Source organism: Pipistrellus hanaki (genome assembly GCF_964339955.1).
Source record: "Pipistrellus hanaki genome assembly, chromosome: 6".
NCBI lineage: Eukaryota > Metazoa > Chordata > Mammalia > Chiroptera > Vespertilionidae > Pipistrellus > Pipistrellus hanaki.
The window spans coordinates 57,995,980-58,068,068 of NC_140508.1; the positions used below are offsets into that span (position 1 = coordinate 57,995,980).

Genomic DNA, 72,089 nt, shown 5'->3' on the forward strand with positions numbered 1-72,089 from the left:
AATTCAGCCGTTGTTTAGTTTCTGTTCTGAGAGGGTCTAATTATAAATCACAATTGAGACTCTCTTTCCTGAGCAATTTTGCTTTCTGTTCAGAAGCCGTCTTCTCCTCTTTGGTTTGGTAATGTTTTCAGTACACTGAGGGGCAATATTTATGATAGTGGAATAGATGGGTATAGGTATGAGCAGTACAGAAAAAGCTGACATTATGGAAATTATACAAAAAAGTAGAATAACTGTCAGAGCTGAGGATCTCCTTAACCCTCTCTATGTGGCTGCTAAAGAACTGGAGTCAAGTCACTCTCAACCGAAAACATAAAAGTGGTTCTTTTCTTTACCACAGACATAAACTTTGGCATTTTATCTGAGAGTTCTCTGATTCATTGAATACTCCTTTGACATAAGTAATTTCTGTCACAAGATAACGTAAAATCTTAGTCCTCATATACCTCCTAGTAGGTTCCAAAGAACGTTATAATTAGAGGCAATCATATCCCCTGACTTATTATATCACATGTGCAAAATAAACAAAGGCTAGAAAGCAGGATCTCCTTTCACCTCTGCCCCATCCCTAAAATACAGCACAGCTTGGAAGACACACCGTAAAGTCGAAAAGTACAACTCAGCTCCACTGAGAACAAACCCTATTCCAGGCGCTGTGCTACATCATGGGAATACAAGAATGATGAAGATGTGTCCCCTCTCCTAGAAGGCTTTATCAACTAGCAGAGGCCATGTCAGTGACAACTGCAAAAATACATGGTAGATACTAAGAAAGCCAGGGAGCTGTGGGAACAAGGAAGAATGTGTTTAGACCAATCTCTTTGGTTGAAAGAATGAAAGAGCTGAGGTATAAGAAAAAGTTTCAGGAAAATAAGACGTTTGAGCTGATTCTTAAGAGTAAGCAAAATATTTCAAGATCAAAGAAGAGGAAGTGTTCTAGGCAAAGAGAATGCAGACACAGAAGTGTGAAATATGAGAAACTATAAGTGTTTTAGGACATCTAGAGCATAAAGTGTTAGGTAGAAAGTGGCGGAAGATGAAGCTGAACAGGCAAAGGAAGGCCATAATTTACAAAGTGTTTTTGTAAATTAAAATGTATTTTGAAATTTTTTTTTAAAAATGTATTTTTGAAATTAAAAAAATACATAGTAATTTACAAAGCTTATTTAAACACTAAATTTTCTTCCCTTTTCTCCTATGTCTCTGGTTTATGAGGATTTCCACTGAAGTATTATTTCATCCATGGAATCATTCCTGCCTTCCTTCGTTGTTTTATACCTACTATCTTCATAAATCTGTTGATTTCTATTCTATACTATATGCATTTGCATAAATAATATTTTACCTCCCTTCCTTTTCCTACACTTTAGAACCATATTGCCTATTAGGATTTTCACACAGTGCCTAGTATCAAAGTTTCTCAACTAAATGAATCTGTAATACTTTGGGCTTTTCTAACTTAGCATCCTCATTCACACATGTTCTGAACTCATCCTCTGAAGTAAGGTAATAGCACACTTTTCCCTCTAGATGGAGTGCGAGGCATTTCCTTTCACTCCAGCTCTAAAGAATTCTTGTGGGTCAAGGACAAAAGGAAACCTCCTAGATATATAACTCAATCATTAACCTTGAGCTATAGTTTTTAATGAGACTGGGTATAGTACAATTAGATTATGGATAGTATGATTATATTTGTATTGGAGAAATATTTTATTTACTTGGAATTCTTTTCTACATGGACCAACTTTTGGATGGTTCTCACCTTTCCATGTACGTGACATGAAAAGACCTTGCCAAGGTTTACCCCTATCTATGAAAGCCAAGAAAGAATGAAGGAGGGATTAAGAAGAAAAAAAAAAGGCAGGTGTATAGAAGAATATTTAGGCCTCCTACTGGTCTAGATAAAAATGTTTATCCGGCCTGTTTCACCAGGTTGTGGTCTTGGCACTGATATCTAGCAAGTATTAAGGATGTACTTGCTTCAAGAGCTTTCCGTTCTTTTTTTATTGGGACCCCCACAGGATTAATTTAACGTCACCAACATTTGGACACCAATCATATACCAACATGACTAATAACAAGTGGGACTGGTATAATAAACGTCTTTCTCAGAAATAATGAAAACAAGCATCAAAAAATAAACTCATTTGCTTAAGGCCACAAATCTAATTAGTTTTGAACAAATAGCAGCAGTGGTTTATAACAGTTCAATAAGTATATTATTTCAACATAAACCCTAATTTTCAATAAACTTTTAATTTAATAAAAATAACTTGAGACGAATTAGGATATTAGGCTACCCCATAAGGAAAACAATTTTACAAACGGGATGGAGAGTATATTTGCTGTGTGGGGTTTTTGTTACGTTTTGTTTTGTTTTTCTAAAATAATAGTAGAACTCTGAGTTTACCTCTCAATTCAAATGAAATAAATTCTCTTTGGAGAGAAAGTAAAAGTACGTACTTTTATGCAAATCATTTCTTTTTGATATCTATGTGAATTGTTGTTACAAAAGAGAAACAAGATAAAAATAATTTCATTCTAAATGTACATGTTTGGACTTAGGACACTAATACATCCTAACATACACAAACATACATGTGTGTTCATGCACATGCATGCATATTTTCACATTGAGCATAAAACTTACTCCTTTCCTGACTCATTTTAGCCTTCTGTCTTTTTCCTTCTCTTTCTCACCTCTTCTCCTTTCACAGTCAGATTCAAAATTGTTAAGAAATGGTAATGAGGCAGAAGCTTGGAGGAGGTAGAGAAGAAAATTTTATCGAGGACAAGTTGGACAAAAATAATGAGATGAAAAGAGTTGTCAACTAATAGCACAGGATTCCTTTATTTCCTACTTTAAGCATAATTTTAAAAGACTATAATCGTATCAAAATTTCCTCACTGCAAACCACTGTGTAACAGAAACACATCAGCAGAGTAAGTAGCTACTCAAGTTTTGTTCTTATATTTTATCCCAATATCACAAATGTGATCTATAATTGGTATGATATCACCAGTACCAACATGTCTGGTTTAATAATTTATAGTATCAGAGGATTACTACTTCTCAGATGGATATAATCCAAATTCTCCCAAAAAATTCTCTAGAAAAAAAAGATTGGAAATAACCCAATATTTAAAAAAAAAAAAAAAGAAAGAAAGAAAGAAAAGAAAAGAAAAAGAAAGGAAAAGAATCCAATTGAAAAAGGACAGAGGAACTGAACAGACATTTCTCCAAAGAAAACATACCAATTTCCAACAAACATATAAAAAATTGCTCAACATCACTAATCATCAAGGAAATACAAATCAAAACCACAATGAGATATCACATCACACCTGTCAGAATAGATATTATCAAAATGTCAACAAGTAACATGTATTGGTAAGGAAACAAAGAAAAGGGAACTCTCATGCACTCACTGTTGGTTGGATTGTAAACTGGTGCAGACACTATGGAAAATACTATGGAGGACCCTCAAAATTGAAAATAGAACTACCATACAACCCATCAATTCCATTTCTGCATATTTATCCAAAGAACACAAAAACACTAATTCACAAAGATATATGCATATGCACATACCCATATCCATTGCAGCATTATTTACAATAGCCAAGATGTGGAAGTGACCTAGGTTTCATTGACAGATAAATTGATAAGGAAGATATAATTTTATGTATGTATATGTATATATATGTACACACAGATGCAATGGAATACTATTCAGCAATAAAAAAGGAATAAAATCTTGCCATTTACAACAACATGAATAGATCTAGAATGAGACAAATATATGATTTCACTTATATGTGGAATACTATATAACAAAGAGGTAATATGCAAACTGACCATCACTCCAACACACAAGATGGCCACCCCCATGTGGATGAAAGATGGCTGCCACAAGATGATCGGTAGGGGAGGGCAGTTGTGGGCCATCAGGCCAGCTGGGGAGGGCAGTTGGGAGGGACCAGGCATGCAGGAAAGGGCAGTTGGGAGGGACAAGGCCTATAGGGGAGGGCAGTTGGGAGGAACCAGACCTACAGGGGAGGGCAGTTGGGAGGGACCAGGTCTGCATGGGAGGGCAGTTAGGGGTGATCAGGTCAGCAGAGAAGGACAGTTGGAGGGGACCCAACAGTTACGGGTGACCAGGATGGCAAGGAAGGGCAGTTAGGGGTGACCAGGACAGCAGGGGAAGGCAGTTGGGGGTGACCAGGCCTCCAGGGGAGCAGTTAGGCATTGATCAGGCTGGCAGGGGAGTGATTAAGGGGTGGTCAGGCTGGCAGGCAGAAGCGTTTAGGGGCAATCAGGCAGGCAGGCAAGCAAGTGGTTGGGAGCCAGCCATCCTGTATTCTGAGAGGAATGTCCCAGATTGGAGAGAGTGCAGACTGGGGTGAGGGAAACACACCCTACCCCCATGCACGAATTTCATGCAACTGGGCCTCTATAAAATAAAACAGAAACAAACTCATAGATACAGAGAACAAACTGATGGTTACCAGAGGGACAGGAATGGGTAAAAAAGATGAATGGGAATAAAAGAGCAACCATCCAGTTATATTTTTTTTAAAACTCACAGGAATGTAATTAATGTACAGCAAAGGGAACTTGGTCAATATTAGCATAATAACTTTGTATGGTAACAAATGGTTACTAAACTTTTTTTTTCTCATTTTTTTTATTAAGGTATTATATGTGTACATACCTTACCAATCCCCACCCTCCCAACTCCCATACATGCCCTCCCTCCCCAGAGTTTTTCATCCATTGGTTATGCTTATATGCATGCATACAAATCCTTTGGTTGATCTCTTATCTCCCCCATATCTCCCTACCCTCCCCACTGTAATTTGACAGTCTGTTTGTTTCTTTACTGTCTCTGTATCTATCTTTTGGCTTGTCAGCTTATAATGTTCCTTATTATCCAAAAGGTTACTAAACTTTTTGTGGTAATCACACCATAAGGAATATAAATATCAAATCACTATGTTATACACCTGAAATTAATATAATATTGTATATCATTATACATTAATAAAAAATAAATTTAAAACACACACAGAGACACACAAAAAGAGGAGATAAATTACAAAAAAAATACTTTGAATACAGCAAAGTGACATGGTTGCCACGTGAACTAACTTAACTGCAATTCCAGATTAGGGGAAGTCTTTCCAGGGTGAGCTGCTTATCATCAACTGTTTTCTTATGAGAGGGAGGAGAGGGGCGTCTTGGCTAATTTGGGGTGAGGACTGGAGGAAAATGAAATCAGCAAGGATTCTGGCAGCTAGATGGACAGAATAGAAACTTGAAGTACCCAAAATTAGGACAGGTTCCCCCCTTCCACCAACATCCCCCCTTCCACCAACATCCCCCCCCCGCCCCACCACCGCACCCCAAAGTCTCTTGCTGAATTCTGGTACTACAAGTACAAGGTGGGAGAACCAAGGAATTTGAAAGACAAAGTGAAACTTCCCATAATTTCCCAATGCTTAGGAAACAACATCCCTTTGGCTAGGGTCTGCCTCAAACTTACGACATCACTGGAATCCTCATATATTACTAGTAGAAGGATAAGTCAGAACTACCACATTGGAAACCTCCATGGCAGAATCCAGTAATTTAAAATAGGTATATACTGTGACCCAGCAATTCCACTCCTGGGTATTTACCCAAGGGAGATGGCATATACCTACCTAAAAGCAAGAATAGCTATAACTGCTTTATTTGTATTAGCCAAAATTGAGGGGAAACTCTAGCCAATTGATAAGTAAATATTGACATATTTATCACAGCAAATAAAAGGACAAGTTCTCACTATTTGCACCAACATGAGTAAATCTCACAGACAAGCTGAGGGCAAAAAGACCAAAAAAGACTGCACTGCATGTTTCCAACTATTTGTAGTTCAAAAAATAAGCAAAACAAATATATGATTATAAAGGTCAGAATAGTGATTAGTTTGGGGGAGGTATCAACTGGCAGGGGCATAAGGAAATATATCAGTCTGGTGGCGTTTACTTGGCTACACACATACACAAAAATTGTTCAAGCTGTACACTTCTGCAAAACCTCAATAAAAATACAGAGCACACAGAATCATCTAGTTTTAATATTAGAAAGAAGCTCAGTGACCACCTGGCCAGCTTCTGTTTTATAGATGAGGAACCAAGGCTCAGAAAAACAAGGGCGCTTGTTAATGTCTTACAGATAATTTGTTCATTTGTTCAACAAGTAATGACTGGGCGCTTGCTCTTTGCTGAGAACCTACTAGTTTACAGGTCAAACAAGGCAGACACATGCCCTGCTTTCATAAGCTTGCAGTTTCGCTGTGGAAACAGGTATTAAACAAATAACCCCAAAATGAAACAAAGCATTCCATTTTGCGACAAACGTGAAGGGCCTGCACCAGGAGTTTTTCACAGTCACACCTGGAGCTGGAACTTAGCTCAGCTGGCTGGCAAAGTAGTGCTCGTTTGACTCCAAAACACGGCCTTTCCCATAAACGTCGAACTTTTTAGAAACCAGAAGCAAATCATAGCCCTTCGTGAATTTATTTCCCCAGTTTTCAGAGGGCGACCTTCAGTTGTGAAGTTTAAGCAAAACTATAAATACATTTTAAATGACCTCCAAGACTTGTCCAAAACATTTAATTTCAGCAAGAAAAGTACGACTAAATTAAAATCATTTGGCTTAAAACTTGTTTCCTGTTTGCTAAATAGCAATTATTTAGATTCATAAATTGTCTGACCCGGCAGTCGTTTCTCAGCCCCTTTCTGATGACGGAGCAGCCGCTGGTGCCTGCTTATTTGATCATCGTGTGCATCCAGTGGTTATAAATCAGCCAACAGAACTGAGATAAATCCATCTCAAACCAACCGGCATATCCGTAAGAAAATTAAAACACACAGCACATCTGAATTTTAAGCAACTCACGGTCTGTGACTCTGGGGGTTTTTTAAAGACGCGGCTCCTGCTCAGGGTCTGGTTGGGGCCAACTGCCCGCAGAAAGGCCGGTCCAGTTTTCCTGTAACAAAGCGCGTTAGTAACTTTGGATTGCTGTAAGAAACAACCGTCATACTACTGTCTTCGGTTTGGTTGGCTGAGAAGTAGATCATGGGACAAACATTTGAGCCAAAAATAGTTCATTTGGGAGCTCACCTTGGGAAGCACAGGTGGGAAGATGGCGAAGTGAGAGGCAGGAAGGGGTGTGCACACCTGGGAGGCATTAGGCTGGGCCTAAGCCCAATGATCAAAGGAGACACTGTCTCCATGGGAGGTCACCAGGGGACTTTGTGTGGTGCCAGCTTTACCAGAAGAATAAGTGAGTGGTGGTCCTTTATGGCATATGGGATTATATATAAAAATTATATAGAGATTATATATAAGCCTCTTAATTTGTTTTTAACACAAAAGAAAAAAAAAACTGAATCTAAGTAACAAAATAAACTGAAGAACAGAGCAGATCCAGAGACACGGACTTATGGAACAGAGGGCGGAACCTTGGAGGGAAGACTGGGAAGGAGGTAATCAACCAAAGACTTTGTATGGATATTTGCAGAACCCATGGACACAGACAATAGGGGTGAAGGCCTGGGGCGAGGGTGGGGGCAAGCTGGAGGGCATTAGTGGGAGGAAGGGGGGTACATATAATACTTTCAACAATAAAGAATTATTTTTTAAAAAAGAAAGAAGCTTCTTAAAAGAAAGCTCCTAAAGATGGCAGCATAGGCAAATGCCTGTACTTGCCACCTCCCACAACCACATCAAAACTTTTATTAATGTCAAGCAGTTTTTTCAAGAAAGTCTGCTAAGTACTACTAACCCTTAAGACATTTTTTCAATGCTTGCCTTTATTCTTGAGTGACATCTTGGCTGGAAATAATACCCTTACTTCGCACTTTCCTTCCTTCAGAGCTTCTTTGCAGCCTTTTCTTTCCTCTGTCACAGTGTTGAATGTTGCCATGAAATAATCCGATGTCAGCCTGAAGTTTCACCTTTATAAATGACTCACTCTCAGCCTAGAAGTTTCAATTTTTTTTTCTTTTATTTTGGAAATATTGCTGTTGAGCATTTTGTATCCATTTTTCTAGAATATATGAGGGGATTTTTTTTCTTAATATGCACTTTTTTTCCTTTCACTCTCTTGATTTTCTTTTCTTATTTCTGTAAGATGAGCCTATTACTTCTGAGTGAAATTTCTTCCCAATTTCACCTATTTCTTCCCAAAAGCCATTCCCATTACACTGTAGCCAAAAGACAAATGACAAAGTCACCCTCTCATTCATCTCTCTTGACAACTTCGTCAAGATTCTGTGGACTTACCTCCGTGCCTTCTGAGGAGGAGAAGAAAGAAGTGGCTGCCTGCTCTGTGGTCATCTCCCATTTCACTTCCTCTGGAGTTTCCTGTTTTTCCTTTGCACTCACTTTTTTTAGGTAATGGGTTGATCTTTTCTATTGATAATTATTTGGGGGAGGGGGAAGGGCTCTTTAATACTTTTGTTACCTCTTTTACACACACAGATATTCTGTTAGGCAGTTTTATTCCTCCATCTAAATATAGATATTCCTATAGTTTATAATCTTAAGCTCCCCTGAAAATTCATATACTCACAAACTTCAAGATCAGTAATTCATGGCTTTTTGTGTCCAGTAGTACTCACTCCTCACCACCTAGGATCTACAGGGTGGGACAACTGTTGGTTTACAGTGTTAATATATCAATATGAAACAGTTTATTCTTGTATTATTATTCATTAATATATTATTTTTCATACGAACAACTGTAAACCTCCTTTTGTCACACCCTATACTATTCTCTCTCTGACTCAATGTGACTTCATCTGCTACAAGAGAGTAAGATCTTCCTTGCTGCATTATTGTGAGACAGTAGCCATGAGACAAATTAGGTCATGTGTCTATAATATTGATAATAAAAGTGTAATATGCTAATTAGACTGGATAGCCGAACAGCCTTCTGGGTATCCTTCTGATATCCTTCTGGACGACCTTCCGCATGAAGTTGGGGCTGCCAGGGCTGAGCCCCTTGTATGGATTTCATGCATCGGGCCTCTAGTAGTAACATATTTCAGAAAACATTTTCACCCTTGAGAGGGAGGTTATGGTAGCTTCCACTTTCTCCTTACATGAACTGAGTCAGGAACTCAAGTATTTATTCTTTACTGTTTGGGTAACATAATGGCAAAACTAGTTACCAAATTTTTCAGATTTCATCTTCTACTGTATATTACTAGAATAGCTATTACAGTGGATAAATTAAAAATTCGTTCTTTGTTGTGTTATTTCTGCATAGAGACCTAAAATGTTCAAAATACCCTGAATGACATATAGTCAGTGATTTTTTAAAAATGGTTGATTGATTCACTTGAAATCTCACCAAATGGGATGACTAAGTAGCTTAAAACAACAACAACAACACACACAACTAAAGCCCAGAAAGCAGTAAGTTGCTTTCTATATATTTACAATACTGTTCACATGATTACAGAAAAGCAAAGTAACAGAAAAGATTTCTTTCTTCATTTCTACCCAGCTGCATGGAAAGTGAAAAGTGAACAGCAACACACAGCCGAGGTCATAGGTGCTTTACCATGTAAATCAGGAAGATAAAGAACATTAAATAAGTGTTACCTCTAATTTTTAAAACCAAAGGTTGCATGCTGGCTTATGATAATAATCAGGGGAAACCCATCTTAATCCTATGTCAAGTAACATCCTGCCGAGCCCTTCAGAATCCAGTAACTTTTATACTGAGATACAAGTAAAACTTTAACATATGTATTTCCTTTTATGACTGAGTTCCTTAAGATTCTGCCAATATGAACCTACCTCTGGAGTCCAGGGGTTGCTTAACTTTCTTTTGCGGAGGACTTACCCATATCTCTGTTTCTTGCTGTAGACTTTCCATTTCAGAAGAACGTGAAAGACACTCCACTTTGCAGATATGCTTATCTTTACTTTCTGAGATCAAAAGGCCACTTCTTAGCAAATGTCCTTTTCTGTTCAAGCCCCAGGAAGCATTGTACCCCCATGCTCCTCAGACAGTTATAGTGAAGGCCATTGAAGAAGCTCTTTTCCAGGTCATGATATTTAGGAACTTGGAAAACAGTGCTGGGACACCTCATGGTACCATATGAATGTAAGACCCATGTGCAGAATGAACCATAACAGTAGGACATAGGAAACTTTTGTTTAAAATGACAACATATTTGAAAGTTGGGTGTATTTTATTTACAAGTAACATTTAGATACAGAGGTTAATCATATGGTTCCAAAGTTCCCAAAATATTAGCAAAGACACACCAGAAAGGAAATATAGCGTGTTTATGTGTTTCTGCCTTATGACAGCAAGATCCAAGGCTGGTTATATCCAGAAGGCTTAGTAGACATAGTACCAGATTACTTGCAAACTACAAGCATTGGTTTTATACTTTATTCATAAATACTCCTAAATAATTGTCCTTAATACCTTCATTCCTACTACCTATCTATACTGCAATTCTATCACATCAATGATATGCCTTCAGCTCAACTTAAACTCATTGATTGTCATGAGTTCTGTTGAAAAAAGTTTATGAATAAACCATATTTAAATTGTAACCCCTCTGCTTTCTCCTGCAGCCATTCTCCTGTGAATTTATTACAAGTGTGCAATGTGTGAGACAGTCTAGCAGAGCTTCTAAGAGATTGCTGTCATTCATGTACACTATCAATAGTATACATTTTGGAAAATGTTACATTGGAATTGTATAAATATATCTTCATTTCAGTCATACTTCATATGTAAATACTTGGCTTTAAAAAATCCTGCTATCAAATATAGTCATTTGATACTCTGAAACCAAAAGTTTTTTTACCCAGGTAAAATTCTTCCTCTTTTCCCAGGGAAATAGGATTCTAAAACTCCAGGAAGATCTGAATTATCCATATGGGGATGACGCAGCAGTCATACTGTTGCAATAGAGCTTTATTCATATACACACATGTTATTCATTCCTGATATGTATGGTTTTCATTATCTCAAGAAAATGATTCTAATTTATGGATGGGAAAGGGATGTTCTAGTGCAAATGCACAGCCAAATGGCAATGCCTCATTGATAGGACTCAGAGGTCCTTTCAAGAGCACTGCACCCTGGAGTCAGACCCTAGTGTATCTCCAGGATGAAATCTACAATTCTAGTTGCTATTCATGGGGCTACTAAAGAACTGAGTCAAGGACAACTTATGTATATAGATGTAATTGTCTTGTTTTAATTTTGAAATGAAAAGAAATCCAAAGGATTTCCCAAGGATTTCTGAGAGTAAACACCAACTCTCAAACAACTGAAACCAAAAGACTGAGATCTTAAAAGTTTACCTGCTCCTTTTATTATATAAGAACCTGAGGGACTCAGTCTTAGAATTTGCCTTTGCTCAATTTGACTTTTAGTTCCATATAGAAGATTGAAACTCCAATCTTTCCCCTTTCCTGCAAGTCTTTTAAAACTATCATGAACAGAAATTATTCAATATTACAGAAAAAAAAAGGACTACTAGTTAAATTCACAGAAAGAATGCATAAAAGGCAAAAATCAATAGACAAAATTATGTTTTTAAAAACAAATTGTGCTATAAAACTACTTTTTTGTAATACAATGTCGGGTTTGGCCCCACAACATTTCAGAGGCACTGCATTAACATAAACAGAATCATCTAATGCACTTTTTCAAAACAGCGCTTCTCAGCCAGGGCTAGTATGAATTCATTCTGCCGCTGGGTGCCAATGGCACTTTTGGTTTGCTTTACTGGCAACATTTTGGCAACGCATCCTATACTAAGAGAAAGGCCGAAAGACAAGCATATGACAAGAGCCAAATCCACCGTGTTACTTCTTTTCGTGCTTCTTGGTTAACTGCCCCACGCCCAGCTGGAAGCTGCCCCGGTTGTCATTGGCTCTCTCTTCCCTCTGCCGACTCTCCTGGGAAACTTGTCGCACTGCCTGCAGGATGGCATTCTGCACAATCTGTTTGCTGGCATTCTGCAGCCTCACCTCTTCAGGCTCGTCTCCAGGTTTCTCGCCTAGACAGAAATATGGAAGGGAGGTGAAACAACAAAACCAATTTCAGGAACCGTAACAAGAAAGGGGCAGGTAGAAAAGGTGAAAGGGAACGGGAGACTATAAGAACATATGAGGGTGGCCCCGTTAACTGTGAGGAGCTTTCTGTAGCGCATACCCCTCTTGCCTCCCTTTCTCCCTTTCCAATAGAATCTGCATTTGTTTGCCCCAGCAATGCGCCCAATTTATATTCTCACCATACCAGAATCCTCTGCTGCTAGCAGGGTAATGAGACATAGTCTTAGCCCAGGAAACCCCTGGGAGAGATTTTGGAAAGCGAGAGGCTCATAGGCCCTTTGGTCTTTGGCACTTCCCCTGGATGCAGACACAATGCTTGTGCTGCAACCATCTGACAATGAGCATGGAGAGGAAAGCCAACATTCTGGGTACAGTTGGGAGACAAAAGGAGCCAGTTTTGAAGGCATCACTGAGCATCTGCACCAGCCCTGGACCATGTACTTTTGGCTATGTCTATGTGTGAGATAAATAAACCCCTTTTTGTTTAGTCCGCCACTAGTCGGGTTTTATGTTGCTAGCACCCAAAAATATGCCTAATAGATCTGAGCTCACTGGGGCTGAAAAATAGCTTGTGACTGAATTCATATTAAATGTAACCCTTGCTCCTGCAATAGCATCCCAAAGAATGAAGCTACTCATTCATTAGAACCTGTTCTCCATGATCTAGAACAGGGGTGGGCAAACTTTTCCTATAGACGACCAGATAGGGAATATTTGGGGCTGTTGGCCATACGACCTCTGTAAAAACCATTCCACTCTGCTCTTGTATCATGAGATCAGCTTTAGACACTACATCAGTGAATGACTATGGCTTTGTTCCAGTAATTCTTTATTTACAAGAAAAATTAAAAAAACTACATTGCAGATTTGGCCCAGGGCCCAGGTGGGAATTTTCTAATTAGAAAGGCAAGGCAATATACCCAACATTGACTCCTCCCCTTCTTCCTTAGTTAAAAACAAGTCAAAACCTTAATTTTATTTGGCCAGCTATATAACTAGGTACAGGGAGGTTCTAACCAATGGGTGGGAGTTTGTTTAGTGAAAATCCTGTAAAAGAGCTTTAAAAGGGAAGAGGCAGGTAAAGGCCCTTTACCCTCTCCCTTCCTGCTGCCTGCAGCTCAGAAACATGTTTGTCTTTACAGGGACTCTGGCTGACCATAAGGGAACCTTTAGAATAGAAGCCATTTTCATAGATTTGGAAGGAAAAAGTTAGAACGGACCTAAGATTCTAATGACCATATTAGAACATATTAGTCCTTAACTGCTCACCTCTAGGCCTCTTTCATATTAGAATACACACACACACACACACACACACACATCCTATCCAATAAAAGAGTAATATGCAAATTAATCATCACTCTGCTATACCCACAAGCCACTCACCTACCAGCCAATCAGGAGCAAGTATGCAAATTAACCCAACCAAGATGTCTGCAACCACAGAGCAAGCAGGAGGCTTGGGTTTCCCTTGGTAATGGAAGAAGCCAAGCTTTCAGCACATCCTGGCCAGCCTAGGCCTCCACTCAAGGCTACAAATATTCAATTATTTATAGAAGATAAATAAATCCCAACAAAAATGGCAGCAGCCATGGAGTGGAGAGAGCAGGAGGCTTGAGTTGCCCCAGGCAATGGAGGAAGCCAAGCTTCCTCCGCTCTAGGCTACAAAGTTTCAATTATAGAAGATAAATAAATACCAGATACCAGGGCCTCCACTTAGGTCGCTGAGGGGCGTGGCCAGCCTGCAAACCACCACAGGCCCCTCACCTAGGCTATCCCATGCCCCAAGGGAACCCCCACCCTGATCCAAGACACCCTTCAGGGCAAACCAGCTGGCCCCCACCCCCACCTATCCTATCTAATAAAAGAGTAATATGCAAATTGATCATCACTCCAACTCACAAGAAGGCTGCCCCATGTGGTCAAATATGGCTGCCCCCATGTGGACACAAGATGGCCAGCAGGGGAGGGCAGTTGGGAGGGACCAGGCCTGCAAGGGAGGACAGTTGTGGGCAATCAGGCCAGGAGGGGAGGGCATTTGCGGTGACTGGGTCTTCAGGGAAGAGCAGTTGGGGGGGACCCAGGCCTGCAGGAAAGAGCGGGGGGGGGGGGGGGGGGGGCACGCGGGCCTTCAGGGGAGGGCAGTTAGGGGGTTAGGGGTGACCAGGCCTGCAGGAGAGGGCAGTTAGGGGTGACCAACCCTGCAAGGGAGGGCATTTAGAGGCAAACAGATTGGCAGGGGAGTAGTTAGTGGGTGATCAGACTGGCAGGCAGGCAAACAGTTGGGAGCCAGCAATCCTGGATTGTGAGAGGGATGTCTGACTGCCGGTTTAGGCCTGATCCTAAATGGGCAGTAGGACATCCTTTGAGGGGTCCCAGATTAAAGAGGGTGCAGGCTGGGCTGAGGGACACACACCCCGTGCACAAATTTTATGCACTGGGCCTCTAGTATGTGTATGTGTGTGTGTGTGTGTGTGTATAATTTAAGGCAGTGTTATTTTGGATTTTATTTTACTATGCATCAAACTTATTACTAATTCACATATAGCAGAATGATCACGAAGCTAACATTTGACTAAAATGCAATCGTGAAAGTTTTAAAGCCCACCTGTTTATATTTATAGTGACAAATAAAATGGGCATCATTCCTTGTTCAAATTCATCTTTTCAGATGTTCCCTCTATTTAAATGCTCTGCTACCATGCAAATGTATTTTAAATTGGCAAAGGGTGGATTTTGCCAGGATTGATTCATGAACAACAGAATTTATGCACCCATAAGAAAACATCGCATAAGAGAAGATCAAGTCATTCTAGAAGACCAGACAGTGGTTATCCCTTTAGATGTATAATTGTCATTTATTCAGCATTTATATCACTAACACCATCTTCTGAGGGATTTAAGACTAATAAACGAGGCAAGATGAGTCTATCCCAATCTAAAAAACAGTACTCATCCTCCACCCTTAAAAAAAAAAAAAAAAAAAAAAAAACCAGGATAAAATCAGCAATCTACAGCAAACCTAGCAAAGGAATCCAGAGCTACAATATATAACAGATTAAAACTGTAAAAGCAGCAGAGAAGAATTCTTTAAATATTCTCTGTAGAAAAAGAATGAAGAGTAATATTAAGAGACATAAGGGCTCAGCAATTAAGAATGTGCATTTTAAAGCACTTCAGAGTTGAGTTTAGAGAGAAAGGGACAGGGAGAAAGATGGAAACATCTATGATATGAATCATTGATTGGCTGCCTCCTACATGCCCCATACTGGGGATTGAACCCACAACCCCAGCATGTACCCCTCCTGGTTCATAGGTCAACACTCAACAACTGAGCTAAGCAAGAGTTCAAGTTCTTTCTGTCACTTTTAGCCATGTGATCTTGAGCAAGTCACCTCGCTCTCTAAGCCTGTTTGCACATCAGTAAGAAGGGCAAGTACAATAGTACCTACTAGGATGGTTGCTAGAGAATTAAGTGACATAACTGTTCAGCACTTAGCGTAGCTCCTGAGCACTTGGTATGCATCACTGTGTATTGGTTGGGATACAGATTAGACTTTTATAACAAAGAAACAGAACTAGAGCATCTCACTCAAGGGAGAGATGTTTATTGCTCCCTGCACAACAGCTCAGAGGTGCCCCAAGTGTGTAGGTGGCTTAATTCCTTATTTATATAATTAAAATTGTGCTTCTACCAACCATAGGAAGATCTAAGGGCTTGACTCCCTTCCATCTTCCTGCTCGGTCTTTTCCTACTCTCCTCGCCTCAGCTGCGTGAGTAGAGCTGGTTAACTAATATGCCATTTGGGGCTGGAAGGGAGCCAAAGAGAAAATGGAGGGCAAGCAATTTCCTTCTAAAGAATTGTCATAGAAGTTGCAAGCATCACTCTGCTCATTTGCTACTGGGGGAAAATGAGTCATGGGGTGGTCACATTTAGCCACATGGGAGGCTAGCCACAGACTGAAATGCCTGTGGCTCAGTGTGGGCCCGTCAGCTGGGGCCTGAGAGGCTGGATCAAGAGGTAAGAGCACAGCTACTTAGGAGGAGGAAACCGCCCGGCCCCTGTCTTGAGAAGGCACTGTGGGCAGACCACACATTGTCAGGACTGACTTTGTCCACTGTAAGAGCCGACTGGTGCTCCTATGGCATTCATTTGAAAGAAAAGGGTATCTGAGAACGCCCTGGTAGAGATCCTTAATGTAAGTCCGGTGTGCAAAAGTGCATTCCAGCTGACAGAAGGCAGAGCCAGCCACAAATCCTGGTTTTGCCATTTACTTACATGCACTACATTTACTTGAAATTAATAAATCTAGGCCAATTGCCTGGTTTTAAATGGTGCATATGTCCTCAGCCTAATTAGCATTTACAAGATCATTTTGGTATTTCACGAAAGATGATGAATTGATGTAATTAGCTTTAAACTCTAATGCCCAATATAGATTGTGAAGTAACTAAATTTGCCTTCTGTGTATTCCCACCTCAAATCATTACCTTCCTTCTTCCTCCCAACACCACACATACGCAGGCACCCCTGGGTCATGCTTCCCTGTGACACACAGTCCATACATGGGGCCAGCCTTCCACAGACAGACTCCCCTGAGCTCCAGGCCCTCTCCCCACCCTTCCCAGCCTGCTGTGCCAGGTGCCATCCTCACCAGCTAGCGGAAAGGGTCTGAGGAACTCAACTGCAATGTGGTTAATAATTGGTCTTAATTCCTTATTTATATCATTAAAATTGTGCTTCTATCGACCATAGGAAGATCTTCCTGATAAATATTTACATTGTTTCCCCCTAAGAATCTAAGTGCCACTTGCCTCTATTACGTTAACCCTATTACATTCCAATGTGGTGGGTTTTAGAAAAGGTTAGCATTCCCACTGTGAGGCAGAATCCGGTTAATGATTTTTTTCCCCTCGATCACGGAGAATGTGGCAGAGCTTTTGTCACAGGCACTGTCTCTCCCCATTGGGTCACTAAATATGCCAGTGCCTGTTAGGGCTCTGCCACCACTGCCTGCCCACACTCTCCAACACCCGGTGCTGCTGATGGTGACCACGGAGCATATTTTTATCTTCCCCGCTGATTGCTTGAGACTCTAAAGACATATTGTCATTCATCAATGACTAGCCTATGGAACGCAGAGAACAAGAACTAATTCTGGCCCCTTAATTAATGGAATGATAGTCAATTTTCCAGTTCTGTAACTACAGAATTTTTCATGAAGGACCAGATGTTAGATCTCATTCATCTACACCGATAGCTAATAAAGCCATCCTGCTTGCCCTGCTGTGTCACTGAGCAAGCTCAGGTTATGTGACTTCCCAGCAACAGAGAGTCACAGCCTTTGAGTCCCAATAAAACTTGAAAAGGAAAAAGACAATTATAATCCTGAAATCAAGTTTGAGTATTTTGGCCAAGAAGAGCAGAGGTAATTTTGAAAAAGAACAACGAATAGGGAGGACCTAATTTAGCAGCTTTCAATACCAGGTATAAAGCTGTAGTTCAGTTGTATACCACTTAATGATGGGAATGTGGTCTGAGAAAAGCATCATCAGGTAATTTTGTCCTTGTGGAAACATTGTGAAGTGACTTACACAAACCTAGATGGCATATCCTACATTCATAGATTATATGGCATAGCCCAGTGGTCGGCAAACTCATTAGTCAACAGAGGGGCAAACTGCAGCTCATGAGCCGCATGTGGCTCGAGAGCCACAGTTTGCCGACCACTGGCATAGCTGATTGCTCTACCTGTGGTACAGACTAAATCAAGCACAGGAGAAAATGATGCAATAGCCATTGAGAAAAATTAGATAAATCAGACTACATTAAACTAAGTGTATATTTTCATGGAAACACATCTCACACACACACACACACACACACACACACACACACACACACACACAGTTAAAAGGCTTTTCATTTGAGGAAATTGAGGCAGGAGAAATCCTATCTTGGAAATGTTTTAAGTATTTCTTTTCTGAAAACTGATAAAATCTCAATCAAGATGGGTTTATAAATTCAGAGACCCAAAAGGATGGTTTGATATTAGCTTTTTGAGTGATTTTAAATAAATGCTTAAAAAATCCTCTCACACTGTCCTCCCTACAACGAAGAGCACATCCTTCGCCATCATCATCTTTCGGCCGAAGACGGAATCAAATCCCAACTGCGACAAGTCAGCAGAGAGTACACGTCTACATCTTAACTACGCGGTGACTCAGAGCGAAGCCATCCTCCCTGGAGGAGGTAAGTACATAGCGAGACTCTCAGGAGGCGATTCTGCTCTGACATAAAGTAAAATCTTTTCTACTCCCCTTGAAGGGCAGCGCCCCACCTTTTGAAAATGACTCCTTTGCAATGTCAAAATATTGCACCTATCCCCTCACGACACAATGACAAAAAAAAGAGGCTATGAATCCAGTGATGCTTTCAGATAAGTCTGAATGGTATTCTTCACGGCAGCCTCCACATACATTTGAAAGTCACAGGAGTTAGAGAAGACGGCATATTCCAGCCTCCATAGTGGGGTGGAACCCGGCGTCCCTGTCCCTTACAACAGCTCCATGGCTCCCACACGGGACTGCAGATGTAGAAGCAATGAAAGCCAGGTAGATGTTTTAAACTAATTCCTAATGATGGAACACAGGTAGCAGCCAGGTGTGGTATGGAGCAAGAAGTTTTCCACCAGCTATCTTCAAATTCTACCCCCTACTCCTAGTCACCATGAAGCATTTATTAAATGCCTCGTATGACCAGTTTGCACAAGATAGCCAAATCAAACTGTCACCTTCAGGAAGGATATCATGCTTAAGATTTCTCACAGTTTTAAGTATAGAAAAAATATGTATATTTTAAGGCTTTAAAAGTTTAGCAGAGAAGATAAAGAATCAGTCCTCTCAATTTTTCAAAAGGCTCAGATATTGCAGTGAGTCACTCTCATGGGGTCCTACTCAGGAAGTCCAGAGCTGGGGTAGACCTGTGTGCTCAGGAGTCCTTCCTAGGACCACCTCCTGCTGCTGCCTGGTCTTCTGAAGACAGAAGACAGAGCCCAGAGATAATTTCCTTCTCTGCCCAAAATGGGAAATAGGTAAACGAATGCCCTCACTTGCTTCCGAACTGATTTTTCATATCAAATCACTGTCTTGTTATTACATCTTTTATTTGTCCTTCCACTTGCTGTCCTGACAGCAGCCCGAGTAATGTTTTTCAATGGAAATCCAATATATCATCCGATGGTTCAAAACCTTCCTTGGCGAGAACATTAGAAAGGCTGCTCCAATTTCTAGGCCACATAACTAGGCCAATTACCGGTTTTTAAATTTACACTAAGTTTCTATCTCTCATTTCCTACCTTCCTGGTTTTCTCCATTAACTCCTTTTGCGTCCCTGTGAGTCCCTCTGATGATCAGTTCTTAGCTCTCTCCATTAGATTTCAAATACTTTTCAGAACAAGGTGGTGTGAAAACAAGCCCCTTCACTTCGGTCCAGTGACGTCCCCCAGCCGTTTGCCATGAACACACTCCCCAGGCATTTATAAACTCTCGGGGGCTGAGAAGGCCCCTGTCCCAGAGGCTGTGTGTGTGAACCTCTGGGCCTTTCCAGTTCCCCTGCACAAGCCTCGGCTTTCCCTCTGAACACACAGGAGATGACAAGTCCTCATTGCTTCATCTACAGAATGCACAAAGAAATACAAAACTTCTTCAACCATGAGTTTCCTCGGGCAAAATTCTAGTATGTAAGGCTTTTCTGTTATTATACCTTTTTTATATAACCAGGAGGATCTTGGCTCCCTTTGCTGTGTTGGGGTTAATTAGAAAAAGAGAACAGGTGGCTGGAAATAGAAAAGGAAGTAAAGAACACGATCAGATGTTTTATGGGAGTTTCTTTTGGTGCTATTTCATAAGGGAAAAGAAACTGAAGGAAAATAAACCCAGACTTCAGAAGTATCTGTTACAGCTCTGCGACAGCAGAGTAATTTCACCTGTCTTGACCCAACCTGTGTCTTAGAGCATTGGCTGCCAGCATCAAAACTCCAAGTCAGAGCACAGCAAGTGTACTGTGCATTTGCTCTAAGGGTCAGATGTGGAAAAAGAAATAAGGGAGGGAAGGAGAGATGGAGGCAGGGAGGAAAAGAGAAACAGTATCTCTGATGATGCAAATTAAAATTAAATTGCATGCATCTAATTAATAGGATAATCATGCCTTTAAAGATTTCTAGCAAGCAAGCTATAATAAATATAATGAGTTATACAAGACTCATTGCAAGCAGTTTAAGATGCCAAAGTTTACATTGATATACTCTCTAGAGTGACAAGTGGGTCTCATCTCCAGGGGGTCAAAATTCACAGCAATCTAGGCAGCCCCCTGCTCTGGGTGCTCTCTCTGCCCTTGCCGTTGGCCTGCCAGAGAAGATACATGATACATGGAGTCATTCAAATGTTTATTGAGCATCAGCTATGTCCAGGCAATATGCTAGGCATTAGGGGTGCTGAGATAATTCACATTTCCTGGTTTTCATGACGTTCACAGAAGGCACAGGATATAAGATGGTTCTATGAGCCTCTTAACCCCCTAGCCTACTTTAACTCATCTTTCAAATCACAATAATAAATCCTTTCAAGGTATAACTTATAGGATAAATATGAGGATAAAATTTATAAGAAATATTCAAATGATATGAAGACTTGACCGATATATACATCTATACTAATAAAAAGGTAATATGCTAATTAGACAGAATAGACCAGACATCTTCTGGATGTCCTTCCAGACAAAGCCATGGTAGTGGAGGCCAAGGAAGAGGCGGTTAGGGGTGATCAGGCAGCCAGGCAGGCAGAATGGTTAGGGGCGATCAGGCAGGCCAACAGGTGAGCAGTTAGGAGCCAGCGGTCCTGGATTGTGAGAGGGATATCTGACTGCCTCTTGGGGATTGGGCCTAAACTGGAAGTCGGACATCTCCCAAGGGATCCCAGATTGGAGAGGATGCAGGCCAGGCTGAGAGACACACACCCACCCCCCACCCCCACCCCCGCACGAATTTCATGCACAGGCCTCTAGTATATATATATATATATATATATATATATATATATATATATATATATATATATATATTTCCATGAGTTCAAAATTCTCATTTCACATACATTTCTCTTTAGAAAGACCTAACAGCAGCACTACTAACTTCTAGGGCACATGTGTCAAACACAAGGCCCGCGGGCCAAATCCAGCCCGCCAGGCCTTGCAATGTGGCCCGCACCGCGCTGTCATCACTGCACTCCGCTGTCAGTTTATGACATTGTCAGTTTATGACTGCTCAGTAAACCATTCAGCCCGCGATTTAGGCTGGATTTTAGATTTTGGCCCCTTCTCTGATTGAGTTCGACACCCCTATTCTAGGGGGTAAAGAGGGAAGGACTCATCTGTCACAGCAGAGGTGGTGAGAGTAGAGAACAAGGGGAAAAGTGATAAAGAACATGATCTATTACAGGAAAGGAGGGATCTTCATGACAGAGCTCAGGCAGGTCATTGAGCATCTGGTTAGTTTGTGGTTCTCAACATCTGGCATTATAAAAACCACCCAGGATCCATAATGACAATGACAATGATCCATAGTGGCTCTGGAACGTACATATTTAGCTGTGACTGAGATAATTCTGATGCATGTTTCAGATGGGCCGCCCTTTTATTTAAAACTCACCTTCAGTCTATACCCACAGAGCATGAGGAAATTCAGTGGCTAAGTGACCATTTCACAATTTATTTAATTAATGGGACAAGCAAGCAAATGATTCAAGCCACAAAGTGCAAGGTGCTCCTTCTCCATTTACTGAATTAGCTAATTGCCTCTGGGAAACACTAATCAGCCATTAATCTTCAGCAAGTTTTTAACCATTAACTTTAAGTTCTGGCTGTTACTTCATCTACCCCCTCTCCAGGTCTCGAACCAGGGTTATGGAGACTAGTATAACTTCCAGGGTTTTCCTCTTTCATTATATAGTTAAATCTGTCAAAGTATTCAGGTTTGTGGACAAAGAAACAACCCTTTGTTAAGGGGAAATGGATATCAGAAGTGCTTACCTGTAGAAAAATTTCCTCTTATAAATGCTTTTAATTCTCAGTATGTTAAAGTCATGCTATCTTCTTGGCAGCCTTCAAGCTAATTTTTTCAATACTTGATTGCAGTTAATAGATGTGAATTCCAGGAAGTAAGAAAATTAGAAGATACACTTCTAAATCTCACGAGGCATTAACAGGTAGAACATTTGCGATGATGAAAGAAATATTGGCAGATAATGTGCTGAAACTGGTTTGGCTCAGTGGATAGAGCGTCAGCCTGCAGACTGAAAGGTCCCAGGTTTGATTTCTGTCAAGGGCATATACCTTGGTTGCAGGCATATCCCCATTGAGGGGTGTGCAAGAGGCAGCTGATTGATGATTCTCTCTCATCCATGTTTCTAACTCTCTATCCCTCTCTCTTCCTCTCTGTAAAAAAAATCAATAAAATATATAAATAAATAAAAAAGAAATGTTGGCAGATAATGTTATCAGTATGTGTGTTCAAAAGACTGAACAATATGATCCATCTGGTATACTTATGCAAGTCACATAATGTACTAGGCAGCTTATTTTAAAAAATTCAATAATACAACAATTATCCCTTTTTAGAAAACTAAGGGGGGGAGGGGCTGAAATTCTATCATCACACATTTGAAAATACATCATAGGCAAATATTGTGCCTGTATTTGGAAAATATTCTTTGTGCACAGAAAATCTAGAACAAGGTGAAAAAGGACAGTGAAAATAAAACCCAGCACATATGTGAGTTTTAAATGTACATGAAAATAATTTTATATAAAACCATGTAACCCCAGGGGAAGCAATAAATTAATTCATAGCAAGATGATAAAGGATGAAAAGTATGCTATATTGTGCCCATTACTATTACAAAGTTCATTTGCTTTAACAGACTAGAACAGGGAAGCAGAGAAATAAGCAATCCACTGCTTGTGATTTGAGGTAGGGTTAACATAATTTAGAGCCACCAGTGGATTGCAGACATATGACAATTTTGTATTTATTTTTTCAAATGAATTTTTTATTAATGGGGGAGAAAAGCTCTGGGAAAAGCAAGTAAGAAGTGTGTATCTAACTTCAACTTTATTATCTCCAATCCAATAAACTCAGCTGTGTCACACAGAAATGAAAAGGTCAAGGTCATATAATATGATGAGCCAGAAGGCCCCATTCCTGCCAGGAATACAGACAGCATCTCTCAGCCATGTAAGCTTTCTTCAGTGTATCTCCAATGGCTATAGGGAAAGGGGTGTTTGAAGGTAAGTAGCATAACAAAACTTCACCACAACATTTGAAAACATTTACAGCACCTGCCTTCCAAATAATACATAGTACATTAGTGCCATCCTTTATACAAAGGATGCTCATAACATTTATATTACCCATGTATAACATGTATAGCATACAACTTGGTACACTATGCTTTCCTAGTGGTGATGGGTAAGGCAAATTGCTACATCACTGGTCTTTTGGATAGATATTAAAGAGTTGGAGTAAAAATCACTAATTTTTATTTTATTATATCTCAAGATAACATTTTTGAGTCAATTTTCACCTTTCTAGCCTGTTCGTTGGACAATTTTCAATTCAGCTTTTCATTTCTGGTTATATACAACTGCTGTCTCTCTTGATTACTCCAATCTGCCAGCCGGATAGGTTGTAGAGCATGAAAACTAACGAGGAAATATGAGTCAGTACAAGTGCCCATTAGAAAAGAAAGATGAAACCAGCAAAACATCAAAACATTCTATTGAAAATGTTTCAACTGGTGTGTTTTGCTTATCAACGGCGATGTCATCCAAGGCTTTTAACTGGTGCCTGTGAAGGCAGATAAAATGGGCCCTCAGCTGCTGGTTTTATCTCACACTCAGCTCATAACAGGAGACACCATGGGCCTGCTTGGCAGATACCTGTCGACACTCCAAGGGTGGTAGGAAATGACGAGAAAGGAAGGTGCAAAAAATAACAGCAGCCAGGACAAAGCACTCCACGTCATGAGCTCTGTCTCCTCTCTGTGATTGTAATGAACTTCACCCCTTAAAGTCAGGATGAGAATCCCAGCACTTTGGGCTCACACCCAGTTTTCAAATAAAGCAGAAAAGAGACTTTTTGAAGACACTGGAATGCTAAGTGTTCTGATCTGTGCACTTGTGCTACCTTCATGCTGTCCCTAAATTGGGTAAAAGGGAGCTCTACCTACACGAAGTGGAACCCTTCAAAATTAAGAATAGATGCAAACTGGTCTCTCTAAGTGAGCAAGGTGTGACACAAGAAGAGCAGACAGAGGCCTCGTGTCTCAGCACTCCTCTCTCTAAGGCCAGCACTGCCAGTGCTTCCTGTGACTTGGGAGGTTGGCTACCAACCCTCAGGAACCTTCACCACACAGTGCTCCACGCGGCCTTTGCCAGGCATCTCATAGAAAGCATTTTGGAGTTCCCAGAAGGCAGATGCACACAGGGCTTGGGGACAGGTCTGAACTTGCACCCAGCTTCACCCTAACCTACTAAGTAACTTTGAAAAATCACTTGACCTGTCTGGCTTCAAGCTTTCTTTTCTAAAAAGAAAAATTCCTCTAATATTCAATGTTCTACAAAGTGCTTATCATTATTGTGATAAGCTATTATTTTCATAGCTTTTAAACTTTCTGAGTTTAGCAAATTAACTAAAACATAGATAATACCCAGAAAGATTATAGGCATCCAGTGAGAAGATTCCCTGAACTAAATATAAATTACCTAAGTGTCATGTGTTCATCTATGTGTAAACCCCCGCTAATTCATTATTGTAGTAATGATTATTGGTAGAACTTAAAATGCTCACATTTTATAGCAATACATTTGGAACCTCTGTTCAGTGCTGCTTCATGGAACAAGGCACTATTTTGTGTCCCAAAATCTGATTCTCAGGACCAGCACAATATTTCTACACGTTTCATCAAATAAGAACCGTATTCAAACTATATCCCTAGGTAAACACACAAAAAAAGGCAAACACTGTTGATAAAAAAAACAATTCCAGATAAACTGTTTAACATGGATAGAAAGAGGGTGAGAATGTGACTTCATTCTTGGCTCTTATTTCATTAATTCTCAGAATGACATTTGAAATTGTTTTCTCACAAGTTGACAAAGCACAACTTAAGGTTGCAAGAATTAATCACAGTAGGCATCTTAAGAATTAATCACAGTAGGCATTCTAAACCAGAGTTCACAAAAACATGTGAGCATCTGTTTCCTTTGAATACGTTTCTGCTCTTAAAGACACATCTTCCATAATGTTTTCACCATCTGCAGAACACTGCACATGATTGGCTTGGGGGACAGAGACTAGCAATTGACTCTGCTAACATCCATAGATGCGCTAATTATTTAAAATGCCCCCTTTGGCTATCATACTTTAAAAGGAAACTAATTAAATGATACAGAAAGAACATTACGTATGATTTTCATTCCTGCATAGTAAAATGTTTTAAAATTATATAACAGTATGACCCTACCACAGAAAAACAGACAGATGGACAAATGGAACAGGTTAGAAAGGCTGGTACCTCGCATTTGATGAAGATGATAGTTCACATGACAGTTCAAAAGGTTCTGAGAAAATTAGATGTCTTTAAAAAAATTTTAATCTCTAATTCCAGATGGAGAAAAAAAAAAAGATGAATGTTTTTCAAAATAAAGAACATGTACTAGATACACTAAAATAAATGTATATGGCTGGGGAGAAAGGTGGCACTAAGGCTGAAGGATCAAAGAACAAAATTAATAAAATAACTAATAGGGATTCTGCATGGACCAGTGATGATAGTGTACCATGAACTGAGAAATGTTATTAGTTAAATTCAGCACATTTGAGTCCAAAAAGAAAGAAAGAAAAAAGAAAGGAGGAAGTGAGAATGAAAAATATATAGTGAATACATATCTGATCTTGGGGAGAAAAAGTCCATTAAATAGCACCAATTATCACAAAAGTCCACACAGAAGATGATAAAATTTAATACACTACAATAAAATATTCAGTACATCAAGAAAAACACAATAATTTTTCAAAGGCAATCAACTAGGAAAAATATTTGCTATATATTTGGAAAAGGGTTATCTTAATATGTAGATACTAGAAGCCCGATGCACAAAGACTTGTGCAAGAATGTGCCTTCTTTCCCCTGGCTGCCAGCACCGCTTTTGCTCCAGCCTGGAGCCACCTTTCTGCCTTCCCATGCTGCCCACAGTCCCAGAGCAGCACTTGAATATGCAAATTAACCTACCATCTTTATTGGGTTAATTTGTATACTCACTCCTGATTGGCTGGTGGGCATCGGGGAAAGTACAGTCAAGTTGCATCTTTCTCTTTTATTAGTATAGATGTCTTTAAAATTGATAATAATCCCAATATAAATATGAGTTTATTATAATGACCACTTTATAAAAGAAATAATCATAATGATCAACTAAGCACAAATATTAACCTGTGTACCTTCCAATGTATAGATATACAAAAAGAAATAAACCCACAGTCATGACAAGAAAAAAAAATGGGACAAAGGGAACCAATGAAGAAAAATAACTATAAATTTCTGGAAGAAAATAATCACATAGGATTGAGTAGACATAGGAAATAGAAAAAGCCACAGCCTGGAATGTACTAGAAGAGGACTTCCAAGAAAGTGGCACTCAGTCAGCCTAAGAGAACAGAGAGACTCTGGGATCAGAATCTGCTATATTGTGGAGCAGATGTAAGAAGGATTCAACTCAGGTGGAATGTTCAAAGGCAACAGTAATATATATTCATCCTCCTTTTTCAGGATAAAAATTATCCTCATCCAGAATACAAAAAAAAAAAAAAAAAAAAAAAAGGTGGGATGCCTTTCTCCCCAGGCAAAAGTAAGCCAATAATAATAATAATAAAAAGATGGCTATTCTCTCCCTCATGTCCACAAAATGTCTGCAATAGATTGTCATCACATCCTCATAAAACAGAACATGGACTCCTTCTTCCTTGTGACTGTTTCTAAGAGCTAGAAATGTTTTTGCCAATTTTAAGGCACTAGCTCACATGATTGTGGGAGCTGGGAAGTCAGAAATCTGCAGTTTAGGCAGCAGGCTAGAAACCTAGGAAAGAGTTGATGTTGCACCATTGAGTCCAAAGGAGGACTAGAGAACGAATTCCTTTTTCGTCAGGGAAACTCCATCTTTTCTTTTAAGGCCTTCTACTGGTGAGATGAGTCCCGCTCATATTATGGAGCATTATCTGCTATATTCAAAGTGTACTGATTTAAATGTTAATCACACCTTAAAAAACACTTTCCCAGCAACATCTAGACTAGTGTTTAAACCAAAATTGAGTCAGCATTGTCTGGTGAAGTTGATACGGAATTAATCATCACAGGTGGGTTAGGTGAAATTCATAGAGGAATGGCAAAAATATAAAGTTTTATAACAAACTACATACATAATTCTCTAGAAAATAAGTGAATATACTCTCATGAAAACCTGCTGAATTTACCATATATCATTACAGGCAATGCTCAGCAATTACGGTTACTTTTCACCTCAGCCTCTCAGGCCTGTACTGAAGAGAATTCTATTAACTGTAACCATTTGAAATTTTACATGAGCACAATTATAGTTGTATATAAGACTGGCACACATTCTGTATTACTAATTCACATATTTGGGATGTTAAAGTATTCTAATTTTTAACAAAAATAGTGCTCATTGTGCATTATGTAGTAAATATGTGGTACTAGCAGTTTGGGCAGAATTCAAATTAATTTACATTTAATTACAAAGGTTAAAAAACACAACTTTACTCCTGAACACAAACATGCTACAAGTTAAAGAAAAGACCCGTTTCTTTTATAATCAGGTCTAGAGTCAAATAAGGTTCTAAGGACCTCTGGAGACAGAGTACTCATTACTCAACTTAATTAACTATTTAGAGGTCTATTTCCTTGCTTGCCCGCTCTGTAAGTTTCCATACTTCAGAGTCTGACCTTAAATGACATCACAATTGTGGCTGCATCACCCCAGTTCTTTCACTGGATGGCTGAGCAAGTTAACCTCTCGGCTTCTATTTCCTTATGTTTAAACTAGAGGTTGAATTGGTAACTCCAAAATTCTGAGTCGGCTAATCGAAGAATCCATACAGTCCACTAGCATATTCTACAGGATCAATCATAAAAACAGCACACTCATATTTAAACATTTTATGTATGAAATGACTCACTTAATCATCATGAAAACCATATTAAGTAGAAACTTGTATTTGCTCTTATCCCATGTCCTCAGAACCTTGCATCACTCATCAAGAGATGGAATCTATGTCCCTTCCCCTTGGAGTTATGTGAGCATTTGTGACTGCCTCATTAACAGAATATGGTAAAGGGGGTGTGACATAACTTCCAAGGTTAAGCATACAGATTCCACTGGTTTTTTCCTCCGAACCCAGCCACCATGCTGTAAGGAGACCCAAGCCTCAAGCAGAGGCTACATATAGGTGTTCCAACTGACAGCACCCAGTGGAGATCTTATCTAACAGCTAGAATCAACCATCAGGCGTGAGAGTACATGGGCCTTCAGAAGATTTCAGCCCCCAGCATTCAAGTAATTCCCCTCTGATGCCAAGTGCAACAGAGACAAGCTAACCTTGCCAAGCAGCCCCACCTCAAATTGAAGAATCATGGCAAAATATAAGCCACTAAGTTTTGTGGTGGTTTGTTATGTAGTTTTATATAATCAGAACAAGGTTTCCTCATTTTACCCATGGGGAAACTGAGCAAAAAGAGACTATGTAAATTGCCCAAGGTCACACAACGTGAAAGCAGAATTGGAACCCAACAGTCTAACTCCTGGGAGTGGGCCTTGGACACTATGCTATACTCCATTTAATAAGTAATTGATAGAATTATTAGTCCTTGATTCACAACCCTGCTTATTCCTTGTGATATTTCATAGTGCATCTTACCTAACTAAATTGTTTAATATGCTGTATATTTTGTATAATTGGTATGTCATTATATGTATTTTCCCCAAGGAATCATGCTACCACCCAGCCGGCATGGCTCAGTGGTTCAGCATTGACCTATGAACCAGGAGGTTGTAGCTCGATTCCCCATTAGGGTGTGCAGGAGGCAGCCTATCGATGATTCTCTCTCATCATTGATGTTTCTGTCTATCTTCCTCTCCCTTCCTCTCTGAAATCAATAAAAATATTTTTTAAAATAAATTATGCTACTAAAGGTTAAGATTACTGATAACATTTTAGAAGAAAAAAAAACTTTATATCAGAAAAGAGTTTTTCTTAGCCTCTTCTATTTATATTTCCCAAGAATATAAGAAATTGAAATTTTACTGCTGGAAAAAGCAATTTCTAGGGAGCCTGACTCAATTCATTTATGCCATATCTATAAAACTCCCTCTGAAGGACGTATTAAGACTACAAAGATCAGAGTCCTACCAGTGGAAAAAGAGTTATAAAGGGAGAAAATGAGGGTAGCATCTAAATTACACATTTTTTTGCTTTAAAGTTTACAGCACAATTAGCTATTTTAAAGCAAGATAAGTAATTTGGCAAAAAGTCTTATTTAAACATTGAGTTATAATGCCAGAGAAATGTTTCAATTCACAACTGGTTAAAAATTATGTGATCATTACAATCCTGCAAATTGACATTAATATGTGCAAAATAAAGAACTTAATAAACCATTCTAATTATTACCAATCATGATAATCCTTTCCAAGGAGAGAGCTTGCTTTTACTGGCCATAACACTGTACACAATATATGGGCATTTTCTCAAGACTAAATGGACAAATTGCTGGAAGCCTTTTGTAGAATTAAACAAAAAAAAAAGTTAAATATCAAATTTGTGACATTGTAGGGGTTTTTGTGTTTATTGTATTATATTTTATAGCTTTCCCAATGTCTTCATATATTTTGTTTTCCAAATCATTGATTCAAAAGAACAACATATTCCTCATGTCCAAAAAGAAGAACAGCCATCAGCAACATGAAAGCCCAACAGAGCAGCTGGCGACTCTACTGTGAGCCAAATCAGAAAGGAGGGGTTGAGTTCTGTTATATTCTAGTTGGAATAAAATTACATGTTTTTTTTTTGTTGTTGTTGTTGTTTGTTTGTTTGAAGAGGAAACATAGTCAAAACAACTGGCAGGTGTTGTTTTTCTGACCTTTATACCTAATCATGCTAAACACACTGAGGACAGGGGTCATGCTGGTTTAGCACTAGTCCAGGTTTGGTGCAGAATGTTTGCCTAGTGAATATTCAGTTAACAGGAACCAAGCTCTGCAATAGATACTGGAAATTCAGAGTTAAGTGTCAAAGAATCTTCCTGAACTCTAGAAGTAGAGAACCATAATGGGGTCGGTGATCACTGAACACTTGACCACAGTGATGGTGGTGAGCAGCGACAGCAAGTATTATGAGAGCACCTGTCCCACCTGGTCCTTTTGTGGTAGGATCCCCACCCCCCCACCACCATCTGCTGTGCATGGTTAGAAACCCAGAAATGGAATTCCAGCCAGGAAAGGGGATTGGTGGGTTAATTCTGCACTGAGATCTTTGCTCACCCACCCTCAGCACGCCTCCTGGCACGTGAAGACCAAAATCCAAGAAAGATGCTCTGAGCACGTGCCCAGAGCTCTCCCCCTGCACTCATTCCACACCTGTTCTTCGCTCTCTGCCCTAGGTTTCCTGGCTGCCAGGCCAGATTTTCTCCCACAAACATTTCCTTTTTTAACTGGGGACTCTGGTGTTGGAGATAATCCAGCCTGGCTAGCACAGCTTCGGGAACCATCGAATAAGGAGGTCCAAGCTCTTGAGGGACACCTGTCCTAATGCCCTGCCCTGAGGGAGAGTCAGTGCCCATGAGAATCCCCTTTCAAGGGGGCAGTGCCTACAGAGACCCTAAGGTCTACATAACACATGCAGATGAGGTCAAGATCCACCATGGAAACCTTGGGGCCTCATCAGCAAACTGACAGCAAAGAGCAGTAAGCAAAACTGTCCTCTCAGATGGAGCTCTGAGGGGCCTGACCACAGCAGGTAAAAGTGCCTCAGAGAGCGGAAAGCACTGTCTCGGGTGGAGTGACCATGACATTGCAGAACAGAGCAGGCCCCACCATGAGAACAATTCTTCAGAAAAGGAGAGGACCAGCCTTGTGGACGGCCCTCAGATGCTCTTCGGAGACAGAATACCACCCTTTGTAGCAGTGCCTTTGAGGTGGGGGTCTATGTTGGGTACTGTGGGATGTTTAGCAGCATCTCTGGTTTCTAGCAACTAGATCTCAGTTACCAGGACCGGCTTCATGGGCATGCGCCAGTTGCAGTCACACATAGCCCGTAGCCCCACATTCGGAAGGACCCTGTGTTTGCTTTTTTGTGGGTTGTTTGTGGTTTTTTGGTTTTTTTTTTTGGGGGGGGGGGGTGTTGTTTTGTTTTGTTTTGTTTTGTTTTGTTTTGCTCTGCTGGCAGCATGCCATTCCTTGTCACCTCAAGTACAAGGAAGCAAGGATGCTACCTGCCTATTGTGCTTGCCCTTTGAAGTTAGATCAGTGGTTCTCAGCCCAAACGCACAATCAACCACCTGGAGAGCTTTTAACAAACATTCATGCTTAGGGCACACCACTAGAGATTCTTATTTTACCAGCCTGTGTTGGACCCGGAGCAACGATATATTTTAGAAGCTTCCCAGGTGATTTTAATATTTAGCCAGCACTGAGCTGTGATACAGATACAAATGGAATGAAGGGAGAAAGGGACCAAGAAGTTTTAAAAAATCTATGATCACATCAAAATCTTGACCTTTATAATTATTTTATGCTAATTTCTGTTGAGTTTTCCCTTAGTATTTAATAAATGTACTTCCCTGTACTTAGAGAAACAGGAAAAGACACATCTACCTAGGTGCCAGGCAGTTAAAAGGGGGCATAGCATTCCCTGTCCTGTCCTGGGGGTGGCCATGGCCATTAAAGGGAAATAATCAAGCAGAAGATAAACTTCAAGAGCCAGATTCAGGCCTAGATCAAATATTGCTCCCCTTAGTGAGTCTCTTTCAGGTCTTTAATATGGTTCTGAAGGCATTTTATTGTCATTTAAAGGTAATCAAGATGATTTTTATTAAATTGATTGGGGTGACATTGGTTAACAAAATTATGTACCGTAGGTTTCAAGTGTACAATTCTATAATTGTACATGTACAACATCTGTACATTGCATTGCATGTTTATTATCCAAAGTCAAATATCCTTCCATCACCATACGTTTGACCCCCTTTACCTTTTTTACTTCCCCCATTCCCTTTCACTCAGGTAATCACCATACCTCACACACAGTAGGTCTTCTACAAATGTAGCCCTTTTGCTTTTTTTACATATATCTCCTCTGTCCAGTAAATCTCTGTAACTGAGAACTATGATAATGAACCTCTAGGAAGCTGAGGATGTCTAGAAAATGACTGGGAAAGAGGCACGGAAGCCAATTAACTAATTCAAAAATCACATAGCAAGTGAGGAAAACTTTTGAAGAAAAACTGAATTCCTCTCCTAATCTCTTTAGTTAGTAACTATATGGTTGTTTCTTTATAAGAAGAAAAAAAAAAAGCTTTCTTCCTGAGAAGGTTCATGTAGGACCAAAGATAATGTTCCAAGAATAGTATCTGAGGATGTGTGTGCGGCTATGGCATAAGTCACAGAATTCGGACTTATGTCTCCAAGAAAAAACAAAAGGTATAGAGATTGTGAAACAATATCTCAAATCCCAAAATACAAATTTACCCTAACTAAAAATTAAGTATTAAAGACATAATGAATTATACCCTCACCAGAAAACCATTCAGCTTTTAAATTTAGACAAGATCAGAATTATTCAGATCAGCGAGATGCCCATCTGCTTTCAAGCATGCAGCTGCTAGCCTTTAAACAGCAACGTTCCATGATTCATAACTTATTCATCGCAGGATGGACTCAGACATCTGCTTTATCATAAATTCAGCTTGCCACAGCATTTTGCTTTGAAATTTCATAACCTCCACCTAGGTAACATACAAGGGTGGGCAAAAAAATAGGTTTATAGTTGTGAGGTAGCAAAGCAAAGTTTATTCTTATATTACTGTTTATTAATTTTTGTGCTATTTCTCATATGAACAACTATAAACTTACTTTTACCCACCCCTGGAGTAAACCAGTAAGTCAGTCTTCTTCCACAGAAAGAATCAACTGTATAACTGCCAAGATGGATGGTCCAATCTTGAAACCATATTTGCACATATGTACATTACAATCACATTATTGGTTGTTCCCTTTTAAAATAGTAACATCATTAATAGCTACCATTTAGCCTATTGTGGACCAGATACTTCATCTTTACATTCTAGAAAATAGTTATTATGACCTCCCTTTTCTACATGAGCAAATCACTAGATTAGATGATTACCCAACTCCACTAATTATAGATATGGCAAAGGCGAGCTGTTTGATCCCAGGCCTATCTGGCCCCATACTTCTACAGCAACCAAGTGTGCCTAATATTTGAATTGCTATGGAATAGCTGAAATATTTTCATCAGTTGTATAGAGGGGAGATTATACTTGGTCCAAAGCCATTTATTCTAAACTCAAAAAATATCTTATAAATGGAACCTAGTTCATATAAATGCTTTAAGAAATATAAAGCACTATGTAAATTTGTTAGATGTTTTTATTCTCCTGGTCAACTTTTGGCAATCCTAACTGTCTATTCTTTACCTCTCCATCATTAAGAGCAACAGCCTGGAGAAGATGAAGGATCCAGAAACTGTGAAAGGACAGAGCCCATTTCTGTATGATTGAAAGAACCCCTTATATAGTCTAGGTTGAAAGAGGAGGTATTAATACACAGGTTTCCTCCAAATGAGATAAATTTTATCTTTTCTTTGTCTACAATTCTAGTTTGTAAATCATTTGATTCTTTCTTTATTTAAAAACTATGCTGTGTGTAGGAAATAAGTGGATCTAATGTCAAATCTTGGTTATAAAATTGTCAGGCATTCTGAGCTTTACTTTTATCTCCTATAAAAATGAAAATTCAAGTTTAACTTCCTGCAAACCTCTGGTCACAGCATTCTTGTCAACTGAAAAACACATAACCTTGTTTTATGTGGTTTTCTGTTTCTTTATTTAATATATGTTGTTGATTCATTGGCATTAACCATGAAGCTGACAGCACTATAACTCATGCCTGAATGGAGCTTACTTAACAATTTCCTCCATAAGGCACATCACAACCTTCTCGTACTTAGGAACACTAGACAACACTGGTTGGGGCTTGTGTAGTAGGCAACCAGTCAACATGGATGTTTCTCACTGTTTTTCCCTCTATTTTCCACTCTCCCTAAAAAATCAATGACAAAAATGTCCTCAGGTGAGAATTAACAAACAAATAAATAATGAGCCAAAAGGAAAAAGCTACAATTTTTGCTAGGGGCTTCAGTACCCATCTTTTAGCAAGTAGGCTGAATATGAGTTAGGATATAGGAAAAAATAAACACTATCATCCGAATGTATCGAAATGACATTTGAATAGCACTCAAGCCCTAACTGGTTTGGCTCAGTGGATACAGCATCGGCCTGTGTACTAAAGGGTCCCAGGTTAGATTCCAGACAGGGGCATGTACCTTGGTTGCGGGCACATCCCCAGTAGGGGGTGTGCAGGAGGCAGCTGATTGATGTTCCTCTCTCATTGATGTTTCTAACTCTCTATCCTCTCCCTTCCTCTATAAAAATCAATAAAATATATTTTTAAAAATAAAAATAAAAAAATAAATAGCACTCAACTTTTTTAAAAAAGAACAGAATACATACTCTTTTTAGTGCACATGTAAGATTCACCAAGATAAACCATATACTAAAAACAGTATTGAGGTTTCTCAAAAGATTTAAAATGAACCTGCCTTATGACCCAGCAATTCCACTTCTGGGATTTATCTGAAGGAACTCATAACACTAATTCAAAAGATTATGTGTATCCCTATGTTTATTGCAGCATTATTTACAATAGCCAAAATATGGAAGCAATCAAGTGCTCATCAAAAGACAAGCAAATAAAAAAGACAAACTTATGGTATATTACTCAGCCATAAAAAAGAATGAAATATTTCCATTTGCAACAGCATGGATGAACCTAGAGGGCGTTATGCTAAGTGAAATAAGTCAGGCAGAGAAGGCCAAATATCATAGGCTCTCACTTGTATGTGTAATCTAAAGAAGAAAATAAACAAACAAAGCTAAAACAGACTCTTAGACACAGTCAGGAGACTGGTGATTGCCAGAGGGGATTAAAGACTTAAATGTAAGTCCTGAAACATAAAAATCCTAGAAGAAATTATAGGCAGTAAAATCTCAGACATTTCTTGTAGCATTTTTCTTTCCAGACATATCTCCTCAGGCAAGGGAAACAAAACAACAAATAAACAAATGGGACTACACCAAACTAAAAAGCTTTTTGCATAGCAAAGGAAATCATCAACAAAATGAAAAGACAACCCACTGAATGGAAGAACATATTTTCCAATGATACATCTGATCAGGGATCAATTTCCAAAATTTATAAAGAACTTAACACAACTCAACACTAAAATAAATAAATAAATAAATAAATAAATAAATCACAATTAAATAATGGGCAAAGGACCTGAATAGATACTTCTCTGAAGAGGACATACAGATGGCCAACAGACAAATAAAAATATACTCAGCATTACTAATCATGAGAGAAATGCAAATTATAACCTCATGCCTGTCAGGTAGCTATCATCCATAAATCAACAAACAAGTGTTGGCAGGATGTGGGGAAAAGGGACCCCTCCTGCACTGCTGGTAAGAATGTGGACTGGTGTAGCCATTATGGAAAACAGTATGGAGTTTCTTCAAAAAATTAAAAATGAAACTGCCTTTTGACTCTGTGATGCCACTTCTCAGAATGTATCAGAAGAAACCTGAAACATTAATTCTAAACAATATATGCACCCCTATGTTCATTGCCGTGTTATTTATAATGGCCAAGTTTTGAAAGCAGCCCCAGTGCCCATCAATAGATGTGTAACTGAAAAGGCTGTGGTACATTTACACAATGGAATACTACTCAGCTATAAAAATAAAAAAAACACAAGGAAATCTAACCTTTTGCAACAGCATGGATGGTACTGGAGAGCATTTTGCTAAATGAAATAAGTGTTCAGATAAAGACCAATACCATACAATTATACAATATCACTTATATGGGGAATCTAATTAACAAAATAAGCTAACAAACAAAATAGAAACAGACTCATAGATACATAGGACAAACTGACATCTATCAGAGGGGAGAGGGGTTGGGGCACTGGCTGAAAAGATGAAGAGATTGAGAAAAAATAATCGACGTATGGCGATTGCCAGAAGGAAAGGGGATGGAGGAGGTAGAAGAGGGCAAAGGGGGAATAAACAGTAGTATCCATACATTAAAATTCATAGAACTGTACACCAAAAGAGTCAATTTAACTGTATGTAAATTTTAAATAATAAATTAATAAAAGTAAAAAAATCTATGTCAATAGAAGAGAACTTATTGGGCAGGAAAACTGTAAACCAGGTTAAGACAATCTGCTATATAATTTACAGATTAATTTTTCAAGAATTGGTTTACATAAATAAATAAAAGCTGCCCTAGCTAGTATGGCTCAATGGATAGAGCGTCGGTCTGCAGACCAAAGAGTCTCGGGTTGAATTCTAGTCAAGGGCATATACCTCAGTTGGGTTGATTCATTAATATTAACCATACCTCAGTACCCATCTTTTAGCAATCAGTAGACCAAGTAGGCTGAATATGAGTTAGGACATAGAAGAAATGAATAGCACTATCAGCCAAATGTATCAAAATGACATTTAAACAGCACTCAATTTAAAAAAAAAAAAAAAAAAAAGAACAGAATACATAGTCTTTTTAGTGCACATGGAACATTCACCAAGACAGACCATATTCTAAAAACAGTTCTGAGGATTCTCAAAAGATTAGGTTATAGGCTCCTCTGCGGCCCAGGCCCTTGTCAGGAAGCATGCAGAAGGCAACCAAGAGATGTGTTTCTCTCACACTGATATTTCTCTCTGTCTTTCCCTCTCTTCCACTGTCTCTAAAAATCAATGAAAAATATCCTCGAGTGAGGATGCAAGATAAATAAAAACTACTATAACTTATAATAAATAAGATTTAAAAAAATATTTTGATAGCACTCTCTAGAACTATTGTTTTAATCTTAGAAGTCAAGATACTGACTTTCCAATTCCTTACAATTATATCATTTTTATTCCCCATGAGTTCCCCACAAAACCAACAACACAGAATGGGAAGTCCAGGCATCTTCTCCCAGAACTTTTTGTTTCTCCCAAATGAAAGCTTTTGTAGAGCCACAGACTAAGTAACATGAGTCAATTTAATGTTATGCACAGAGCCAAAATATTTTTCCATATTGGCTGTGTCGTTTGCTTTCCTTTAGCAATGTTGGTATGTTTCTAAATCTTCTCATATTGCTCCAGAAAGAAAGATTTCATCTTCAGATTGGGGCTGAGGAAATGAAGGAGGAGTAGAAAAAAAGATTAAGAAAAAGACTTTGGAAAGGAAGTAAAAAAGAAACTTAGGAAAAGGGATATTTTTGCCTCAGCCTTGTGCCCCAGCTTAGTTTCTTTAACCAGTATTTATGAATATATCATACTTATAGAGAAATTAATATATTTATACTTTATTCCTCATTTAACTCATATTAATTTTGTATAATTCTTTTACAGGAAAGAATAAATGAGTGATAGGCTTCCAGTAACTGAATTCTTAAATGATTAGCATTCATGACCCTTCACTATTAAGGTTTGTAAAAATTTGTGTGCACAAAATTAAAACCCTCCAAAATTATGAAGTCTATGAATGGTACATGAAGGGGGGAAAGTATAGAACTGAATGAATTGTCTGCCTTGTGCAAATTGAGAAACCCCCCAAAGACTCTGCCCAACTTAAGCTCTGTAGCTTACAATGTGTAAACTAACCTAAACATGAGAATATAAGAATATGTCATACCATATGATAAGAATAAATTCTAACTAGAACTATATAAAGTCCAATTCCATTCTGTCCTCATTCCATTGCACTTCTGGACTGAAACTTGCTCAATGAATCTCTGTCACTTTTTATTTTTACCTTTAATGTAGGTAAAAAGGCAGCAGAACCATTCAAAGGATAAACAATCCATGAGGCAAGACCAGAACTAAACCTCAAGGTTCTTATTCCCCTGTACTAAAATTCAAAAAGCTATACTCTATTTTGAAGTGCACAGTACCCACTGACTCAATTTTATAAACAGCTCATTGTTAGTTTATTGTTTTATTCAGCTTTGGTTATCAAACACATCTTATGACTTTTGGAGTGATTACTACATATTCCTGGACATTAGGCTGGCTTGGAGAAAGAGGTGGGGGCATTTTCCTTGACTAGTACAAAACAACTGGATCCCCAAATATAGAGGTTGTAATGCTGAAGAGTTGGCAGAGTTCAAAACCAACTCATTGTTCTGATTTTCTTTCAGAACAGTATCACTAAATGAGTTACAATAGAAGACATGATCAGTAGATGAGAAAATAAGTTGACATTTGTATCACACTTTTCCTATTGCCCCCAAATGCTTATGATTTTTCAAGAGAAACTCAATAATGAATTACTCAAAAAGTGTTTCACATATCTTATCCAGGTCAATTTATGCCATCTCTGACAGGTATGAATAACTTATACTTTTTACATAGGGGGGAAAAAACTAATACAAAACTTAGGAGAAAAAATGGAAAAGTAAAGCCCTATCCAAATAGTGGGCTACTTTTAAGCCAAATCAATCAACTCCAGAAATTTCCAGTGCTCATTACACAATCCTTTACGCACATGATTTTAGAAAATGCCCAGTTAGCATCATCCAATAACACTAACTCTGGACAACACCAACCCATCCCCCACCTTGGAAATGGAAGGATACTTCCCCTTGGCTACATCTGACCTTGAACCAAAAAGCAGCTATCTCTGGATCTGGTGAGACATTTTTTCAGGAAGATAGGCTTTGAGCTGAGGCTGGCAAAACTATCTGGAATCAGCCTCCCTGGGGTCAGTAAAATAGGGATGATATTATTTACTTCAAAGGGCAATAAATATAAAGATCAAATGAGTTAAGGGCATGAAAGTGCTTTATGAAGAGTTAAGTAATTTACATATTCATCGAAGAGCTGTTGTTTTCCAGTTTCAAAGACCCCGGGTTGATTGAATGTCCTTCACTATGCAGAACACTTTCTTCACTTTATTTATTTATTTATTTATTTATTTATTTATTTGGGGGGAGGGGAGATGCTCACTGGCTTTTCTCTAAGTTATTCATTCTTCTGAGCCACAGATGTGGTATCAAAACTTACAGAAACTCATCCCTGCCTTCCCAGCTAACATCCTAATTTGTGGGGGAGGGATTGCAACATCCTCTGCTCGGTTTTCCTAAGGAATATTTGAAGTCCAAAGTCAATTCTTCCCTTTTAAAAATACCTTTCCTCTGAGGCTTGTCTCCTCCACAGACAAACTCACATGCCCATGGGCACAGCAAATGCAAACCAACCTTTCAAATTAAACTATGACATAGTTAAAGAGTTCCAGGCCCCTCTACTCTTTCCCCTACTCCCCGCTTTGCCCACGGCAGTCTTTGATGAAATGGAGGCTAAAATTTAAGAAGGGGGGTGGAGGGAGAAAGACTTCGTATCTATCCCTAGAGAGGGCTTGGTATGTTACCAAGGGCCAAGCTTTCCCAGCTTTCCCTAACTCCTCCTGACCTCATCTGAAACACACATCCACGACTCCATACACATACACATGCTGGTAAGCCAGCCCAAAGCAGATAAATCTGACTTCCCCAACTTGTAGCCACAGATAGCAGCAAAGTGACCCAAGTCTTTCACTGCCAGCTTCCAAGAGACACTGCAACAGCCAGCGAGGTCGCAATAGCAGCCTCTGTGCTGCAGCCTTCAGCCGGCCAGAGTTTCAGGGTTAATTCCTTAAGGAGCGTTGCTCTTCTCCCCAGCGTCCCACTCCCCTGTGCTTCACCCACTTCTCTCCTCGGGAGGTCAGGAGGAACCGGGTCACTTGGCACTTCCGTAGAGCGGGAAGTTCAGCGAAGGAGATTCCCACCCAAGTAGCCTAAAGCCCACTACTCTTTGCCCCCGGTCTCCACCCTCCTGCCCACGCAGGCGCCTGTGCGGCTGGCAAAGGTGCCAGTTCTCAAGGTGCCTGAGCTCGCATGGGATGTGGAGGATCTAAGCAGGAAGAACAGCGATGGGACGATGGCTGGAGATAGAGGGTAAATGGAGCAGGACTGGGGAGAGGGACCAAGACTCCGCACAGGGGCACTCTCTGACCCCTCTCTCACAGACTGCAACTCCCAAATCCACAGATGGGCATTAAGGTAAAGGCCTTCCCTCCCTACCCTCACCCTTCGCTTCCCCACTCCCCGCCTGGACACCAAGTGAAAAAGCAAGGTGCGGGTGTACCTGGAGCGAACACCATGATTTCCTCCAGCCGTTACGCCCCTAGGTAAAGACAGACAGACAGGAAGGCCAGGACTTGGAGGGGTCCGGTGTGCAGCTGCGCGTGCAGGGCGCGGGCCGGCTGCGGGTCGGGCGGTCAGCACCTCGGACAGCTCCTCGCCGCGCGGTCCCGGGCTGCAGCTCCAGCGGCTGCGGCGCGCTCAGCCTCCACAATGCACTGCTCCACCGGCGGCCACAGCCGCGGCGGGAGGAGGAGACGGAATCCCCACTCAGTTCATCCCTCATTCCTGTGCCAGCTCAGCATACGTAGCTGTTTAGTGAGCAAAGCACTTCTACAGCTTCTGCGGGAGAAGGACCGAAGAGGAAGAGAGAAACAGGTACGGCAATTGCCCGGCTTCCCGGCAGAGGGACAGCTAATTGCTTCCAATTACCTGCTGTCACTAAGCCCCGGTGGATATAGGACTGACATTTTCAATGGGTTTGTCCTTTCCTTTTCCTTCCTTCCTTCCTTCCTTCCTTCCTTCCTTCCTTCCTTCCTTCCTTCCTTCCTTCCTTTCTTCCTTCCTTCCTTCTTTCCTTCCTTCCTTCCTTCCTTTTTTTTTTTTTTCCTCCCAACGCAAACAGCTTTCATCTCAAGGCGGCTGAGTTCTTCTAGTTGGACTGGCTCTGAACAGAGGGGTGAGACCTCCAAGTTAATCAGTCTTGGGCCCAGAGTCCCAGTCTTGTGCTTCTATAAAGACAGCAGGAAGGAAGGACAGGGTGACTAGGAAGGCATGAGAAGGGCTTTGCTATCAGGCCTTGCTCCCAGGCAGGGATCTGGCTCTAAAAGCTCCTAGGCTTAGAGACCCTCAAGGTCATTACTTTAGAGAAAGCAGGGCCCCACCAGGAATTGGAAAGAGACCTCGGTGAGGCTGGTCTCCTCCAGGGACAAACTAACACACCCGACAGAAGGATGAGTCAAGAGTCCCTTCCGAGTGTGAAAACAGCCCTAAAACCCATCAAGAAGTATTAATGCTTCCCATAGCTTTACCCAACTGAAAACTATGCCCCCCATGTATACACTCAGTTCTACTCTAAGATACTGGGACATACCACCACACTCACTTTACACTTCTAATCTTGGCTCATTTAAAAGCACTATCTAGTTCCCCCAAGAAATGCTAGTAACATCGGACAAACTAGATGTTACCCAGCTTGAAACAAGTACATCTGGGTTATAACCTCAGTGCTAAAAGTGATACAGGACCCTCCATCCTCAAGGCAGATGTCAGTTGCTCTAGGTTTAATCCTCTATCTTCGCAGTTGGAGTTTTAAAAGAACAAGGGGTGATCAGAGTCATCTCCAGTGTTTTATAGGGTTTCTTCACTTGCACTTCTCCCTGGACAACATAGTTATTCTAAAAATACAGTGTTTCTTAATAATTTGATTGGTGGCCATCAGTTCAACATTCTTTTGGAAAATATAAAGCATTCAAATAGCCTTATTGGAACTGGTTTTGTTCCAAGCCATCTGATAGATTGAAATGGCAAATAGCTTTATAGCTCTTGAACCACAGTTTGCCTGGAGGCATATGAACAGCCTCAACATAACATAATCAGTACTGCTCTTAGCACCTGGCTCAACACAGGCTTGAACAGATGGGACCTGCCTCAACAGCAACAAGATGCAAATCAATTGATGGACAGATGAAATGTGGGCATAACAAGATGCAGTCTGCTCATTTTCCCAAGTTACACCAAAAGCCAGGGACCAATGGTGCTTCACTCTGCCTTATTTGCTTTATCACCATAAGTGTGAAACACTATTTGAAATAATCTTTGAATGAATGAAAGACCTTCCTTTAACACACTCAATAGGGCTCTCCTTTGCAATGTATTTTGTAATGAGCTTTATTTTCCTAATGTATAAACAATCATTCATGATTAAGCTCAAGAAAAAGCAATAGAGTGTAGGGAAAGAAAAAAAAAATACTTGGAAACCAGTCACACTTAAGTATAACTTCTTCACCATGTATTAGTTGTATGTTCTTAAAGTACTCACCTGCAATATCTCCAAGGTTTGTTGTTGGGATTAAATGTAACAATGGGTTGATTAAGAAAGAGCACAACCTCAATTAAACTCAATCCAGGAAATTACTGATACCCTGGGAATAGATGACACCTTACAAGAATATGGTAAAGCAATACTTCTCACACATGAATGTGTATATGACTCCCACTGGAGATCTTGTTAAAATGCAGATTATGGTTCAGTAGAGCAGGGAGGGGCCTGAGATTCTTCATTTCTAACAAGTTCCCAGGTGATGCCCATGCTGTAATTGCTGCTTGTTCAGAGACTATATTTTGAGTAGCAAAGTATTAGAGGTATCAGCATTTAAAAAGAAATAATTTACATCTCCTTCAACTTCAGAGTGCATCTTCATGTTATATAAGGAAGAAATCCAGATGGATTCCTGTAGACTTCCAAGCTAGACAGAGGCCTAGATAATAGTAGAAGGGAAAAAATGCCTTTGATTAGCCTCCTAAGGCAATAGAATGTAATATGAACTAGTAAAAACCAGTTCAAGGACAGAAGAGAAAAACTCTCTGTAAGACCCATCCTCACTTCTCTGAACTTCCATCATCACTTCCTCCCATCGCCTCTTCATTTGCTCCAACACACTACTGCTACTCAGCCAAAGGACAATATCCTCCTAACTCAGCTTTTGCTTATTTATATTTTAATAAGAGCAATTAATTTTACTCCCAATAAAATCAAGGCACATTAATATTTTTATTTTAATTTACAGTTTAATTTATCAGTAAATTTTCTATTCAACCATATTACCTTGGAATGGATTCCATGTCAAAGCTCATTCTGTCTCCCAAGGATATCTGCAAGAAAAATATATCCATTTTAAAGTGCTATTTCAAACCCATAGGTTATATATCCATCAAGCCCCTGTAGCTTATGAGTCTCACAAGTCTTTTTAGTGTGACATCAGGGAGACTCTTACTTCCTGACTCACAGTTTGAGTCACTGTAAATGATCCCCCAATGAGAGTGAGCAAGTGATGAAGGGTAGATCCTGGACAACAAAAACAGCCATTTATTTGATAGGCACACTGTCCTTTGTCATAATTGCATTTAGCAATTGCAAATATATTCTGATTAACTCCTCACAGACAGAGGCATGGTTATTCATTTGTTTACCTAAAGAAGTAGCTGTTTTGAAATATTTCTTATTTAATTTTTCTAAAAGAATTTTTTTGAGTCAAATAAAAAATAACCTTCAATTAATTCTCATAAATGCCAGCTTCTGTTTCGACCATCTCTTTTAATATCTTCAACTACTATTCTAAAATTATCAAGTATCTGATGGGAATGGAAAAGATTGTGTTTCAGAAGGTGTTTTGGAAAGGCAAAGCTACTTCCGCCTTCCAATGTCTGCATGTTTATCCACTCATTCAAGAGAACTTACAGTGGAAAAAAAGGAATAACCTTACTTTTGAAAGATTAGAAGCTCAGTGTAAGGCATGCCACTGCAGGATCATATTTTTTTTTTTTTAAGAGAAGCCTTCTCTGTTGGCATTGTCTATCATAGCATTGGTGATCCACGCTCAGAGGTGTGTAGAGTTAACAGAAGGTGTGGAATGTCTTCAGAAAACATTCTAAGATAAGTGGTAGAAATTTGACCCGGCAACAGCTAATATCCAAGTGTTTAACTGAATATTCATCAAACAAGTGTTCTAAATCAACTGTTCAGAAGTTGAAATGGATTTTTTTCTGGACTAACTGCATGGCAACTGAAATGTGGTTACTACAGAATAACCCACCTTCCAACAACTTCTGAAACTGTTCCTTAATTGGATTATTACAAGAACAAAAACACTTCTCTGAAGCCATTCTCCACAATCCTGAAGTATGTATTGCATCACAACTAGATTAGCATTGATGTTATCAGATTTGGGAAAACTGTCTAATTAACATTATGCTGTAGTGGATTTATGTTTAAATTTGAATTCATCTGAGGCATACAAACAAAACCAAGACCATAAGGTGAAATGTTAGTGACAAGTCTGAGGAGATAAACTGTGAATCTTTATTTCTAACATTGATTCAACTTTCTATATTGGGTCACCATATTTAGCTGGTATTAAAAATGGTAACCTACATAATTTAAATTTTATGAGACAGGAACTGGGTGCAGGGAGCAAAGAGTGGAAATCGAGGGTATCTATAATACTCAAGTATAAAAATAAATTTTAAAACATTTAAATTTTAAATTATGAGGTTTATATCAAAACCAACATTTCACAAATGCACCTTTTTCTAATCTTCACCCAAGGATATGTTTTTATTGATTTCAGAGAGAGAGAGAAACCTCAATGTGAGAGAGAAACATCAATCAGTGCCTCCTGTATGTGCCCTGACCAGGATCAAAGCTGCATGTGCCCTGACTGGGAATCTAACTTGAAACCTTTTGGTGCACAGGAGGACAATCCAACTACTTGAGCCACCCAGCCAGGGCCACATATGCACTTTGAAGACATAATATGGCTCACTATTTTAAGCAGTGAAAATGGTTTCATAATACAAGTTTCAGATTATACGAAGATGTGGACTTTATTGCTACATGGGAATTACATTTAAATTTTATGTAAAGCAAAAGTGCATCTGTTGTTTGTTGATTTATTAATGGTAGCCATTCTGGGAGGTGTATGGTGATATCTCATTGTGGTTTTAATTTGCATCTCTCTGATGATTAGTGCCATTGAGCATTTTTTTTTTTTTCATGTATCAATATGACCTCTTCAGGTTCTTTGCCCTTTTTAATTTATTATTTGGGTTTTTTGGTGTTGACTTTTATAAATTCTTTAAAATTTCTGAATATTAACCCCTTATCAGATATATTATTGACGAATATGTTCTCCCATACAGTGGATTCTCTCTTCATTTTGTTGATAGTTTGTTTGTTTTTTTCTGTGCAGAAGCATTTTGTAATCCCATTTGTTTATTTTTTCCTTTGTTTTCCTTGCTCTAGGAAATATACAGGCAAAAATATTACGACAGATGTCTTAGATTTTTCTGCCTGTTTTCTTCTAGGATTTTTATGGTTTCACAACTAAAATTTAAGTCATTTATCCATTTTGAGTGTGTTCTTGTGTGTGGTGAATTGGTGGTCTCATTTCATTTTTTTGCAAGAACCTGTCCAATTTTCCCACCATTGATTTTTTAAAATATATTTTTATTGATTTCAGAGAGGAAGGGAGAGGGAGATCGAAACATCAATGATAAGAGAGAATCATTGATTGGTTGCCTCTTACACACCCCTCACTAGGAATTGAGCCCACAACCTGGGCATGTGCCCTTGGCCAGAATCGAACCTGGGACCCTTCAGCCGACAGATCAATGCTCTATCCACTGAGCCAAATCAGCTAGGGCCAATTTTCCCACCATTTATTAAATAGAGTGTTCATTCCATTCTATGCTCTTGCTTCCTTTGTTAAATATTAATCCTAAAGATGTGGTTTGATTTCTGGGGTCTTTGTTCTGTTCCATTAATCTATATTCCTGTTCTTATGCCAGTACCAAGCTGCTTTGATTATAATGGCCTTGTGTTATAGTTTGTTAGCCAGTATTGTGATTCCTTCTTCTTTCTCAAGATTGCTGAGGATGTTCAGGGTCTTTGGGGGTTTTTGGAATATTTATTCCAGATCTGTGAAATAAGCCATTGGTATTTTAATAAGAATTGTTTCAAATCTATAGATTGCTTTCTATAGTATGGACATTTTAATTATGTTAATTTTTCCAATCCATGAACACAGTATATGCCTTCACTTATTTGTATCTTACTCAATTTCTTTCTTCAATGTCCTATAGTTTTCCAAGTATAGGTCTTTTACCTCTTTGTTTAAATTTATTCATAGGTACTTTACTATTTTGTTATTGTTGCAATAGTAAATGGGATTGTTTTCTTAGTTACCTTTTCTGATCATTATTGGTGTATAAAAATGCCACTGATTTTTGGATATTGGTTGAGTATCTTGCTACTTTGAAGAATTCATTTATTAGATCTAGTAGTTTCTTGGTGGAAGTCTTTAGGGTTTTCTATAGACAATATCATGTCATCTGCAAATAATGACAGATGTATCTCCTCCTTTCCAATTGGCTTGTCTTTTATTTCTTCTTCTTGTCTGATCACTATGGCTAGAATTTCCAGTACTATGATGAATAAGAGTGGTGAAAGAGGACATCCCTATCATGTTCCTGATCTGAAGGGAAACACTTTTGGTTTTTGCTCATTGAGTTTGGTGCTGGCATAGGTTTTTCATATATAGCCTTTTTTATGTTGAGGTATGATCCCTCTATTCCCACTTTGCTAAGAATTTTATCATAAATGAGGGTGCTGGATTTTACTGAATGCTTTTTCTGCATCTATTGAGATGATCATATGATTTTTATCATTGATTTTGTTTATGTGATATATCACATTTACTGATTTGCAAATATTGTACCAACCTTGCAACCTGGAATAAATCCCACTTGATCATGGTGTATGCTCTTTTAAATGTATTGCTGGATCTGATTTGCTAATATTTTATTGAGGCTTTTAGTATCTACGTACATTAAGTATATTGGCTTGTAATATTCTTTCTTTGTAGTGTCTTTATCTGGTTTTAGAAATAAGAAAATGTTGGACTAATAAAAAGAGCTGGAAGTTTTCCCTCATCTTGAATTTTTTGAAGAAGTGTTAGTTCTTCTTTGAATGTTTAGTAAAACTCACCTGTGAAGTATCCAATCCAGGAAGTTTTTTTTATTAGTGCTTCCATGTCATTAGTTATTATCAGTCTATTCAGATTTTCTGATTCAGTTTTGGAAAGTTGTATGTTTCTAGGAATTTGTCAGTTTCACCCATGTTGTGCAATTTGTTGGCAAATGTTGTTTTTAATATTTTCTTACAATCCTTTGTATTTCTGTGATGTCAATCATTACTTCTCTTTCATTTCGAATTTTATTTATTTGGGTCCTCTCTGTTTCTTAATGAGTCTAGTTAAAGGGTCATCAACCTTGTTTATATTTTCAAAGAACTAGCTCTTGGTTTCATTGATTTTTGTATTATTTTTAAATTTTTATGTCATTTATTTCTGTTCTGAGCTTTATTATTTCCTTCCTTCTACTTACTCTGGGTTTTTCCTGTTGTTCTTCTTCTAGTTCTTTTAGGTATAGGGTTAGATTGCTTACTTGAGATTTTTCTTGCTTCTTGAACTTCCCTCTCAGGACTGCTTTCATTGGGTCCCATAGATTTTGGCTTGTTGTGTGTTCATTTTCATTTGTTTCCAGGAAGTTTTTTATTACTTCTTTGATCTCATTGGTAACCATTTATTGTTTACTAACATGCTATTTAGCCTCCATGTGTTTGAATGTCTTTGGGATTTTTATTGTGGTTGATTTCTAGCTTCATTCTTTTGTAGGAACTGCCTTTTTATCCAGCAATCCCACTTCTTGGAATACATCCTAAAAATACTGAAATACCAATCAGAAAGAATATATGCATCCCTATGTCATAGCAGCATCATTTACTAGTACAATAGCCAAGGCCTGGAAACAGTCCAAATACCCATCAGTAGATGAGTGGATATAAAAACTGTGGTCATTTACACAATGGGATACTACATTATGGCTATAAAAAAGAAGGAACTCTTATTCTTTGTGACAGCATGGATGGACCTGAATATTACTATGCTAAGCAAAATAAGCCAGTCATCAGAAGACAAATACCATATGATCTCACTTATATGCAGAATTTAATGAACAAAATAAACTGATGAACAAAATAGAATCAGAGCCATGGACTCATGGAACAGACTGACAGATCTCAGAGGGGAGGTTGGGGGTGGGGGGCGACTGGATAAAGGAAGTTGAAGAGATTAGCCAAAGAACACATATACAAAGCCTATAGACACAGACAACTGTGTAGTGAAGGCCAGCGTAATGGGGTGGGAGAGGACTAGGTGGAGGTAGACAAAGTGGGGGGAAATGTTGGGTGTCTGTAAATAGTGTCAAAAAAAAAAAAAAAAAAAAGCTGTGTACTTGCAGATGACAGGATCTTATATACAGAAAAGTCCAAAGAATACACACAAAAAAACATTATAACTAATCAATTTAGCAAAGTTAGAGGGTATAGGAATCAATTATATTTCTATATACCAACAATCAACAAGCCAAAAATAAATTAAAAAAAAAAAAACCGCATCCTAAACCATAAAATACTTAGAAATAAGTTTAAGCAAGCACACAGTACACTGAAAACTACACATTACTGAAAGTAATTAAAGACCCACATAAATGGAATGCTACCCCTCGTTCTGGATCTGCAGACATACTATTGTTAAGGTGACTATCCAAAGTGATCCACAGACTCAATGCAATCTCTGTAAATGGTGGCTGAATTGAACCAGGTGTTTTCCGTTCCCTTCATCAGCATAAACATAAATGGCATGAATGTAGACACGGCCCTTTCCTATCTACAAACTGCCCACCACCTGAAATTTTCAGTTTCTCTTCAAAGACCTGGCACTCAAGAAGCATTCTCCCGCTGCCCCACTGACCTTGTAGCCCCAGTGAGTGTCTATACTCTCTGAGCTGACTTTTGTCTTCAGGAAACAAACAAAAACGAGGGCTTTGGAGGAGGGCAAATAGGAGGTGTAGCTAAGACTCTGTAAGGCACCCAGCAAGCTGTCAGGCTGGAAGCCCCACGGAGCAGTCAATTCTGGAGGCGCCGCCGAGCACTTCATTGGAATTGCCTCCTCGTGGCTGTGAGGGCTTGGGCACAATGGGTCAAGGGTCAAGAATATGGAACCCGCCCAAACAGGTTTGGCTCAGTGGATAGAGCGTTGGTCTGCGGAATAAAAGGTCCCGGGTTCGATTCCAGTAAAGGGCATGCACATTGGTTTTGGGCACATCCCCAGTGGGAGGTGTGCAGGAGGCAGCTGGTCGATGTTTCTCACTCTCTATCCCTCGCCCTTTCTCTCTGTAAAAAATCAATAAAATATATTTAAAAAAAAAAAAGAAAAGAAAAGAAAAGAAAAGAAAAGAAAAGAAAAGAAAAGAAAAGAAAAGAAAAGAAAAGAAAAGAAAAGAAAAGAAAAGAATATGGAACCCAAACAGCAGGCCTACTGGACCTCGGGGAGGAGAGGAGCTAACCACAACCTCACAGGGAAGCGCAGCTTTTACTTTAAGCACCTGCGGGCCCGCCCCACGCCGGAGGCCCCGCCCCACGCCGGAGGCCCCGCCCCTCCCCGCGGCGCAGGCGCCGGAAGTCCGTGAGCGCTGCCAGGAAGTCAGCTTCCTCCGCCCGCTTCCGGTCTGCTGGCTGTGGCTTCTCCGGCCACTAGTCCCGGCGGCGACCCTGCCCGCAGGTGCTCGGACCGAGGCCCGGCCAGGTCTGAGGAGACCGCGCCGGCGCCGGGACCAGCCCCCGATCCCACACGCACTTCCCTCGCGGCCGCGGGAGGGACGGAGCCCGCGGGGAGCGGGGCGCGCGGCGGCGTGACGGACGCGCCGGCGGCCCTGGTGCAGGGCGCCCTGACCCAGAGCCATGCCCCGCGCTGGGGGAACCCCGAGCTCAGGGAGCAGGTGCGGCGGCGGCGGCCTTGGGAGAAGGCCCACCTGCTGCCCAGGTGCGTCCGCCGGCTCACACCGCGGCTTTTCCCGAAACGTGGGAAGCCGACTTCCCTGTTTTTTGATCCAAGCGGTTTCTTAACAGGAGATTCTTTGAGACAAGGTGGCACTGTTAGCCCGCCGCCTGTATGGGGCGGCCGAGGAGTGGGTAGTCCTTTGCATCTAGGTAAGGTGACCGGGCGTCCCGCTTTGGGTGGGACAGTCCCGATCTTGAACAATTTGTCCCGCGGCGTTTAAAAACGCCGCGGGACAAATTGCTAAAAATCGGGACGTTTGGTCACCATAATCTAGGCAGTGTTTCCCAAAGTGTACGCGTACCCCCAGGGGTACGGGAAGAGTTTGGTGGGGATATGCACTGCACTGTGCTTAGCCGCGCCTAATTCTACCTTCTCATGAGTACGAGGGGTACTCAGCGTTACAAAACTTATAGAAGGGGTACACATATGTCAAAAGTTTGGGAAACACTGATCTAGAGGGCGACCCCCATCCTCGCTCATTAGGAGGGCTTCCAGGACGCACTGAGGCGGGCCTTTGGCAGGAAGGGGTAGAAAACCACCGGCCCAGCCTGGCATTGATTCCTAGAGAACTCCCCAGTCCTGCTGCAGGGCCCCCGGCCTTGCTAGACCCGGCTGCAGCCTGTGCTTGCCACCCGCTCTCTGCCCAGCAGCACAGCCACTTGCTGAGAAACTGTTGGAATCAATGGACCACGGCCCTGCCCACTCTGAAGACTGCTGTTGACCGCCTTTCAAACTCAGAGCCAATCCAGAAAGTGCCCAAGTTTGACACAATCCCCGTGGACATTGATATGTGGGTAGCTCAGGCCCAGAAGATAGCTTTCATGATTACTGTTCCTGGCAGTCAATTCTGATTTCAGAGTGGCCTGCTGTCAACAGTTCTATACAGTGATTCTCTAGCTTTAGGGAGCAATAGCATCACCTGAAGGGCTTATTAAAAAACAGATTGCACCTCTATCTGGTTTAGCTCAGTGGATAGAACGTTTCCCTGTGGACTCAAAGGTCCCAGGTTCAATTCTGGTCAAGGGCATGTACCCAGTAGGGAGTGTGCAGGAGGCAGCTGATCGACGTTTCTCTCTCATCGATGTTTCCAACTCTCTATCCCTCTCTCTTCCTCTCTGTAAAAAAATCAATAAAATATATTTAAAATTTTTCTGAAGAAAAAAGCAAGAAGAAAATTTATTAAAAAACAAAAAAAAACAAAAAAAACCCCCAACAGATTACCCTAGTCAGGTTGCTCAGTTGGGTGGAGCATTATTCTATATACCAACAAGGTTGCAGGTTCAATTCCCTCTCAGAGCACATACCTTCATTGCAGGTTTGACCCCCAGTTGGGGCACATACCAGAAGCAACCGATTGATATTTCTCTCTTACATTGATGTTTCTCTCCCTCTAAAATCAAGAAACATATCTTAAAGTGAGGATTAAAACAAAACAAACAAAAAAAACATAACAGTTTGCCACACCTTATTTCCAGAGTTTTTGATCTACCACATTTAGGGTTGGGATCTGAGAATTTGCACTTATGACTGAAGTTCTAGGTGATACTGATACTCTTGGTGTAAGAGTAAAAAGATTAGAAATTAGAAAAATATTTAATTCTCCCTATTGCAAAGAACAGAAAGAGAGCACTTACTTTAAAAAACTTGTCATTATAGGCTCTTTCTCTGCCTTTTGAAATGTATGCAACCCTCTTAAAAGGCAAAATAAGCCTCTTGCCTCATTTACAGTTCAAGAATTTCTCTTTGAAATGGGATTTGGAGCCATCACTTTGAAATGTAATCATCAAGGAAAATAGCACCCCTATCTCTGGTTTCCTGGGAGTACAGAAGCCTAACTTTAGCAAGTACTGGAATTTTGCAAACATGCCTTTTGTCATACTGATATGAGAAATTTATTTTTCCTTTATATGAAGGCAATTAATCCTTGAGAATTATTTATCTTGAGAACATGGATATAATGGGTTTCATGGCTTGGCTAAATATGTGATTTCTTCTTGCATTTGCTCTCTTGTGCCTTTCCTGTGTTCTATATCATGTTCTGGTTTAGTGTTTATTCCATAATAAAATAATTTTCTTTCATCTATCTTTATGGAGAAGTTTTTTCAGGTTGATAAGAAATTCTATTTTTTAATTATATTTCCCCTACATTGATCAGGACCACACTTTGAGAACTACTACACAAATGAACCTAAAAGTAGAACTTTAAATTTCTCTCTAGAGCTTTATTTTTTAAATACATTTTTTAATTGATTTCATAGAGGAAGGTAGAAAGGGAGATAGAAACATCAATGATGAGGGAGAATCATTGATTATCTGCCTCCTGCATGCCCCACGCTGGAGTTTGAGCCCGCACCGTAGGCATGTGCCCTGACTGGGAATCAAACCAGTGACCTGCTGGTTCCTGGATTGATGCTCAACTCTTGAGCCACACCCGGCTGGGCTATCTAGAGCTTTACCTTGTTAGTTTCACCCAGTTCTGATAACCTGTTGAAATCTTTTTTTGAATCCCTGAATTCTTGAATTTTTATTTTATCCTATTTTATAGCATCTACAAAATTGATAAACTTGTTTTATGTTTTCCAAACCATTAGTAAATTCTGGAAAGAGGCAGCAAGGGACTCTGTAACATACAGTGATTATTGTATTAGCTATCAGATAGTTGTATATAATGTAATATGCTGTATACTAGGGATATAGTTATAAACAAGACAACCCTGACTCTCAAGTAGCTTACAACTGGAAAGACAAACAAACAGGCCATTATAATGCACAACTGCTATATGGCAACAGGAATTGTTTGGTAGCACAGAGGAATTCTCCTAGTCTCAGCCTCCGAAGGTGTTATGGACTAAATGTTTGTGTCGCTCGGAAATTCTTATTGAAATCCCAAATCCCAATGTGCTGGGCTTTGGGAAGGTACTTCAGACATGAGGATGGAGCCCTCATAAATAGTATTAGAGTCATTAAGAGACATGTGAGGTGCTGGTGCTCTGGTGCTTACTGCTACTCTGTGGAATGGCATTATGCCATAGATTCCTAACTGTATCTGTACTTACTCCCCTGCAGTCCATTGTCCACACTAGTTGTGGTTATTTTTGCTTCATTTCCCCAAGTAGTTCATTTGCTTTACCCAAAGAGACTGGAAGGCTGTTTTTGCCTACAACAATGGGGATACTAGTAAGAAGCATTTCCAATTGTTTGTGTTTTGCTTTGATGCAAGGACAGCATTGACATTATTATGATATAATATTGTGTACATCTCATATTTCTTTCTCACTGGATTTCATTGTTTGAAGCCAATGTCAGGTAACCATAAATATCTGCATCTGTTTTGGCTCAGTGGATAGCATCCATTCACAGACTGAAGGATACCAGGTTTGATTCCAGTCAAGGGCGTGTAACTTGGTTATAGGCTCGATCCCCAGTGCGGGGCATGCAAGAGGCAGCTGATCAATGTTTCTCTCTCATTGAGGTTTCTAACTCTCTATTCCTCTCCCTTCATTTCTATTAAAATCAATAAAATATATTTCTTAAAAATTTGCATAAAAAAAGCCACACAATCTCACAATCTGCAGTTGTAAAAGTAGAAAAGAATAAGTTGATAGAGATATTTTCCATTTTTGAACAGCTTATTAAAAATGAAACAACAAAGTTATAAAAAATGCATTGACTGACCTTTGAAGTTCAAGCAAGCTAAAAAAGAACGGGATAATTAAAGAAGACAAGCAAAAAGTCCAAGAAAATATATGAAGCTTGACTAATGATCATGTTTAAAATAAATAATGTATCTTCATGAGTTATTCATCCTCTTATAGTTCATGAATGCTGAGAAAAACATACCAAGGAATGATGTAAAAGGTCATCAAAAGCAAGTGAAATACAACCAGCTCATTGCTTATCTTGTAACTGATTCAAGTCCTGGAAGATAGGAGAAAAGCAAAAGGGTGGTGGTGGGGAGGGGTGGGGGGTGGGGTGATAAAAACAGAAATGGGGCTGTACTCAGTTGAATAATGTCTCTCCCCAAAATTCATGTCCGTCCTGAAACTCAGAATGTGACCTTATATAGAAACAAGATCTTTGCAGATTTAAATAGTTAAATTAACATGAGGTCATTCTGGGTTAGAGTATGTCTTAAATACAATATGACTGGTGTCTTTATAAGAGGAGGATGCAGAGAAACGGAGACATACAGGGAAGAAAGGTACGTGACAACACAGGCAGGGATTGAGTGATGCAGCTACAAGCCAAAGGATGCTAAGAGCTGCTGGCAACCACCAGAAGTTAGAAGAGGGCATGGAACAGATTCTTCCCTAGAACCTCAGAGATGCATGGCCTTACTGACACCTTAATTTCAGACCTTAGGCTACCAAAGCTGCAGGAGAACATATAAATATATATATATCTGTGTTTTGTTTTTTATTATTATTGAGGGTTTTATATTTTTATTTATTTTGAGAGAGAGAGAAAGAGAGAGAAAAAGAAGAGGGAGAGACAAACATTGATATGAAGCAAGACTTTGATAGGCTGCCTTCCACATGCTCTCCCCAGGCATTTGCTCCAACCAGGAATTGAACCACAACCTCTTGGTGCAAGAGAGGATTTAACCAACTGAGCCACCCTGGCCAGAGCAATATTTCTGTTCTTTTAAGTCAGCCCGTTTGTGGTACTTTATGTCAGCCCTTGTAAACTAAAACCAGGTAAACAAAAATTTTTAAATAGTATTTAATTTTAGAAAGTAAGTAATGCTGTAGGGAGAAGACCATGGGACTCTGGCTTGGTTGAAGTGCCATCCCACGCACCAGAAAAGTTTTTGGTTTGATTCCTGGTTGAGGCATATTCCTAGGTTTATGGTTTGATCCCTGTTCCAAGCATTTATGAGAAATAATCAATCTCCTAATCAATGGTTCTCTCATGGATTTTTTCCCTCTCTCTATTTACTCCCTTATTCCCTTCTTCTCTATCTCTAGAAGAAGAAAAAAATAATAAAAGAACATGGAAAGATTGGAGTAATCAGAACCATGATTCCTAACTCAAATATTGAATTCAATGTATATATTTGCCAAAATCTGTGAGCTACAATATCTTTTAAACCATAAGTAGCCCTATATTTGAATATTACTCAACATATACTGAGTGGCCAATTTTTATGATCTCTGAATGCATAATAATCTGGCTACTCAGTGTGTGTGTGTGTGTGTGTGTGTATGTGTATACATACACACACACACATATATATATATACACACACATATATATTAGAGGCATGGAGAAATTAGTTCATGCAAGGGTGGGGTCCAGTGGGCCTGGCCAGTGGGAGGGGATGTGGGCAGTTGGCCAGCCTGCCTGCTGGTTGAACTCCTGGTCGAGGGGACAATTTATATATTAGCCTTTTATTATATAGGATATACACTGAGTGGCCAGATTATTATGTGTTCAGAGATCATAATAATCTGGCCACTCAGTGTTTATTCAATTATGCATAATAAGCCTATGAGCTGGGATTGATAAAAAGGACAATTTCATAAATTACAGACCTTAACTAACTTCACTTGTTAGGAAAACAAATAATAACCTAGGAACTAAGTATAATAAAAGAAGATATAAAGTACTACATTAGATTACAGTTAAGATTCAGAGGGAAAATCTGTATCTATCTATCTATACTAATAATAGAGGAATATGCAAATTGGCTGGGATGCCATAATGTAACAATGGAACAGCAGGGGCCTGAGGCTCCATGGTACCTGGCTGGGGCAGATGACCTTAGGCCACGCCCCCTGCCTGGCATGGCCTGATGGGCAACCACCCAGCAGAGCTTGTTGGGGGTGGGGCCAGCCAGGTCTGGGTCTCACTCAATAGGGGTGGGGCCGGCAGGGTCTGGGTCTCCTGAGTTTTCAAAGCACATGCGGTTGGTGGGTGGGGGCTTGACTCTAGGTTCCATGACTCTGACAGGAGATTTTCATATACATTTTACTAATTTTCTTTCATCTCTGACTCTTCTATTATAGAGAAAGGGAAAATAGCAATATTAAAATATTTCCTCTAATTAATTCCCTTTTAATGTGTATGAATTTCATGCACTGGACCACTAGTATTAATTATAATGACTATGCAGTATCAAAAAGATGATGTGCTGAAATCATTGGCTATGCTTCCTTGAAATGAAGGAACTTAGTAGGACCATAAACATTATTTGAGATTTGGTGAGGCTGAGTTAAAAGAAGTTGGGTGTGGGTAAACATATTTAAACACAGATCCATTGAAATAGGCTTTAGACAACATGAGCAAATGACCCATCACTCTCTGCTTGGGTTTTCCTGAAATGCTTTGTACATCAGGAACTATGGCACTCAGGGCAGTCAACTACTGTGAGGTTAGAATTCGTCTTGACTGTGGAGTCAGTTATTATTAACTGACAATAGTATAATGGGGGCTTGAGATCATTAATAGCATCAAAGAATATAAATCAGTAACAAGATTATGAGAAGTGAAAAATGTGGAACAATTTTGCAACACATTATTTAGGAGTTTAGGAGTTAATCTTTTTGCTTCAAATGAATCATTCTTTGCTTTATAATTTCTGTAATTACTCTCACTTAATGTAACTAAAATTTAGAAACTGTATTACTTTAAATTACATACAATCTGTTAATGTTCAATTATCCATTAATTTAAAAGTCTATTTTGTAATGTAAATTCAACACTGTTCATATACTACTACATGACTGATTAAAATTGATAACAAGACTTTGGGAAGCCTCCTTATTGTTGAATTAAATTATAACTAAGTGCACCCATCTGCAATTGCACAAACTTCTCATTTTAAACTATTTCATAATGTTACTTAAAATATTCTAATGCATATTACCATTGCATTTTAAATATGTAAAGCATCAGAAAATTATTGTGAGTTTTTATCTAGGTTCCAGTAACTCTATAAATTAGCTTTTATATAATAGATCAGTGCCCAGATCTTGGTGTCTTATACTATTTGTCAATAAAAGGAACCAGGAATCCTTGGAGAATGGATAATTATAGGGCAGAGCAGAGAATATAAAGATGACCCTGGAGCGTGTTGTAGTACCAGAAAGTAAGAAGTGCTCAAATAACTAAAAGATGGAGCCTGTCAAAAGGACATTGGACCTGTCCCGAAAAATCCTGCAATGATTAATGCTGTAACAACTTGAGGGTGGGAAAAAAAAGCTCAAATAGTTCAGTATCTATATCTATACCAATAAAAGGGTAATATGCTAATAAGACTGGGAGACCTTCCAGAAGACCTTCTGGAAGACCTTCCAGACAAAGCCATGGTTGCTGGGCCAAGGCAGAGGTGGTTAGGAGCAATCAGTCCAAGAGGGGAAGGCAGTTTGGATGTGATCAGGCTGGTGGGGAGTTGGGAGCAAGCAGACTGGAGAGGGTGGGGGGGCGCAGTTGGGGGCTGGCAGCGGGGGGACAGTTGGGGGCAAGCAGGCTGGCAGGCAGAGTGGTTAGGGGCGATCAGGCAGGCAGGCAGGTGAGCAGTTAGGAGCCAGCAGTCCCAAATTATGAAGGGGAGGTCTGACTGCCTGAGGGGTCCCAGACTGTGGAGAGGGTGCAGACTGGGCTGAGGGACAAACCCCAACCATGCACCAACTGCACTGGAATACTAGTCTATACTAATAAAAGAGAAATATGCAAATTGACCATACCCCTGACAACCACCAGCCAATTAGGAGTATGCAAATTAAACCAAAAAATATGGCTGGTTAATTTGCATACACAGGCAGGGAGTGAAGACTGAAGGCTCTGACTGGGGCAAAGACTAAAGACTCAAGACGACTGAAGACTGAAGATGAAAAAGGCTTGGCTTCTCCACTGTGGCCGGAGCAGAGAAGCCTAATCTCACTAGGACCAGGAGCAGAGAAGTGGCTGGAGTGAAGGCCTGGGTCCCGGGTGCCAGAGGAAAACCGGTGCTGGCAGCCAGGGGAAGAAAGGCCTATTGCATGAATCTTTGTGCAATGGGCCTCTAGTGTATATATAAAAGTCTAAGAGTCCATCTGACCGTCCAACCGGTAGCTATGACATGCACTGACCACCAGGGGGAAGATGTTCAACACAGGAGCTGCCATGATGTAATCTGGCCATTTAAAAATAAACGGCACTGTGGACCTTGTGTCGACAAACCAACATTCAGCTTCTCCCAAGTGGGACACAGGCCCCACCACCACCCTGGGGCAACGCCCCCCCCACCCCCCAAATCACAGCCAATGCCGCCAAGACCTCATGGTTCAAAATGCAGCCCACAGCCCAACCCAACCCGCAAATGATGACTGTGGGCACCGGGTAATGATGTCACGTAGCAGCACCTGGCTTCCTTTCTCTAGTGACTATCCTCCTTGGAGTTTCTTCAGCCAGGAACATGACTTGCTTTATAGCCAAGTGCAAACATTTCACAGTTTAATCAAATGTTTGTGAAGCATTTTCCCATGTCTCATCACATTTGATCCTCACAGAAGTCCTAGAGTAGGTAGATAGGAGACTCAGTAGAATTTTCATTAGCAAAACATGAATAGCAACCTATACTAATAAAAGGGTAATATGCTAATTAGACCGGGAGACCTTTCAGACAAAGCCATGGTGGTGGGGCCGAAGCAGTGTAGGTTAGAGTTGATCAGGCCAGGAGGGGAGGGCATTTGGGGGTGGTCAGGCCAGTGAGGGGGAAGTTGGGGGCCAGCAGGGGGGAGAAATTGGGTGTGATCAGGCTGAGAAGGGGTAATCAGGCTGGCAGGCAGGCAGAGTGGTTAGGGGTGATCAGGCAAGCAGGCAGGTGAGAGATTAGGAGTCAGCAGCCCTGGATTGTGAGAGGGATGTCTAACTGCCAGTTTAGGCCCTATCCCTAAGGGGTCCCAGATTGGAGAGGGTGCAGGCCAGGCTGAGGGAGACTCCCCCTCCCCTGTGCACAAATTTGTGCACCAGGACACTAGTTGGACTATAACCCACAATATGAAATATCCAGGATCCCCATGATTGCCCTAGTTTACCATCTGGAGAGAGTTTTTCATGCAGAGCAGAGACATAGAACCTAAACAGAGCATGGCTATCTCTCTGAGGTTAAAGGAAGCCAAGGCAATTGGAATTCACAGGGCAGAGTAACAAAGGAGAGAGCTGCACAGAGAGCAAGCTCTGGACATCTGCAGAAGGATCCCCTCTGGTGTTTAGCTGAGTATTGATCCACATGTGTGAGTGAGGAAACTATGGAAAGTAGGGGAAAACCACCAAAAGAAGCAAGCAGAACAGCTCTCAGATCCCACAGGGAGCTAAGGGTAGTTTGTATTCTGGGCAGCCAGAGTAGAAAGACCTCCTACTGCTTGGAGCATCTAGGAGAATCCACAGGAGTTGCCTCCTAGAGGGGCCACATGAGCTTTAGAATAAGGTTTAATCAAGCCTAGAGCATCAAACTGTTTTCAACTAAATCACTGGCATCCAAGAACAAAGCCCCAAACCCATTAAGAAATACAAAAGTCAAGCTTCCAACAAGGTAAAATTTACAATCTGATTTTAAAAAGAAAGCTGAAACCGGTTTGGCTCAATGGATAAAGCTTCAGCCTGTGGACTGAAAGGTTCCGGTCAAGGGCATGTACATTGGCTACGGGCACATCCCCAGTGGGGAGTGTGCAGGAGGCAGCTGGTCGATGTCTCTCTCTCTCATCGGTGTTTCTAACTCTCTATCCCTCTCTCTCTTCTTCTCTGTAAAAAAATCAATAAAATATATTTTAAAATTATTTTAAAAAAGAAAGAAAGAAAGCCACCAGGCATACCAAGAAGCTGGAAATATGACTTTTAGCAAACAGAAATATAAATGGAAACCTAGAAATGACACAGATGATAGAATTAGCAAACAAGGGCATTTAAAACAACTACTTTAAATATTCTCCATAAAGCATCCTATTACTTAGAGCAATAACTGTACCAGTTTCCCTGATCCCAGTGCCCTACAGGGGGCATGACAGCCATATGTCACCCTGCACATTGGAGGTCTGCCCCTCCCCCTCCTGAGAAGCCCAGGAACTTTTGCTCCCTAGTCATTAACAATCCTTTAGAATGTAAATACCTGGCTCTAGGCTCTGTGGCTCATCCCCTTTTGAAATGTAAACACATTGGGAGATGAGGCTCTAAATCACTTTGGCGGATCTCTGGCTATGGTTTCCAAGGTGCCACCGAACGTTTGCTAGGAAGCTCTAGCTGTGCAGAAACACCAAATCATCCACTTCCTCACAGTTTACTTTCTGATCAAGAAAGCAATCCCTACCATCAATAAGAAGATAAAATGGATCTCAAAAAGTTCACCTGTTCACTCCTCAGATTGAGGATGTGCTCCTCCACCACAGCCAGAGAGTGAATCAAGAAAAGACTGCAGGGAGCTGGGAATACTGTTTGGGGTGTGGTTTTCACAGATGTGTCTCCAAAGTTGGAGAACGTCCTTAAAATAAGCAGGGAAAGCTTTAGTTGCATTACTTCAAGTGTGGTATAAATTATTTTGCTAGGAGCTGTGATAGTTTGGATGGACATAGGCACATTCCATTCATTTTTAAAAGTGAAACAGATGTGAGAGGTGGTACCGGCTTCCAAACCCCCCTCTCCTACTACTTCTCATAAATGTTAAAGAACTTGGATCTTGTGATCACCTTTGGTGTCCAACTGGAGTTAGAAGCATGCAAATTTAAAGCAATTACATTAAAAAAATATCTGGAGGATATTAGCTGAACTAATTAAATAATTATAAAACAATAAACTTGAATCTTGAAATAAACTTAAAGACCATGTAGTACAAGCCCCTCATTTAAAGCAAATAATTTGCCAATTAAAAAAATAGGCAGATGACCTAAATAGACATTTTCCCAAAGATATACAAATAGCCAACAGATACATGAAAAGATGCTAATCACTGGCCATTAGTGAGGCAGGCCAGTAAGCCAGGACAAGGGAATAGGGAAACTGAGACCAGACAGTTAAACAGCAGTTTGCAGTCATCAAGATGCCAAGCAATCTCAGCTACCTAATAAATCCTAAACCAGGGACACTTAAAAGTAAATGGTTTGCAACTCTTCCCAACCAGAGGGTAAATAGTTTAATTCACTCAACTCAGGGAGAAGATAGCAAAGATCCTATTAGTGCTATTTGCCAACCACACCCAAGAAAAGATTAAGAGAATAATTTTCACTTTGATACATCAGCATAAAGCTGATGGATATTCTATTGAGATCCTCCCCTAAAATGCCCTGCCTTTAAAACCCCTCAAATCGAAGGTCCCAGAGTGCTCTTTCCCAGGAGCACACCCATACCTCTCCCCCCTTCATCCTCCATAGTCATGCATTGCCTAAACTCTAAGGGACCCCATGAGGCTTGCAACCAGGGCAGCAATGGGCAGCAGCAGTTCGTCCTAGACAAACCCCCTGAACTTGTCCCCAAGGCCCTTTTTCTCTGATTTCTTAGGGAGCCAAAGGAGAGTAGCCTAGACTCATTTCCCCAGCCCATTCCTGTATCACTAGCTTTAATAAATGTTCTAAAATTTATTGTGAAATCTTTCACATACTGTGAAATCTTTCCTGCATGAAGTCAAGAACCCACACACTGTGGGCTGGCCCTAGACAGACCCACCCAGGGCAGGTCCCCTCTTTGATAATAGCTTTATTGCAGTAATCGGGACCCAAATCATTCTATCTATGAGGTATCCCTATATATGCAATGGAATATCATTCAGCCATAAAAATGAGGAAATCCTACCATTTGTGACAATATATAATATCCCTGAATTTCTACTATAGCATATGTGTGTTATTTTATAGATTTGAGGGTGTTTACAATGTGTGTGTGTGTGTGTGTGTGTGTGTGTGTGTGAGAGAGAGAGAGAGAGAGAGAGAGAGAGAGAGAGAGAGAGAGAGAGAGAACCCAGATACCTGCCCTTGACTAGGAATTGAATCCAAGACCCTTCAGTGCATGGATGGGTTCCCATTTCATATTTGCTGAAAGAATGCTGGAAAACTGCAGAATACCACAGAATGGCTAAAGCATTCCAAGATTTAGGAGAAATAGCACTCATACATACACCCTTGATTTAGTTAAATGTAAACAGCATATGAATAAATTTAAGTTCCCCACCTGTTTACTTTCTAACCTTTCCCGTCTTTTTGAGGTAATATTTTAAATCAATCATGTCTGATCTTAAAAACCATTTAAAAGCCAATTTTCCTATTACTTATGCAAGAAGTGAGTTTATCTTTTGAAATAATAAGCAAGAGTGGGGTAAACTGGACAGGGAATCACCATTTGCATTTTAGCTGAAGAAATTAAGAAAAATTATGCAATTATCCCAAGGTGGTGTTAGCTTGAAAGCAGTAGAGGTAGAACCTTAATTCAAGTTTTCTAGCACTTTTCGGAGAGGTGGGGGAGATCTCCTGACACATAACTATTCTTACAAACATGGAGTTAATTTTGACACCAAACTAGATGGTCTTTGGTCTGCTGGGGTTTCCCTGGCTCACTGAATAATGGAACACATGAAGACAGCCAACCAGTAGCTCTGTTATTTTGCAGTCTTCCATGGCACTTTATCTACAGTTTTCTATATTATTTGGGGGAGCCTCTAGACCCAAAGGAAGGTAAAACAGTGTTAGCTTAGTATTTGTTCCTTGCATGAGAAATCAAAATACTGAAATTAATGAAGGCTATAAGCTTAGGGGTAATTGTTTGCATAAATGCTTCTCTCCACCAGCTGCTCTCCCTCTTCCTAAAGTGAACTGAAGTTTGTAAGGATGTGTACAAGCTGGATTTACTCCTGTCCCTGTTTAAGGGCATTATGACATGGTAACCAAGGACACAGGCTCTGGAGGAAGATCTACCTGTTCTGTACTGACTCAGATATTGACATTGGCAGGATTTTTAACTTCTCTGAATCTTGGTTTTTATCAGTAATAAGGAGTGCCTCAGTGTTGTCACAAAATGTACATAGAAATAGCATAAATAGTGCCTGGTACTTAGTAAATGCTCAACAAATGCTAGGTTTGAGGCTGATAGGGAATACCTGCTCACTCACAATTCTCATTTCACAGCTTCTGCTGAACATACCCTATATTGCTCTGTAAGTACCTGCCCCCTCCCCCCCCCCCCAAAAAAAAACCCTCCCAAGTTGTTAATATATGGTACCTTGTCCAAAGCTGCTGGAAGGCCATGCTATTATATATTCTTGACTCCAGAGAGGAAGGGAGAGGGAGAGAAAAATCAACGATGAGAATCATTGATTGGCTGCTTCCTGCACACCCTCTACTGGAGATCGAGCCCACAGCCCGGGTATATGCCCTTGACCATAGTCAAACCCAGGACCCTTCAGTCCACAGGCCAATGCTCTATCCACTGTGCCAAACCTAGCTAGGGCCATGTTATTTCTTACTTGTCTAATTTTCTTTGTATCCATGTTCTTTCTTGATGTCAGAATCTATTCTTTTAAAGATAGTCTATCACACTCCCCTTTCTCAATTCAATACCAATGAGGAAAAAATGAGAATGGTAATGTTAACATATGGAAATGGTAATGTTTAGCAAATATATTTTCTCAGTATACACTGAAAAGGGCCACTTGAGCCCTGGCCAGGTGGCTCAGTTAGCTGAAGCATCATCCTGTACACCAAAAAGTTTCAGGTTCAGTTCCCAGTCAGGGCACAAACCTAGGTTGCAGGTTCAATTCCAGGTCACAGCACATATGGGATATAACCAATTAATGTTTATCTCTCTCTAAATATCAATGAAAACATATTTGGGTGAGAATTTTTTTTTTTAAAGTCATTTTGTAAAACAGTCAAGAGAACTTCAGTTTGGCTTCTGCTTCTCTATAGAGAATGCCCTTTAAGAGGGAAACGATTATAGTGCACCTAAAAAGCAGTGGGTGCTGGGCTAAACATTGTGTACTGGTTATCACATTTAATCTTCACAGCAGACCAAGAGGTAGAAATCCCAATCAGTATTCTAGATATAAAACCAACCCTCAGGGAAGTAAAGAACTTGTCTAAATTTACACATTAACTAATAAACAGTTCCAGGATCCAATTCAAGACTTTACATAAGTCTTTTCACTAAAGTACACACCCCCCTAATGATACTGGAAATACCTACATGAGTTACTGGTAACTGGGAATATTTCTTGGAGATCATGAAATCACATAACTGATGAAATATCACAATCCAACAAAATTACATTCAGGGTACATTAAGATCAGTATGGTGACCTTTAAGAAATTATGGATAATGAGGTGATAGGCAAATTATCTATCTATATAAAATTCCTAATATGCAAATAGACCGAACTGAAGAACTACCGGTAGCTGTGATGTGCACTAACCACCAGGGGGCACACCTGAAGCAGGTGAGTGGGGGTGTCAGACTAAGGCGGGGCACCAGTCACTGTCATTGGGGTGAGCCTCTGATGGTTACTGAAAATTCTTTGTTCCCACAAGCCACAATCCCACTGGGCACTAGCACTCACTGCTGGTGCTGGCCCCAATCACTCAGCGCCATCAGTGGGTGTGAGTGGTGGCTATGGCCCTGATTGCCCTGAGGGTTTCTCTACCTCCCCCTACTCCTGAGGAGTGATTGGGGCAACAGCTGCTGCTCGCACCGGCCCCAATAGTTCCACACCATCAGTGGTTCCGAGCGGGGCTGGTGCTGTCAGCATGTGGGAGCAGCAGTGGTGGGAGTGGGGCAGACAGGGAACCAGGGGCCACAGTGGGAGGGACCAGGTGGGGGTTCAGAGGATGTGCTGAGACCCACCCCTGTGCCGAGCAAAGCCTCGTGGCCCAAGTTCCTTTCAAGGTGCACAAACTCGTGCACTGAGCCCCTAGTTTAAATTGCAGAATTAATTTTATTTTGAATAGTTCCAAGAGGAAGGAAGTTCAGTTACAAGGGAACATGCAAAATGGAGACAAAATTCAAGGAATAAGGAACAGTTAAAGCTGGGAGCGTGGTTCATCAGGGAAGTGGGGAGCACCCCAGCACTGAACATTCTCATTGATTTCAGTTAAGTATTAGAAGGAAGCATCAGAATAAATTTAGGTCCTCATCTCTCACTGGGGTGGTGGTTAATGGTTACCTTGGCTCCAATCTGGTGTTTTACTAGTCTCTCCTACTTTGTGGTGTGTGGGAAGGTGCTGGGCTTGGCTAATGGAGAAAGGTAGATATTACAGGTAAATAAATGGCAGATGAAAGGGACAGTTTCTTCTATTCTCTTTCCTGGAAGCATCAGCTCATTAACTCCTACGATTCAGAACTCAAGACTATAACCCTTACATTACTTCTGTTACAGGTACACAGGCTTTTACAGCTGTTCTAGGAACTAATCACCACTAACAGCATTACTCTGGAAAATGTATTCCAGATTTCCAATGACTGAGTTACAGAGAACCTTACATAACGTAATCCATTCAATCAAAACTACAAATTCGCATCCCTTCCTTTCATCTCCATCTTTCCCCCCCCCTTCTACGAAATAGGAAGAACTTATTAGTATCAGGCTCAGTTGATGGTGATCTCTATAATGTCTAACAATTTTAAATTTGTGATTACGTTAATTAGTAGAAGAATGACCTAAAGTTTGGACTTCCTAAAATTATCTTCCTCAACCATTGCCAATACAATGCAAGTTGGCATAGAAGGTAAAATTAAGTTTGTAGATATTTTCTTTGTTCAAACAGAAAAAAGTGACTTTTAAAAATTAGCCCCCTGTGATTAGAGTTACCCTTGAACTGTCTAACATTATGGTTTCACCATCCAGGAGGCTACTAAAGCCAGCTGGGTGAGGAGAGAGGCAGTCTCAATGATGAGGAGACAGGAAAGCTGCCATGTCATGACTTTGCTGCCACCAAGCAGACAAGCACCCTAGTACACATAGAAGTCCAGTACCAGCGGTAGAAATTGCAACACAAATATATTTCTCATGCAAAATCAGACAAATGATAATATTTACATAATACAAATAAAGGGCTGAAAATTAAGCTTTCTTTTTTGGGGGGGTTACCACTTTGATTATGTGATTTCAATGAGGATTAACCACATAACTTGCAACTCTGAAAAACCATGATGGAGATAGTAGAAAATGTACTTTGGTAGAAACCCAGATGTGTGAAAGATTACTATGAAAACAGAAATGATAGAAGTATATTTTCTTATATATACTGAAGTGAAGACCCAAAATTGGTTTGTTGAAGTAGCTATCAACCAGATGTGAAATTATTTTTCTTTTGCTTTGGTTAAAACAGCGTAGGAATGTCAATTAATTTCCCTTCCACTACTAGCATATAAACAGTGACAGCACTACTTTAAAATGAAAAAAACAACTTTTAAGAAAAGAAATTAAATTAATTTTAAACTAAATCAAACATTTTACCAATAAATATGTTTCTTAAAAGGTAGCATCTTCATTCTACAATCTTGGGTGTAACATATACACCATTTAAAAAATAAAATTTCTCCCACAGAAGTAATAATAGGTGTTAATGCAACAAGCTATGAAATGCAATTATTTTAATGTCTCTTAAAAAAACAAAACCTAGCAACCAAAAATAAATTTTAAAAGTCAACATTTTTCTAAAATTGTACATTCTAAAATAATTGACTAATGCTTTATTATAGAACATAATTCAAACTATTATTGATATTTCAATATATTCCTAAAGAAATGGTTTAAAAATTTTTCATATACCAAAATTGGAACAGCATTTAAATTCTTACATCTATGAAAAGGCAATCAACTCTACTTAAAACTGTAGCCAGTGATGAAATATACTTCAAAAACATAAACATTTGGTCTGACACTCTTTAATATTGGTTAACAACAGACTGATATTTCTTGCTGAGAGAAGTTATTTTATTCAATGTGCAAAAAAAAAAAAAAGTGCAACTGTCTACTTCCCTTGAAATACGTAAGACCAACACTTCTATACTATTTACACACTTTAAAGATTTTAAATGTATTAATTTAAGTCACGATATTGCATCTCCTTTATGGATAAATCATGTGCTACAGAGAACCCAAAAGTTTGATATAACAGTCTGTTACCCAAATGTATCTGAGGATGCATACCTGTTCTTGCCCTACTTTCAAAATCAATTAAGATGTATTTTGATCTAGGAAATCTTGGAATTATTGCATATGTGAAAACCTTGTCTCTCAGAGCCAGATTCCTAGTCTAATCCTCTCAGCACTGACTCACCCCACTTAATTTCAGAGTAGTAATGCCCCAAATAAGAGGAATGAAGGAACTCGGCCACCAGATCACCAATATCCCTATGGATTTGTTCAGCCTTGGGGACTTGTAACCACATCTTTTGGGTTAGGTATGGTCAATCAAAATGGATGAAGAAACACTTCAGCAAAGCAACCATTCATTATTTGTCCACAAAAACTGAAAGACAGTGATAGAAAATTAATAAATTAATTCAAACTTAAGACCATTCTACATTTCCAGGCCTTGTTTTCATATGTTCTTGGTCAACCACCCACCAGTATTTTCTGCATCTACATGAAGTACTTGGAATTTCTAAAATATGCTGTTTTGACCAAAAGTCACATATAATTGTGATTAGGAAATCAACTTACTCAATTATCACTCTGTGCAGTGCGTTCACCAGTGCAAGTAGAGAGAGAGAGTAAAAATTGGAACAGAAGTCTCTAACTTCCGAACTGGATACAGGAGTCCTCAAATTAAAATCATAAAGAGAGAGAAGGGGCAAGACTTACTGGCAACATTAATACTAGACACCAGACAGGACAGTGAAACGGTTTGGTCAGAAACAAGGAAGGTTATTTTCTTTAAAATTTTTTAAAAATACCTAAACGGGCACTGCCTTCGGTCCAGTGAGTACAACGTTCCATAAGTTTTCAAAAAAAAAAAAAAAAAAAAAAAATACAGTGACTGTTGTTCATTTATTACAAACAATGAAATCTCAGTCCCCACGGCTCAGGCAAAGTGTTTGTGTCCCGTCCCCTCTAGCTACAGGCTATTGTTTCCAGCTGCTGCTCCGCTTCGGCGGCCATCGCTGCTGCCTGCAACTGTTCGGTCTCGCTTTGGATGGCACTGGGGGTAACCTGCTTCCTTTCACTGTGCATATTGTTCTCGTGCCTTTTCAGATCAGACGCCTTGGCAAATGCTTTGGTGCATGAGCCACACACAAAAGGCTTTTCCCCTCTGTGTCTTCGTTCATGATCTTTGAGGTGGGACTTGTGTTTGAAGGCTTTGTCACACATGTGGCATGCAAACGGCCTTTCATTACTGTGCACTCTCTCGTGCTTCTTTAGGTCCGGGGCACGAATAAATGACTTTCCACACACCTCACAACTGTAGGGCTTATAGCCTGTGTGGATTTTTAGGTGTTCTTTCAGGTGGGCCTGTGTGGTAAAACCTTTTGTACACATTTCGCAAACAAATGGCCTGTCTGCTGTGTGGAGTTTTTCGTGCTTCCTTAATCTGCCTTCGTCAGAAAATGTCTTACCACACGCCTGACAGGCAATCTGCTCCCGATGGTGGCCATAAAGTAAATACTCAAACTTCATGTCGCTGGCAGCAGTTGTCCAGCCTGGTGTCTGTTCATCCTTCACCTCGCTCATTCCATCATTAAATGTTAAGGTTTGAGGGGTCTGAGACCCCAAATCTTTCGATTCCGAGGTCTCCATGGATTCTACTTCCTGGCCGTAGCAATTTACTTTTCGAACTTCCTCACTCCCCAGTTCTTTCAAGATCGCTTCCTGAACCCTGAGTGTAGTTGTAGGCGACTTGCCGTCCTCCTGACTGGGGGGTGTGCCTTCTACAGTGTCATCCGATGGGCTGTCATCTTGATCTCCAATTTCTTCCACATCATCATCCTGAGTGTCAGCAGCATCTCCAATGGGACGATTTATTTTGAGGCAGTATTTAGTTTTTGACTGACCATTATTGTCATCAGGACTAGATACATCACGCTTCTGAGAACAGAGTTTATCCAAAAATCGGATACCAAGAATCTGACCTGATGACATCATTAAGTTAACATCTTCTTTTTTCACAGAAATCTTTGCTGTGTACATGTAGTTCAGGACCTCTTCAAATATATCAGAACGAAGAAAGTCTATTTCTATTACTGAAGAGCTATCAACCTCAAGCTTCTTAAAAAGCTTTTTAAAGTAGGTGCTGCAGGCAGCGAGAACACATCTGTGTGCTCTGAACTTCACATCTTCAACCACAATAGCAATATCACAAAATTCCCCTTCCAGGCGCTGTTCATTTAGTGTTTTCAGAAACAGAGTTTTATGATCATCGTCATTATATTTAATGGTTTCAGACATACTGATGAAAAACTCCTACAAAAAAAATTTTAAAAAGAAAGTTTGATAATTATGAACAACATTTTTCCACACAGAAAATACAGGCAGATTTTCATTATCTAATCAATTTTTGGTACCTAACAATTTCAGAAAGTCATTAGTAGTAGTTCAAGGGTATGAGTAGGAAAAGACATCCCAACTTAGGGATTTCCAAATTGTTATTTCTATTTATCTTCAGTTTACTAAGTATTTGCCTAGTTATAATGATAGCTAACTTTTACTGAGCACATAATACATGCTAAGTACTGTTCTATGTGCTTTCCATCTCTTCGCAAATGTAAAGATCAAATAAACCTCTGAGATAGGTATTACTATCTCCATTTCTGAGATGATGATGGGAACCTGCCCAATATTGTAGTTTTTTAGTGGAGAGCTGGGACTTAAATACAGGCAATCTAGCTCCAAAACCTGTGCTTCCGGACAAGTAGAGTTAATAAAGGCAAATAACTCAGTTTCAAGGTTTGAAAAAGAATTCTGAGGCGAACATCATCAGTCATGTATGTTGTGTATAGTCTAATTTCACTGTTATTTCAGTAAAATAACTAACAGCATTCAATGTTCTATTTCCTAGGCAGAAGTGACAAGTCACTGTAGCAGAACTAGAAAGGGATATATATCACTGCCAAAATATTCCATTTGGTGTTGTCTTCTATCTTTTCCATACCAGTTTTGGGCCACTTCTGAATGAGGGTTAAGGTTTAATATGACTCTCAAAATGAGCAGTTTCATTCCCTCTCCATGCCAATCTATCTGCCATCCAGACAAAAACATCATTGAGATGGATGTACTTGACAAGTGCTGCAAGTATTTTACAAGCAAAATAAATAAATAAATAAATAAAAATAAAACCGGCACAAAAGACATCTGTCATAATGTCACAGAAAATGACCTTTTAATAATGTATTCTATGTTTTCTTTTAAAAATATTGTTTGCCTTTCATTCAGCAAGTATAAATGGGGGAGAAAAAAAAGTCCGAACACAGTTTATATGTGTGTATACACACACACACACATATAAACTGTGTGTTCGCGCGCACACACACACACACACACACACACACACAAACATGTGTATATATTCCTTAAAGCAAACACCAAACCATATTTTCAAGATTTAACATCCAAAGTTATAGTTACCATGAACAACTCAGGCTATTGTCTTAATGCTTGAAACACTAAATTCTTCAGATCAGAATAACTGATCAGGGGCGTGCCAGTCCTACAAGAGAAAAGGACACACAAGAATAAGATAGAATCTTCCTCTATCCCAAATTCTAAATAAGAATATTTTTAAAAAATAAACTTTCCTTTCTTGTCCTGCCACTTGCACATGTACTCATTTTCAGGTTGGGAACAGAGAGGAGGGTGGCTGGCAGCATCAGGTCCGGCTCTGAGCAGACTTGAAGCAGAACAGGTAAGGGCTGCAGCACTGGAGTGTGCAGGGGCTGTGCGCAGAGTGTGTGTTGGAAAGCCACTAAAGAATTTCTCCTCACAAAGACCATTTACAGATGTTGATAGCTACACAGATGTCAGAAAAAGCCAGGAAAGTGTCCCCCCCCCCCCCCCCCCACCATTTCATGATAGGTATGTGGCCCTCCACATTTTTTTCAAGGCTCAGATAGAGTGTATATGTGAATATGTATTTATAGATACAGAGAAAGTTATAGAAGCTCATATACCCAACAGTTAACATTGGAGGAGAGGGAACAGTAGCTGGTTTCTTCTTTCCACACTTTGTACAATGCAGCACTCATCATTTAAGCTACACTGGTCTTTAAACCTGCATTTGAGAAATCCAGGTGTTTTCACCTGTATCCCTATAGAGAAGCTCAAAGAACTCCAGCTTTTTAAATTTTATTTTATTGATTTTTTTACAGAGAGGAAGAGAGAAAGATAGTTAGAAACATCGATGAGAGAGAGACATCAATCAGCTGCCTCTTGCACACCCCCTATTGGGGATGTGCCCGCAACCAAGGTACATGCCCTTGACTGAAATCGAACCCGGGACCTTTCAGGCCACAGGCCGACGCCCTATCCACTGGGCCAAACCAGTTTCAGCAGAATTTCAGCTTTTTATTTTAAAATATATTTTTTATTGATTTCAGAGAAGAAGGAAGAGGGAGAGAGAGAAACATCAATGATGAGAATCTTTGATTGGCTACCTCCTATTAGAGATTGGGCCTGCAACCTGGACATGTGCCTTGACTGGAATCAA

The 72,089-nt window shown here is 39.9% G+C and overlaps 2 protein-coding genes and 1 pseudogene across 18 annotated transcripts in view; 1 reads left to right on the forward strand and 2 right to left on the reverse strand.

The window, feature by feature from the left end:
* Positions 1-10,222: 10,222 nt before the first annotated feature.
* AKAIN1 (A-kinase anchor inhibitor 1) lies at positions 10,223-50,059 on the reverse strand. 3 transcript variants are annotated; one of them, XM_084888154.1, is made up of 4 exons: positions 49,970-50,057; positions 43,204-43,290; positions 40,815-41,152; positions 10,223-12,090 (listed from the first exon to the last, which is right to left on the reverse strand). In XM_084888154.1, the coding sequence occupies exons 3-4, from the start codon at positions 40,828-40,830 to the stop codon at positions 11,897-11,899; spliced, it is 210 nt and encodes a 69-aa protein (XP_084744280.1). In that variant the 5' UTR covers positions 40,831-41,152; positions 43,204-43,290; positions 49,970-50,057; the 3' UTR covers positions 10,223-11,896. The 3 variants fall into 3 exon arrangements, 1 of the variants encoding a protein (XP_084744280.1); XR_014795361.1 differs by lacking the exon at positions 40,815-41,152 and having other exon boundaries at positions 11,978-12,090; XR_014795362.1 differs by lacking the exons at positions 40,815-41,152; positions 43,204-43,290 and having other exon boundaries at positions 12,004-12,090; positions 49,970-50,059.
* Positions 44,130-44,679, forward strand: LOC311624361 (cyclin-G1-like; annotated as a pseudogene). The gene has a single exon. The product of its transcript is annotated as a cyclin-G1-like (transcript).
* Positions 50,060-68,426: 18,367 nt separating the features above from the next.
* Positions 68,427-72,089, reverse strand: part of ZBTB14 (zinc finger and BTB domain containing 14) — a 5,811-nt gene continuing 2,148 nt past the window's right edge. For 6 of the 14 annotated variants that reach the window (XM_084888131.1, XM_084888130.1, XM_084888134.1 and 3 more), the window contains 2 exons: positions 71,012-71,093; positions 68,427-69,850 (listed from right to left, as the gene is read on the reverse strand). In XM_084888131.1, the coding sequence (XP_084744257.1) occupies positions 68,504-69,850; positions 71,012-71,014 (1,350 nt within the window). In that variant the 5' untranslated portion in view covers positions 71,015-71,093 and the 3' untranslated portion in view covers positions 68,427-68,503. Of the gene's footprint in view, positions 69,851-71,011; positions 71,094-71,179 lie in introns of all 14 variants that reach the window. The other 8 variants (XM_084888133.1, XM_084888124.1, XM_084888123.1 and 5 more) reach the window with 3 other exon arrangements.